This window comes from Diadema antillarum, unplaced genomic scaffold (assembly GCF_040938485.1).
Source record: "Diadema antillarum isolate AM-2024a unplaced genomic scaffold, OU_Dant_1.0 seq00000807_RagTag, whole genome shotgun sequence".
NCBI classification, from domain to species: domain Eukaryota; kingdom Metazoa; phylum Echinodermata; class Echinoidea; order Diadematoida; family Diadematidae; genus Diadema; species Diadema antillarum.
Window position 1 is genome coordinate 917142 of NW_027271688.1, and position 72089 is coordinate 989230.

General features: G+C 38.2%; 2 protein-coding genes across 2 annotated transcripts; one reads left to right on the forward strand and one right to left on the reverse strand.

Annotated features, from left to right (window-relative positions):
* Positions 1–3507: 3507 nt before the first annotated feature.
* LOC139739568 (sialidase-2-like) lies at positions 3508–40529 on the forward strand. The gene is made up of 10 exons (XM_071650170.1): positions 3508–3562; positions 11281–11953; positions 18096–18135; positions 29376–29546; positions 30453–30588; positions 31424–31517; positions 33087–33173; positions 34237–34379; positions 35971–36165; positions 36927–40529. Exons 2-10 carry the CDS (start codon positions 11719–11721, stop codon positions 37281–37283), a joined length of 1458 nt encoding a protein of 485 aa, XP_071506271.1. The 5' UTR covers positions 3508–3562; positions 11281–11718; the 3' UTR covers positions 37284–40529.
* Positions 40530–55017: 14488 nt separating this feature from the next.
* On the reverse strand, positions 55018–66790 carry LOC139739569 (serine-threonine kinase receptor-associated protein-like). The gene is made up of 8 exons (XM_071650171.1): positions 66712–66790; positions 64106–64252; positions 63080–63215; positions 62265–62346; positions 60531–60703; positions 58250–58387; positions 57222–57358; positions 55018–55242 (listed from the first exon to the last, which is right to left on the reverse strand). The coding sequence occupies exons 2-8, from the start codon at positions 64224–64226 to the stop codon at positions 55022–55024; spliced, it is 1008 nt and encodes a 335-aa protein (XP_071506272.1). The 5' UTR covers positions 64227–64252; positions 66712–66790; the 3' UTR covers positions 55018–55021.
* Between the last annotated feature and the right edge of the window lie 5299 nt (positions 66791–72089).

Here is a 72089-nt window from a genome sequence, read left to right on the forward strand (position 1 = left end):
AACCCTGGGGATCATCAAGTGTGTTGTCATCTCAAGTTTGGTAATGGCGTTATAGCTACACACCGACATTGACGTCCATGGATACACGTTGTCCGCGCTCATACCAAGTACATGTATAAGTGCATAACCTATCATGCTTATGAGTAGTCTAGTCATCCATGAAAAGTATATCGACACTCTTGACATGGGCACATACAATAGTAACTTATGTCTTGGGGTAAAATTGTATTTTTGAGATGTTGAGAAATTTACAATGGCATATTAATTATTCCTCCCGCAACGCTTCCCCGAGGCAAATCAATATTGGTTGTGTCAATATTGACATCATTAATAAACATTAATGTTGATAGTGATAGTGATGGTGACACAATATTGAAATTGTTTCATTATGAAGATCGATTTTAATTATCGTTTATTTCATTAGCTAAAGATTCGAATTGGATTCGTGAAGAATTTTTATAGCAGCATTACATGATTTGAGAACGTCTAAAATGTGATGTCTGTAATATACAAGTCTGTTTATGTGATCTAACCTACCTTATAGCCTATTCATCTATGGTATTATAGTAATAATAATGTTACAATATAGAGGAATGCATTAAATGCCAATTGCCTTCATGAGTTTAGTTCAAAATCCGAATTTTCGGGGACCTCCCCCTTCGTCAGGGATGAAAGTGCTTATGAATTTTCACAGCCATCCACAAAATCAAGGCAATCGGCATTCCTCTATTGTGACATTGTTATTACTTGTACTGCCAATTCACGGAGCAAATGCAATGTTTCTTATATAAGAAACTATATATGTATATAATCATATACCTATTATCTGTCCACGCAGACACACACACACACGCAGACACACACGCAGACACACACACACAGACACACACACACGCAGACACATACACACACACACACACACATGATACATTGTATATGCATATATATCATCCATATTTGGGCCTATATTCATATTCTAGTATTCGCATAAATTCATAACATTTATGCTCATTAAAAGAAGTTCAGTTTTTGCGCACCCAAGTTCATTGAATAGTATCACAACTGAAGTTATTATCATGATTACCTGTAAGCTCTCTGCCTATCGGTTATGAATGGTCTGTCAATGACACGCCCTCATCACCATTTGCAGTTGACTTATATGCCATTGCATTTTTCTTTTTAAGGAAAATGTGATCGTAGAAAATCCTCTCACGGCCAGAGACCTGTTGTTGTTAGTTAGTTTGTTTGTTTGTTTGTTTAATCGACGCATTTATGACTGTTTAATATTATGAGCAACATTAAAATGGCTTAAACAACCTCCCATTTTGTATGTGAGTCTTTGTATGACCCCCCCCCCCCAAAAAAAGTGACGAGTAAGTGAAGCATTATGACTGTCAAATGGAGAAGTATGAGAAAAAGAGGAGGAGGAAGAGGAATGAAGGAAAATAAAGGAAGAAGAAGAAAGAAGGAAGAAAGGAAACTACATATAGGAGGAAATGGAAGGAGAAAAAGAGGAAAGTGGGAAGAAATGGCGGTAGGCCTATATTGAGAATGAGAAGGTGAAGGAGGAATCCCGACATCTATTAATTTTGCACTGGCGGATCCAGGGGGGGTGCACCGGGCACGCTCCCCTCTTTTATTTTTGTTAAAACAACAGAAATAAAAAAAAATGGGGGAGGGGGCACGTGCGTCCCCCTTAAATTTGTAAAGGCGCCTTCTCTTTACGAAATTTTTGGATCCGCCCCTGTATTTGCATAAGAGACTGTTATACTTGAACTCCCTCTTCAGTTTGTGTAATCACTCCAACTGAATTCTTTTATGAACCACTCTGCCGTACAATCAACAGGTATTTACATATTTGTTTATTCCACAGAAGAGTGGAAAACATAAAAGATATCAGTTGGAGTGATTGCTACACAGATTGAAGAGGGAGACAACCGCTTCGTGCGCGATCGCAAATTTATGGAACGCCATACGTTACAAAAGTTAAAAAACACTTACTGCGTTTTATTGTTCGTCGATACAGTACTAGTAGTCTTTTTCTAATTATGTGTTATACCAACAGCTAAACTACTGATTTAGGGTTTTCACCTGGTACCAACAGCCCGAAATTACTGATCACAGATTTTCACTTAACACGAGCAGAGTTGAAACCTTTTTGTTTGTTTGTTTATTTGTTTGTTTGTTCTGCAGGCACAAACCCCTTGATTACTAGTTTTAATAACACTCGGCATAAGCAAAGAAAAAAACAAACAGTGATCAGTAGTTTCATCTCTGCATGTGTGCTAGCTTCTCTCGGAAAAACCAAAAACAACACACAGCTGTATTCCAGGTACACAAAATAATCATGTCTCGTCAAGATCCTTAGAAAAATGTAGCATTCAGTTTGAAGCGTAGGTGCTTTTTTGATACTGCAAAATATCTTGCATCTCCTTGATTGCCGTTTACTTTTGTCATTATCGAATCCCCAATACATTGTATTACAAATCATAATCAAACAGTCACTCAAGAAATTTATTGATCAGTTTTCTTTCTTTCTTTTTCTGCGTGTACCTGCTACTAATTTCTGCCTATCTCCCACTCTGGCCCCTTCCTTTTGTCAACATGGTAATACAAAAGTTTTGAATTCTATCGCTCTAGGTGAGTATTATATTTCGATGATGTCTCAGAAAAAAACAAACAAACTAGCAACAACTTTGGTTTGCATTATATTGTACATAAATTGAATGAATCACACAAGGTAAAAAGAAAAGCTTTCCTTGTAAGGTGTAATATGGATTCACAACTTACAAACGACCCATCCACACTTTTGGCTTTAAAAAAGAAAACAAGTTATGAATTTTTAATGTTTCAATGGTGCCATGCTGAATGAGAAGACTACATCATTTTGTGCGGTTACACATGGACAATGATATAAACTTTAAAGAAAATAGAGAGAATTCTACAAAATTTCGTGTTTTTTTTTAATGAGAAGTGCACATTTCCTCGACTTGTCACTGACATAATATATTAAGGATAATATTATTCCCCCTTCTTTTGAAAAGGGTATTAAGTCAGGTGCTCTTTCATTGTGCCAGAAAAGTGAAAATGATAATGTTGAATCCTCTTTATAATTTCTTTTGTCCCTTTGTGATGTCACAGGATGGAATCTTCTCATCCATCGGTGGCGGAAGTATAATAATAAAAAAAAAAAAACATTTAAACGATTTGTTCGATTTTTCTCGATTTCCGTTGAGGCATTCCACTATTCCCTCAATATTGAAAAATCCATACAGGCCTATAGGGCCTAATGTTTGGGTTTCATTGTCTCGATCCGTGGGTTTTCTGAATTTTGCGACATACAGCATTCCGTACATAAATGACAGACTCGATGACAAATAAGCGAATTTCAGTTTTTTTTATGTATCGCATACAGTATTGCATACATGATACATGCAGTGAAGTAATAGTGTGCAGAACGTACCGGTACTGTAGTGTGTATGTGCAATTAACTAGATTTACTGCAGGTGAGAATCTGCATGAATCCAATCGGGCTCGGCCAAGTTCCTGTAGAAGTCATTTTGTGAGTATGTCTACACAAGATTTTACGAACTGATGCCTTTCGATGAATGTTGAAGATGAATGGTGTGACTTCTTTTTTCTGTATTGGATTCCAAAATCAGGCAGCAAGATAGGAAGGAAAACCGTTCATGATCTGAACATTCATGTTAATATTTCATTTGGTCTTGTCGTTTTGTAAGTCCCATACATTCAATTTTGGGTAGTGTTTTGTACTTCTATTGTGTCGTCGCTACTAATCGTAGTCCTACTCGGATCTTTGTGCAAAGCAAAGCAAAGTGAACCGTGCGGGTGCGGGTGAAGTGCATAGACGTGAGATGCACGTCTACGTGTGTGATATTAGACAGTCTGACGGAAAAGCCCGACAGAAAATCCGTCTGTCCGGAAGAGTTTTTTGTCATCATTTTTTTTTTTTTTAAAACGACTCTCCTCCGTAGACATGGGGATTCCGTGAAGCCAGATGCAGTCAAGTCTGTACTCTGCGGAGCATATAAATCAGGGAGTTTTCGATTGGGTGAACGAGAAGGTTGTGACGCCGAGCGCAAGCATATGTCAAGGCGTCACGTCTGTACGTTGACCTGCTGCTGAAAAACATTTCGATTTCGGGCGTCACGTCTCGTGGCATGTGCAGGAGGCTAGCCTCGGGTGCATGTGCGGAATTTGTGACTTGTTTTTTTACTTGTAATATTTATTTTGTCTTTGACTAGATGCCGAATAAGTATCCTGGGATGAATTATGTGGATTTTAAAACATGATGCATGGTAAGATTACAAGGTAAAATGCACTGCATCAGGCCAAGCACCGAGATGTGATTGCGTACGGTACATGCAGTTGCAAATTGCAGAACAGTGAAAGCGGGCAAATAAAAAAGGCACCAGAGGCTGTAGTTTGTATGTCAGCCAAGCAAGCGCCGCTGCTCTGACATATCAAGATCATAAGCTTTCATGTAATTAAATTATTAATGTTCTCTCAAAAGAAATAGGAAAACAGGTGAACTGAGCATGGATTTCCTGAGAGTCATCATGCTCTTTCGCACAATTTCATCTATCGCGAGAGGAATATGGTGTCATAGATAAGGTGGCTTGAGCGCGGCGCGAGTGAATTGGGTGGACGGTGATAACCGGGGTGAACGCTTTCGAAAAATGGGTGATGAGCGGAGGGTCGACACGCATGCGCAGTGCGTAAAAAATATGTCATTGCACGGCGACAGCGGGCTCAATGTGCAAATCGAAAAGTGCCTATTATCCCCGACAGACCGATCTTTCACCTTCAATCAAGTGTGATATTAATGATATTATGATTTGAATGAATACTCTTGTTACTGTTAGCTGGCTGTAGACAGTCAGTCAACAGTGCAGTGTAGAGTACAATCCTGAGAACTGCATTTTAGTTTACTCTCTCAGGGAATAATTTTCCTGGTATCGCATCGCAATTTGCTATGCATTTTTACAACACTGCTACACAAACTAACTTTTGTGTAGCAGTTTTCTTCCATAGAAGTGTACAGGATAACATTTAAAATATTGTTCATCAGCTGAAATTGCTAATCAAATTTGAGTTGGAAAATTATTCCCTGCTCTCTGTTCGCGAGACAAAGCTAGTGCAGGGGTACCAAATCAAAATGCAAAAAAAAAAAAAAAAAAAAAAAATAAGTAGACTAAAGGGAAAGGGTCCCAGCCAGCAGCCTGACCAAGGAGTAGGACCTAAAAGATCTAGATCTAGATTTTCTAATGCCAAATTACTCAGTGACAGTGCTTACTCTGCTCTCCCTTCCTGTATAACTTGATAGACCTATTTCACATGTCTATAGAGCCGGGCCCATAGACCATTTAAATTCTAGATGTCATTGCATGCTCACGATGCATATTTTGGGGGCCCTTTATAGTAGTCAAAACCACCAAAAGGCTGAAGTTATCCAGGAATATGATTAGACCTATGCCCGAAAATGTATAGTTAAAGAGGAAATCCAGTCCAAAAATAAGTTAGTCTGATAAAAAAAAGTAAAATCTTATGAGTTCAATGGTATAATTTTGATCGAAATGAGATCATAAAATAAAGAAGTTATGAAATTTTGAAGTTTCGCTAATTTCTGGATATAAATATGCAAATGAGTGAGCTGACCATGTCATAGCCTCACAATTTTCATTGATTGTGTAAAAAAAATGACGAAAATTCAATGTTTCTGTCATTGAAGTCTGAAATATGATGTTACTCCTGGTTGAATAACTTCAGAATAGTGATCAGTTGGATATATCGGGATTTGAGCCTCAGGCATAATTGCGTTTTAATTAAAAAGGTAAGATTTCAGAATTTTATGTACAAACTATATGGCAAGTTCTGAGGGGATGACAGGCTCACTTTGCCATTTGCATATGATTCATATTGACCGTTCAAGAACTGTTTCCTCAAAAATTAGCGAAACTTCAAACTGTCATAACTTCCTTATTTTTCATTTGATTTCGATCAAAACTTTACCGTTAAACTCATAATATTTTACTCTTTCTTATCAGACTAACTTATATTTGGACTGGATTTCCCCTTTAGAAAACCTGCCTCAAGGTTGACCTGTGCCAAAATTTGCCTGTGCGCAAAAGTATGGGTCTTACATGTACAATTAATTTGGGATGGTGTTTATGGTCAAATTATGGGTGGCTTGCTTTATTCTACTTGCCCTATGTAGACATTTTACAATTTTGTTTAAATCCTTCTTTTATTTTTGAAAAATAAAGCATTTATTAGACCTCTCAATTTGCCCCAATTTTCCTCATTTACCGAGTGGAATGGTTTGGCATGCTTGACGCTGCTTCCATGTGTATGCAGTCGAGCGTGCGCACAGCTGCTCTGACCCGGCGTGCCAGTGAAACATTGCAGCCACAGACCGATGCTGTGGGGAAATTTGCCAAAATATCATCTGACAAGCTCTTGTTTGTGTGCAGAATTTGACTTGTGTGCCTGGCTGTGGTAGAGAATTGTTGGTTTAAACAGCTTGAAAAGAACTTCATAAAAAGAATTTCATAGAAATCAGATTTTAAAGACTGGTTTCTGCTGCCGACTGTTAGAAATTTGTACTCTCACAAAATGAACAGAAAAAAGGAGCATAAGTTGGCTCGGCAACGATGTCTACCAATAAAATTTTATAGTCTTTCTTTGCTTATGGAAACACTGCTAGCAATAGTAAATTCAAACTCATATTTTTGTTATGGAAAAATCCACTGTTAAGTGTTTAAGAATGGTGTGTCCTGATTACATTATGGAAACTAGAAATGTCGCTATGGCGACTGATGCCTCCGCCATCATGCATGATTCTCCCAATAGGCGTATAGTACAATGTCTTCACAATGTGTGATCCATGACATTTTCACATAATTGGCAAAATATTGAAATGACAGGTTTGTCAGAAATGTCTTGAACTGGGTTTGCCATAATTTTCTAAGAGTGCAGGTATACATATTTGGGGAATTTTGGGGAAGTTTATGCATCGAGTAATTTCAAAGGTATGAAGAAAGAGTGTGATAACGGTACAAAATATATATATATATATATTTTTGGAGGGGGGCATTGAAACCTGGCCTTTGACCCTTAACCTTTGACCTTTGACCTTCTGGCTGGAAATTTCCTGGTGAATCTCCATTGGGGCAATTCCGCAGTTAGGTGGACATGACATGGATAAAAGAAATGTGCCTCTTTATCTTACTCTTTAATTTAGGTATCAACTAATGCCATGGATGTTCACCAATCATTAAGGTCTTTCAAATTCAGTAGATTTTATTTTTCATATTTATTGATTTTGCGAGATCTAAAACCATCATTTAAAATGTACATGTGGGACTGGGGATGCTGAAATTCACTTAAATGCCAATTACAGTGGGTTGCTTTGAAATTTTTTCCTGAAATTTTTGCTAAAAGGTAAAAGATGAATATACTTAAATACTCCAGAAGTCATGTGACATTTTGTCAATTACAAAAGGGTGAAATGACCAGCGGAATTACTCCGGACAAATGTAACGTTACTAACCGTAACGTTACTAACCATGCATTTGGGGGTCTAGCTAATAAATTATCGGTCGAACTGCTAAAAATATTTGCGTGAACATTTGTCATGATGCAATAATTGAAATTAATGCAACACTTTGTTTGAAGTAACTTTAAATTTTGCACACTTTTTGTTACAAGACATTGATTTTTTTGTCATGTCCTTTTTTCGTAACATTACTAACCAGCCCTTTTAGTTGCCATAGCAATTCTAATATTTGTTGGATTGTACTCATTCTTTTCTATATCATAGACCTGGGAAGGATGAACATGTTTTACGATGATTTTGACTTGAAATGAATAAATGGTGATTTAGTAGTAAAAATAAATATCTAAATTTCTTTAAATGTAACGTTACTAACCGCGGAATTGCCCATTAGGTAATGCATGTACTAAGTTTTGAAACTAATAATGCAAGCATTGCATATACTAGTATATGAGGGAAATAGTAAAATTTTGAGGAGTTGACCTTCACCTTTGACCTCTATTGACCCATGACCCCTAAATTCCATAGAGAATCCCTGGTAGACAGTACTGTATGCGTACACTGTATGTACCAAGTTCCATGAAAATACATTGAACCATTTGCGAGAAAAGTGATATTGCGACATTTTCACCTAAACTTTGACCTTTTGACCTTTGACCTTATGACATGAAACTCTCTCTGGAGAATCTTTACGCAGTAGTACATGTCCACACCAAGTTTCAAGAAAATACCTTCAGGCATTGCATAGATATGGGGGAAATTGCAACATTTGTAGAATTTGACCTTGACCTTTTGACCTTTGACCTCTTGCCAATGTCACTAAAATCTACTCAACTAATTGTCCCATCATACAAGTGTACATCATCCTTGGACCAAGTTTGGTGAAAGCTGCTTCATCCAGTTTTGGGTTATCACGTAAACAGATAAATTTTAGGATTTGACCTTAATCTTTGACCTTTGACTTCTATCCGATTTCACTGAAAAACTAATCAAGTAATTGTCCTATCATACATCATCCTCCAACAAAGTTTGGTGAAATTTGCTCCATCCAGTCTTGAGTTATCGCGTAAACGGATACAATTTCATGATTTGACCTTGACCTTTGACCTTTAGCCGATTTCGCCCAAAATCTAATCAACTAATTGCCCCATCATACTTCATACTTGGACCAAGTTTGGTAAAATTCCAGTAAATATTACTCGAGTTATCGCGTAAACGAAAGCGGACGGACGTACGGACGGACGTACGTACGGACGGAGGGACAACCCGAAAACATAATGCCTCTGGCACCACTTTGTGGCGGAGGCATAAAAAGGATATCAATCCAGCCTTGTCAAAGCTCACTGTGTAATACAGAGCCAGATTTTGCACAAGCCATGTATGCAGTGTGTATGGACATGAGCACCAGATATCATAGTGCCTAAGTGGCTCCAGGCAAAGACTTTACCATGAAGACAAAGCGATGCCAATGTGTTGATAACAGCGCGCTATGCACAAATGCTGTGTTTGGCATGTAGTAGCAAAAGAGAAGTTGTACTTAATGTAACTTGGACAAGCATTCAAATTTAAAAAGATCTGAAAATCTTACTATTTAATGCAGAAATTACACTTTTTCTCCATACCTTGGAAATTACTCAATGCATAAACTTATTAAAGGGTCAAAAGTCAAGTAAAAATCTTCAAATCCCCAAATGCCTGCTCTGTTAGACATTATAGCCATTCATCCAATTAAATCTAGTTCAAGGCAAGTAAAAAATCAACACATTTGTAACAAACATGTCATTTTAATATTTTGCCAGTTATGTGAAACTGTCATCACACATTGTCAAGATGTTCTTTAGACCTATTGTGAGAACGATGTGTTATGGCGGAGACATACAGACTGTACCAGTTGCTGTATATCAACATTTCCAGTTCAGTTTGCTTTTCATTTTATCTGCACCCACTATGCTGTGCCGCTAAAATAACAACTCTTTTGCCTTTCCTGATGTCATCAATAGTACAATCATCTGAAATTATAAGCATCACAATACCTAATGTTAAGCACCTGACCTTGACTGAGCAACTCTCAATAGCATGACAGGTCCCGTAGAGCTAGAGTAATATAACATCTCTGAACGTTCCAATTATGTTGGTCGTTGCTATGGGGGAAACACCTCCAGGATTGAGAGTAGAACTATTTATATATGGCAAGAAAAGGTGTAAAATTCTATTGTATGAAACCTGTCTTGCTATTGTGAGGTAGTGCCCCTGGTTAATGCAAGGTACATACAATAAGGTATTGTTACACCTCTTTACTTTACTTTACTACATGTATCACTGGAAAAAAAAAGACAAGAAATTTTTTAAGGATTATAAGTGGATTCAGAAAAAATGAAAAATTATATTGTTAAAGATATTTGATGCACATTTCAATCAAACAACACTGAATTTGTGATGTAAAGACCTATTCATATCAGTATAAGTCATCATATCCACATGTCCTGAATTGGATGCCATGTGGCCTTTAAAGGACAAGTCCACTTTCATATACATAAGGATTGAGAGAATGCAGCAACATTAGTAGAACACATCAGTGAAAGTTTGAGGAAAACTGGACAATCTGTTCAAAAGTTACGAATATTTTAAGTATCTGTGCAGTCACTGCTGGAAGAGAAGACTACTACCGTGTATGATGTCACATGCGTACAACTATGTAAGGAAAATAAAAAGAGAATTTCACAAAACTTTACTTTTTGAATAAAGCGCACATTTCTTCGACTTGCTACTGACGTATGTTAAGGGTAATATTATTCCCCCTGCCTTCTGAAAGAGAGAAGTCGAGTGTTCTTTTGTTATGCGAGAAAAATGGAAATATGTTGAATTTTCTTTATTCTCTCTCTATATTGTTGTACTCATGTGACATCACAAGCTATAGTAGTCTTTTCATCCAGCCGTGACTGAGCAGAAACTTCAAAACTTCATAACTTTTTAACGGATTGTCCGATTTTGCTCAAAGTCTCACTGATGTGTTCTACTAATATTGCTGCATTCACTCAACCCATATGTCTATGAAGGTGAACTTGTCCTTTAATGATGGGTGGTCTTGAACGATGTACTTACTGCATCAGGAAGTCCAGTATGCATTTGCTGGTTATTTGAGTGCATAAGTAGCCTAATGTTACAATTTGTACTTAATGTAGTATTATGTTCTCTTGGTTAACGCTATCAATATCTCAGGCTGTGGGTCATTTTATTGGATTGCATTCAGACTGAACATAACTTAGTAAACATGACCCTTTCTATAAGTGAGAAACCATTTGCTTGTGAATAGCAAGTTTATATCAAAACAAGTTTCCTTTTTATTGTTTTTTTTTTATCTCCAAACATTTCCAATTGAAATTTGGGGAAATGCTGTACTGTCAAAATGTGGCTGTAGAATACCTGGTATTCTCCACAATTCTTTAATAACTCATTGTCTTTTCCTTATGTCCAGCTCTAGATACTTGTCAGTTTTAGCTTAGTAATCAGTCTAGCCATACAACGTCACTTAGTACATGTCACTGGTAGGAAGACAATTTAATTTGATCGCTCGATACATTTGGACATTTACGTTGTAATTAACGTTTTGTTTTCTGTGTAATCTGAGGTCGTTGTAGTTTTTCTTGTTTTTTGTGGTTGGCATTCTGATTTATGATATTTTTGTGTGCGTGTTACACCCACAGATTAATGGCAGTAATACCACAGTAGTAACTACTCATCATTGGTGTGCTCTCGCCATGTACAGCATTCCAACGTGATGTGCTGTGGAAATGAGTATTTACAGCTGTAGCAAGGGTTCCTGTATTGAACACCATAGCAGACTTTAAAGGCAGAAGTGCGCTTGACATCTTCATCCAGAAAGAAGCACACAAGTGTACTAGCAGTAGCATTAAGGTACCCCAGAACTGTTGGAGGTGAGGTACCACTATTCCCAGTATTTGCATGGAGAGGGACAGAGGCTAAAATGAGGACCAGGAAATTGGCCATTCGAGCCTCGTCCGAGACCACTGCATGCCTTGTTTGAATAGCAGTTGTTTGCAAAACCTCGCCCTGAAGTTTCGGGAGAGCCTTTCTCTGTGTTTGCCGGAGCTCCAGACAGTTCCCACACTCTTGGCGGTCACATGCGGTATCTGAGGGTGCTGCTTCGAAACATGATGATGGGCATACGGAAGGCGATCCTGCGGGATCTGCGAGCCTGCGTTGCCACCCAGCTCTTCGTGATCATCGCCGGCGTTCTCACCGTGGTGGTCGTCGTCCGCCAAATGCAGGGGCCCATGGACTTTGTGATCAAGGAGAATCTGGTTAGCCAGGACAACATGTTTGCCACGATGTCGCCACAAGAGACGAAGCCAGAAGGTCAGTGATGCCGCCATTTATCACTTGGTAGAAAGTTCAAGGAGAGTGAATGAATTCCAGATATGTGTGCGAATTGAGGGAATTCAGCAATGTTAGTAAAACACATTGATCAGTAAAGTTTTAGGAAATCGAACAATGCGTAATGAAGTTCGGAGTTTCACAAATTTTTTGCAGCTATGGCTAGATGAAAAGACTACAAGTATAACACTTTGTAACATCATGTATGGACAGCAATATTTATTTTAAAAATTCAAAACATTTTTACTTTTCTAGCATAATGAAGGAATACGTAACTTGCCTCTTTCAGAAAGCAGCCTGGAGAATATTACTACCATTTGAAATAATCTGTCAAGCAAAAAGAGGAAATGTGTACTTTCATAAAAATGAAAGTTTATTGAATTTTCTCCATAGTTTCTTTATCATTGTTGTACTTGTATACATGACATCACAAATTGTACCTGCCTTCTAGTTCAGCGATGGCTGCACTGAAACTTTAAAAATTCATATTAGTTTGCAACAGATTGTCTGATTTTGTCCTCTTTTGAGAAATACAGGTCAATAAAACAGTTCTTCTCTTTCATGGTTCCCAAGTTATCATTTTAGGTTTACATTGTACTTCTTGGGTCTCCTACAAAAATAATGCTGGTGCAATTTGAGACAGCATTTGTACCAATATTCCTCAGAAAAGAAAGAAAAGAAGTGAGCTGCACTGATAGGATAAAAGAGTTGAAAGCTCACACATTTTTTAAAGTCAGAATGAGGCATGTCACACCCATTCTTATGCAGTTTTCTATGTAGACTCCTCTGTTGACATTAGGCTGTCAACAGAGGAGATACAGGAAGGGAAAGAGTGCTGCTATTTCTCAGTGCTCTTTTGTTTGAATTCATATTCACTTTACAATATGTTTATGTGCGACATTTGACTTTTCTGATATCAAGTTCCATCTTCAAACTAAGTACAATGTATAACTGAATGGAATAAGGCACTAAAGAGGACAATGCTTTCAAGAAATAGACAATGTAAATTCTGATCTGTGAAAATCTGGTAATTGTAAAGATAATGCTTTCCTTTAGCCAGTTATAATTTCTTTTGCCATGGCTGTATGACTCTCACAAAGTATATCATATTTCATCTTTTATCTTATTTTCTTAATGATAATGCTAGTGATTTCAAGAAAAGGAATGTTTGCATTTTTGCCCTTTCAGCTGCATTTCAATTCTTTAATGTGTGGACTGTTGACATCACAGCAATAAACAGAAAAACAAACTTTTTATAATCAGGTCTTGAAGGATATTTACATCTAATCTCCAGTTGTCCCTGAAACATTGCGCATTACTCTCTACAGTTTTCTTTATGTAGACAGTTTTACATTTATAGGTCAGTTTAAAGCCAACTTGGCAAGAGCAGATGGTGTGTGGATTTTAGAGTCAACAGTATCTCACAGGTCTGTAAATATGCACAATATGATGCTGTAATGTGTGAGAATTAGTGCGCAATGTATGAAATCCACCCCTTGCCTTGCATAAAGGACATCTGTTTGTCTCGCACGGGTAAACAGCATGATTATGAATACACACTTTTGAGCAATCTCACTCAGACACATAGAATGTGATGTCTGCCATGAAGGGCGATTTTGTTTTCTGACCTTCCTTTTCACCCTTTCTCTCCAGGAAATATTTGTGGTCACACCATCTTCAATACATGGTGTACCTTTGCCATCCAAACCCTTATACAGCATGAGTGGCAGAATTTACACCAGGGTGTACTGTTTGACACAGACCAAGTGAAAAAGTTGCATTCACGGTCACACCAAGACAATATTTGGAGTTGATTATTACCATTATAGTACAATATCAGAAATGGACAGTTTTTCTGCATACATGTATTACATATTTTACATCAAGTTTGAAGAAATACTTTCTCAAAGTGGTATGTTGTAGAACAGTAGTACTTTGATAATGCCATTAAATTTCTACCAGAAAGATAAACAAATAAAATCATTGCACAATTCTTTGAACTTCTGCCATTATGAAAGAAAGAGAAAGAATGAAGACGGAATGAGAATCAATTTAACTATATAGTGGAATATCTTAATGCAGTCACAAAGGGGTGCAGGAATTATGGTGTCTTTGAACTTGTTGTCTGTTCTTGTGTGTTTTAAAGAGACATACACTGTAGCTTACATGTACATAGTGTACATGTATACATATGACCAGTCTGAATTACTGTATTTAGATTATCAATGTGTCATGAAATCACAAATAAAAGATAGGATCAAGATCAGATTTAACATTCCTCCAAAGCATGACTCTGACAAGAATGTGAATTGTATTTGATAGCAAATATCACAGTGATTTAAGCTGTGTAGATAGGCTTGAACTACGTAGATTTCTCGGGTAGGCGTGGTAAAGCTTTGACGTATGTAAAAGACAATCTCCATGAAAACCGTGTTCAAAACTTTGTCTTGAACAGTCAAGCTAACGGGTGCCTACATTTAAATATAACAAGTTATATTCCACATACTAAGAATCTTGCTTTAGGATTGGTCAAGAGCTGATCACGTGATTTAGCGTAGTTCTCCCCGTCACATCACCTGAGAAGAAATAGAAAAGTTCGTTACACTCTATGATGATAATCATTTTGTTTCGCTGATCTCTTAGTCCACACAGTCCTAATGCGTGATATAACTTACAGTTTTGAGTACGCGCGAAATGAAAGTGCGTTGCACTGTGGTCTATCATTTGACCTGGGTCAAGTCATGAAGTGATAGACCACAGTGCAACGCACTTTTATTTCTGTGCCCTGCATGGGGCGCGGAGCAAATTCATTGTTTTGTCATCTACACGCATACGCCTAAAGTAAACTACGTAACCTAAGCCCTGAGGATACCCAAGACAGCTAAAACAGTTTCAGATGTGGAATAAAATGGGATTATCTAGGACACTAGATGTGGAATATAAAGCAAATAATCAACTTTTAGTTTCAGGCAATGAGAAAAACTATCACTTCCTCTGCGATCTGAATGTGTACGCTATCTTTCCTCAGCTGCGCTTCGGAAAGATACATTGTAGCTACAATTGTACTTCCAGATCGCCTCGGAAGTGATAGTTTGTCCCATCACCTTCACCAACGTTGATTATTTGCTTACTATCACCATTCAACCAGCTTTGGCTTACAAGTTTAAAGATTAAGGTTAATTAAATTGAAATATTACCCTCAGCTCTATAAACCTAGAAAAAAATCAATAAACTTAAGCAAGTGGTACAGTGTTTTTTTGGTTGGTTTTCTTTTTGTATGCTGCTGCCCATTACAAATTCTGGCAAGTAACCTCAGAGTTAAAGCTGATTTGTAGCTCTCCATGTCTTTGCTGTCAGGAGTCAATTGTCAAGGTCAGAGGTTATGAAACGGTTCATGAAATACTAGGGAAAATACATGATCAGACATTTAAAGGGATGAGGAGTGTTAGAAATTTGCAGAGTGCCATCATATATATATATGAATTTTGATAAGCTAGAAAGATAGTTCATTTCAAAAGAAATTTATCTGATTAGATTACGATTAGATTAAAAAAACACAAGACAGAAATGAGTGATATCCCTACACTGTACCGGGTCTCTGTAGGTGAAATCAACAGTGAATTTATAACAGAGAAAGTTCAAATCTGACTGAGTGTAGATAAATTATAAGCTATATACTACTTACAGTATTTTCTAGTCACCCCAGCAATGCTAATAAATGGGTCCTGTTTGACTTTCATATGATATTGCATGCACATAATTCTGTGCTTGCATTGTACACAAGATCAGAAATATTAATTCCTTTCTCTGAAATTATTTTCTTATTCTGTATATTATACTTCAATGTGTACGATTTCATGCTTATTTCAAGTTGGCTTTGGAGTGAAATCACCAAACAGAATTTTCATCCTTATAATCAGACTTTAAACCAGCTGTAAAGTACTGTGGAGGGTGAGGGGAGGAGGTACATTGTACATGTACACTGTAATGCCAAAACAGGACAAAGTTTATATTCTACTAAATTTGTAGTGCATGTTTTGTGCACAAACCAATTGGAAGGTTGTGAGTTGGTGACATCATCACCTGAACTAATTTGCATATTTTTTTTTTCATGAACAACATCACCAGTTGGTGAAAAGGAAAACTAGCATTCTATAACTTTGATCTATGTCTGATTTTGATGAAATTCCTTTCGTTCTTTCTTTCTACTTATTCAAATCTGTTTATTCTGGTCAATGTATCTTGTATCAATGACCTAGAGTTGCACCTGAATGATTTGAGGGAAGTACATGTACTTTCCTTGGCTTGTCTTGAGGAGAGTCACAAAGAAAATATTGCTCTCTTAAAAGGAAACTGACTGATTTGACAAGTACTTCTCCTGTGTACTAGGTGTTACAAAAAACATTTCCCACTTTTGATCCTTAAAGGACAAGTTCACCTTCATAAACATAAGGATTGAGAGAATGCAACAATAATAGTAGAACACATCAGTGAAAGTTTGACGAAAATTGGACAATCGATGCAAAAGTTATGAATTTTTTAAATTTTTGTGTTGGAACCGCTGGATGAGGAGACTACTACAGCTTGTGAGTCATATGCGTACAACAGTATAAAGAAAATGTAAAAGAAAATTCAACATATTTTCACTTTTCTCGCATAATAAAGGAGCTCTTGACTTGCCTCTTTCTAAAGGCAGGGGGAATAATATTACCCATAACATTTGTCGGTAACGAGTCAGGGGAATGTGTATTTTTTTCAAAAGATGGAATTTTGTGAAATTCTCTTTATATTTTCCTTATATTGTTGTACGCATGTGACATCTAAGTTATTCATACACTGCAGTAGTCTTCTCATCCAGCGGTTACTGCACAAAAACTTCAAAAATTCATAACTTTTGAACGGATTGTCTGATTTTCCTCAAACTTTCACTGATGTGTTCTACTAATATTGCTACATTCTCTCAATCCTTATGTTTATGAAGGTGAACTTGTCCTTTAACCCGTTGAGGACGAGTCCAGAGTATACTCGGGCAGGTGTCTATGGGAAGTGCGTGTTGTAGCAAAATTAAACCATCCTCAACGGGTTGATAGTTCAAAAACTATCAGATAACACTGACATTGATATGAGCAATAACTGAATAGTGTACAATATTATTGGAGGTAATTTAAATATGAAAGCATAAATCAGTTTTATTAAATGCAAGATTGGTTTTTAAGTATTAGAGGGTTCAGATTTTGCTCTATTTTCAACCCCTCTGTACAAAATTTTAACTTTGCACATGGGTTAATTGGTGTGTAGGCCTCTATGAAGTGTGTCGTTAATACCCAGAAAATGGTCAGTGTTTTTATGCTTTATTATTCATTCACGAGGAATTCTACTGTCACAGCTAGTCTTATATTCATCCTGAAATGTAGTGTCTGCAAACACATGAAAACTTGTGCTTACTTTTTTCATGTGCATACATTTTTACATTTACCTTGAATTCAGACTAGCAGTGCCCAGGGCAATCCATCATGAATTATTCAAAGCATTCATGTGCCTTGGAGCAACTTCGACCCCGTTTACAGTGAGTGAAAAGGCCGGGCTCGGCGGTGGCCGAGCCCGGCCTTTTCTCACTGTGCCAAACTGGGCCAAATGCGGTACCAAATCATGACCGACACGCTCAAAATAATATACCTTTGTTTACAAGCAGAGCGCCACTATGACAAAATATTGAAAGGTTTGAATTAAAAGCCTGGGCCGAGCCCGGCACCGTAAACGGTGTCATCTGATACATTATAGTTTTCCAATTTATTAAGGATCAAAAGTGGGAAATGTTTTTCGTAAAAGCTAGTACAAAACATGATAGGAGAACTTTAAAAACAATACCATAGCCATAAACTACCAAAGGTGCAACCGAAATGTCCATGGAAGTCATACACTGTATGAAGCGACTCAAGATGTACTGACTTTTGTAATTTTTATTTTCTTTGAGTGCATCCCCATGTCTGATGCTTCTTCATTTTTACTCATCTGTTCCTCATCAATGTATAATTGTTTCTGTTTTTCAAGACTTTTCTCCACTTCCAAGCAATGAATCATGCTGTATCACTGTTTTGATGATTTCTTGTCTTTTAACTTGCAGTGGTCTTTAAGGCTGGAATGAAGCCATACAACTCTTCAAGGTAAGCAATCCTAGAGCTGATAAGAGCTGTAAGGCACAATAATGCACCCCTAATTCCTAATACAAGATGTACAAATTGTAAGTGTCGAAGACAAACAAACAAAGCTATGTGTCATGCATGCCTTTTAAACTTGTGCATGTAGCAAATGTGAAGACTCACTTGTGAATTCTGTGTCTTCTTTTCAATGGTGGAACAAGCAACAGAAAAATCTTGTCAGAATGTAAGAATGTATTCTCACATCCCATTAATAGTATTCTTGAGGATTTTATTAGGGTGTTTGCCAGCATTGCGAGTTGCAATAACTGTAGTTGCAGCTGTAGCAACTTGATGCAATGCTTAACACTGGCGCCGATCCGGTGGTCCAGACTGGTAAAAATCACTGTCGGGCCAGTAACTTTTCAGAAATTGCCAAATATACCGGTACTGGTCCGATATGACCAGTTAAAAAACAAACACACAAAACAAAACAAAACAAAACAAAACAAACATTATTTTGTTGGGACTAGTGAGAAAAAAAGAACAGGTCCAGTAAATTTTAGATTTGGATGAGTAAGATTTAGTAAAACTTGCTCTCGACTGGTCTGATAGGGACAAGTCAGACCAGTTCAAAAAACACAAAACAAAAACCAAGTGGGTTAGTGTGCAGCTAGCCCTGCTTAAATGGTAACATGCTCACAGCTGTAAGTGCTTTCAACCAAACCGTGGCTGTGGTTTACAGTCAGCTGTAAAAAAAAAGAAAAAAAAAAGAATTTTTTTTTAATATCGAAACACCTCTTACTCTGAGGGAACTTATGTTACACCACCCAATAGTTTGATGTACATAGTAAATGCCACAAGAACTTTACAGTCAGTATGCACTGAGTGAACATGATGTATTGATGATAAATTGTTTCCAGTTTCATTTCACATACAAGTACAAATACTCAGGCAGTCTGACATGGTGCTCAGGTCCAAACAGTTGTCAAATTACAATGTAAAGCCCCAGGCATTTGCTTTCATTGGTCAAACATGGCCGGTCTGCAATAGTGATTTGACTCATTGGTTCATTGTACTACGTAGATCAATTTATTCATCATACTGTTAGACCATTATTTGGGGTGAAACCGATTTTCAGAAAGAGTTCGCGGTAATTAGTTCATCCGACATCGTACAATAAAGTAATGTGAACCATGCTTCTGCTGCTGTTTTGAGAAATGCTGCCTATTAATCACAAAGCCGCTCAAAACGTCATGACTGTGCGCCTAACTATATTATAAAATGGAATTGCACTTCCAAAATATGTGTAGAGCACATCGAATCACCGTTGTCACTTTCAGTCTGTGTACGCTGAGTGCAAGACACTTTGTAATGGTTCATAGCAGCATGGGGATCAATTGTTCACCTTGCAAAAATGGAATATGGAATACAAATGAGCATTTGTTTGCATAGCCTCAATGTTTAGACATTCATGCTCCAAGCTCAATGAATGCTGGAGGCATCTAATGCGATTGTCCCTGAGTCTGTTTGTTTATTTTATTTATGTATTACTCCATCTCTCTGACAGTGAATCCATTGTGATAGCCCAAGATTCACAACTTTAGCTGTTTTGACCAGTCATTTTGAAACCTACTGCATAGCTCTATGCCTGTTTTTGTTTTGTTTTTGTTTTTGTTTTTGTCATAGCAAGCATATACTTTTTATCCTTTGAATATGATCAAAGGTGGATAAATCCTTTATAATATTAAGGTCCTTGCTGTATAAGCAGTGACCAAGGTGCCACAAAGAGCCTCAGTATTGTAAGATTGGTAATTGCTGAAGCTTTATGGCTCTTCACATACAATGTAGTCTTACACACATACAATAGACATTATTCTAGTTTGGAGTTATTGGAGAATACTGTTTTTCTGCTATCTATACTCGCAGGGTCCTTCAGAGTGTGACTTGAAGATCTCAGTTCCACGGTTTCTTACTGAGTGGGACTTGGAAGCTCTCAGTTTCACACTTTCTTACTGAGTGCATTTTTATCACCTATACTAATTGAAACAACAGATGAAACTAAACTTTCATTAGCAAAAACAAAAATGTGTAAGGCTCTCGAATGAAATCAAAGGACAAAAGAGGAATCAGTGAAATTTGACACATATTTTTGCAATACTGGAATATCTTGAGATTGAAAGACATATAGGAGGAATATCAGAAACATTTGCGTTTGAAGTCATTGCACCGTCTTCAAGTTAAGGCCAGCTCTCGTTTAGCTGCATTGCAGTGGTGAGTGGTGGGAGTGATGGTGAGTTTAGTTCAAGCAGCACTCGCAATGACTTGTGTACAACTTTTCATGGTAACCAGGACAACTTGCCACTGCTTGGCATGATGCGATGTATGCATAACTTTTCAGCACTAGTATTCCAGGGTGTAGTGGTCCCCAAATTTTTGAATGTGTTCGAAAAAATCTTGCCAATTCTGTGCACCCTTGTACCATACAACTCATAACAACTTGTAGTAAGCTTGTACAATTTGAATTAATGTTGTGAAGTACCAGTACGTTTTTTTTTTTCTAAAAACTTGCCCATATCTTATAAATACATCTCTGGAGTTAACTTGAGTACTGTGTGAATGTCATAGACTTGAGTGCAAGCATTGCTAGGCAAGGCGAGTCACCCAGAGTTTTCTACGAGGTTTGTGTGAGCTTTATACAATTACCTGTAGGTTTAGTATGACAAGTCAAAGAGAGTTTCACGTTAGCCTTTCCCCAAGAAAAAAAGAAGCATGGGACAAGATTTCTGCAGATTGTTCGAGGAGTGTAATCTTTAACTGGAGATCCAATAGTTTCATTGTGTTTGTGTTTGTGTTTTTTTTTTTTTTTTTTACAGGGAATATTCACAGCTGATTGAAATCATGCTCGTTTAAATACAACAGCTACCTATAAGTGGACTCAAAACAATTCAACCACTAGTATTGCATTTTCGGCCCCAAAACAAGAATCAAGGGTGCTGGCATTAAAAAAAAGGGGGGGGGGGGGAGAGGAGAATGTTCTGGAGAAAATCAGTGAAAATAACAAGGAGAAGCAAATTCTGAATTCTGACACAGAAGATCAGAAACAGATCATGAACCAGGAAAGACAGACACGGGTATTAAACATGATGGAAAAGAAGAACGATGACATGCTGATTATAGTGACAAATGGAATAGGAGGTCCACGTGGAAAACGTGGCACCCACCCCAACTTCCAACTTCATGATCAAGGGCAAAACGTGGCCAAGATCCTTCTTGGCGGAAGGAGAAACGTGTCAGCTTCATTCGATTGCAACATCACATGAGAAATGATAATGATTGTATGGAACTTGAACAAAACTTGAACCAAGCTCTAAATATTGGCAGTAAGATCATGACAACTTTAATAGAAAGGTCTGCTGCGTTGTGTGTAAGTTACTCTCGATCTAACCCTCATCAAACTTGTTGTACTGTAATAGACTACAACTGAGCTATTAAAGTAAGAACTAAGTTGTTGTTTTTTTAACATAGGAATGTTCAACATATAATTTTCAAATTCATTAGGTGAGTTAAAATAAGAAATGCATGGCTATACTTCAGAAAGATATCAATTTGACTATTTGTTTCATCAAAACTGATGTTCCCTCCAGGAATCATTGATTTCAGCTATTTATAGGTCCAGTTTACCTTTGGGAGCAGTGATTAAAATTTTTTTCAAGATATCACATTTGATGCATATGTGTAGGTCTGTTAATATATCACAAAACATCCTACCATATAAAATGTTTGCAATAAAGCCCCAAATATAAGGAGATATTTAATGTTTTTCTTAATAAACCATAACTGAAGACGGTTTGGTTTGGAATCATTTTTTTTTCAATTACCGGTATTCACATTTTGTGTATTTAACAATACTTAACATGGATAATATGGATTCAAATTTTTACAGTGGTTGTTTCTATCCCTAACTCACATTTTAGAACTATTTTGAAGCACTAATGCTGGGGTTTTGATTCATCTGCAAATGGTAAATTATGCCTTTAAAGCATGTAGGCCTAGTATGCTATTGTGTAATAGATTGGGCAAATACAAATATTTGACTTCTTTCATTTGTGTTAGCATCAAACTGTAATGTAAACGTGTGCCCCTTTGTGAGGAGGTACCTGATATGCCAAGATTCCGCACTAGTGCATGTTTGCCATATTAGTCCCACATACAGTCATTCATATATTGGTTTTCTGACACTGTCATCATTTGTCATAATTGGACTTCATGCGGAAGAAGCAATTTCCTATTAATTTGTCATGGCTGATTTGACACTTAGCTGCAATAATATCAGCCTACTGTACACATCAAACTGTAAATCCATTTATCAATGTAAAGGCCACCCTTTGTTTTTTTGACAGCCTTCATTATTTAAAAGCATAAAGACGACTGTCAAATTTATCATATAATTAGGGCCTACTGCTGAGTGTTTGTCATTCAATGAATTATTAATTTGTTGAGTGACTGGGGGGGGGGGGTTGATAGAGTGTTTCACAGAGATGCAAAAGCCTACTATGGTACAGCAAATTTTTAGACCTGGCAAACAGGAGCTTTGATCTTTGTTCTCATGCCTGCATTGCTGCATTTATTAGATTTTCTCCACATCATTGTCTGTGATTGGACAGTGTCAACATCTAGCATATTGGTTGTTTTCAGAGAGAACTCTGTTAACACAAACACACAATACTGTAGTTTTATTTGTATGTGTGCTCTTGTTTGAAAGTTTACATGTCGATGTAAATGAGGAAGATGGGTTTGCAGTATGTCAATAGTACAGCTCTACAATGGTTGATTCTAGACCCATCAGTTTGAAAGTGGAGCGTCAGTGTACATCTGTACTTACGCTGTAACAGTCATTTGAACTTTCTTCTTCATTCTGAAATTTATCTTTACAAAATTACAAGTATCATTCTGCCAATTTCTTGACTTTGTTCAGCCTAATTTGTTGTTAAAGAACAACTCCTTCACTAAACAAATTGTAATTTTCTCCGTCAGGTCAGAGGCCAGAACTGTAGTATGAGGTTTTGAGCATGATTCACCGGGGTTTTGTTTTATTATGCATGTATTCCATTGCCAGAGAAAAGCCAGGCAGAAACGATGAAGCCATATATGGGAATAGAGTATTTGTATGAATGGAGCTAACCCGTCAAAGGCACTGAACTCTATAGTGGAAGGGGCGCTGTGCACACTTAGGGCACATTACACACCAAAACGCCACTACGCTCGTGTTGCACTGTGGGTAAAAGCTTGAAGCCACTGGAAGTGCTAGCCGGTGGCGGCCATTTTGGGACTTTACTGTGGGGCACCAATAAGGTGCCAAGAATCACATGGCTATTTCGTTATGAAATTAGTAATTTTGTCCACAAAATTGCATTTTGAAATCAGTTGTTTCGTTGGAGAAATGTTCATTTTGTCGACTAAAGAGCCATTTCGTAATGAAATAGCCCATGCGATACTTGGCGCCCCATGATTTACACCAAAGTGACTTTCCACTGAGGAACGCGCGCTTCTTCTGTGTACCGTCTGCATAAGAATAGCGTATAGTAAAGTGGGCGGGGCCTAACGGTGGAGTCCTAAAATGGCAGCGCCAACTAAAGCACTTCCGGTGGCTTCGAGCACTGCGCGTAACGTCACTTCCAATATAGAGTTCAGTGGTCAAAGGGAGACGTGGGGATGAGTGGGCGTATGACACGACATTAGTTGTAAATGAGGTTGATGAATAACTGTGTGCTCCCTTCTCACTCATCCATGTGCACAATGTGACAAGATTCTGTGCAAGTGTGCACCGTGCTGCTGTTCCCAAAGCACATAGTTATGATGTACAAATGTCAGACCCGCATGTCAGCGATGTGGCGCATGTTTGTATTTCATACTGTTTACTGCTGAACATCTGCTAATGGTAATTAGGACACCTGATGCGAACGATCATTGTGCATTGATAAAGTTTGATTTATTGAATTTTTACCATACAATGTGGTCTTTTTGTCATGGATTAAAACCCATTAGTCTCTCAAATGCCCAGCACTGCCTTATTACTCCCTAAAATGACTGAAGCTGCCTTTCCTTGTTTTTTTATGGTTTCATTTTTACCATTTTTTAAATTTTTATATAGAGTGTATAGTTATGTAATTAGAAAGAGGTCAAAAGACAACAAAAGTACCAGGTATGTCAGAATTGCTTCTGTTGCACACCATTCTCTTCGCAGAGTCTTAATATGCTTTCAAATGAACTACTATATAACTTGTAATCGACAAAAATAAACATGCAATGAGCTGTTTTCCATCATTTAGCAAGTTGTCGAAATGAGAGCGATATTACTGTACCTTCCAGGAATTCATAGGCCATTTTATGTACAGAATCCTCAGGTGCTAAAGGTTTAATTCCAGCAACAGGACAGTTTGATAGCCTTGTCATGTTTGTTTGCATTTTAGATTTTTACTGGAAATATTGCTCTTATCTACTACTGCACAAAATAATTACCCTACGATCCAAGGCAACTTAAGGTATTATCTTCGGACCTTTAACTCAGTAGATATGTATTTTATATGAAATGACTTTGGAAAAATGAATTGCATTCTCGTTTATTGCATAAAAGTAAAAATGAAAACAGTAATATTTGTACAGGTGGTGTTTACATGGAAATTGTCCAGCAATCAGAACTCTGTACAAGTCAATCATGGGTATAATATTGCTCACAACTCACTCACACACACACACACACACACACACACACACTCAATGCTCCCAGCATTGCTCAAAGTCCACTGTTACGTCAATGTAGAGCTTGGTATTTAGAGTGAGGTCCATATGTCATTAAAACCTATGCTATCTTCTCTGTTTGCTTTTACTCTTACATGTATGTATTCAATAAATCAACTTGAAGTGGAAGTGGCATTGTATGATCTTCATCTACTGCTAGTAGCAATTTATGCCAGTTTGTGTTACCTGTGTGGGGAATAAAAGGGAACTCACTCAACATGCCCCTGGAGGACAATTTTTAATCTTTTTTCCCATCAATTTTGGTGTATTGATGCAAGCATTTCTGGTTGATCGAGGCATGCTACGTAGTTATGTAGTAGTGTTGATTTCTTCCAGGTCATTGATTCGAGAAACTTGCTGTTTATTTTGAAACTACAGAAAACTATTTATTTTGTCTGTAGGGCATGGCAAGATGAAAATAAAAGGCCATCCTTGAAACTGCAAGTGTGCTAATAATAAAAGATGCACAGGAGTACTGTATGCAGGCAGAGTTAGTTTCAGAGTTTGAGCAGAAAGTGGTAGAATAAGAAGACCAGGAAAGTATATAAAATGTGTTTTGGCAGTGGGAATGATTCTGACCAATGCAAGCCCTCGAACATAAAGCCTCTGCTCTGATATTTCAACATTAGATATTGTTATGAATATAGTTCAAGAAAGATGGTGTCAAGGGGAGCTATGCCTAGTAAGGGAGGGTGTCAGTGCTTTCATATCTGTGCCTTCTCTGTCTTTACTGTTTGTATATATATATATATATATATATATGAAATATATATATAATATAAATATGTGTATATATATATGAAGTACATATATATATCGCTGTGGTTGGTGACTGTGATTCGAAACTCAACAAGTGCATATCTTCAGCTGAGAACCAGAAGGGCGCTATTGCAATTCTAAGATTTAAGCATAAATCAAAAGGACACACTGAATTTTCATGAAATTAAAAGTGTATTCATTCGAAAGTGGGTACGGTAGATTAATGAGCATTTTTCCAAATATGGGGTAAAATGGTGCCCTTGTGGTTTTAATTTTCAAGATTTTACTGAAAAAGATAATAATTCAAAATTGACACCATAATGTAGAGGATATTGAGCTCTGTGACATGATGCCAATAACTCAGTAACCCCCAAAGTTGCAACAAAGCCTTTCTGGTTCTCAGGGGGAGGACATTTTACAAAATGTCAGATTTACATCAAACGCAGCACAAGGACTAGAGTGGGATGTTGCAATGTAGATTTTGTGCATTTATGAGCAAACAAATGTTGGAAATGAGAGGTGAAATTAAGAATTTTATTACTACTGACATCAATGGACATTTAATATTCATGAAAATTGAATACTGATGGTCATTTCATATTGCAACATCTCTTATTGGATGTCTACTTGTCAATATGTTTTCATGGTACAATGCAGGGATGATACTCGTACTGGTAATCTAAAAAATGCCTCCCTCTTGATATATATCCAGACGAGTTGAGTATTAATATGACAAAGAAATTAAAGGAGTCTAATGAGGTGGTGTATGCAACCCATTGACTGTGCAGCTTAGTGCGTTGTTATTTTGAAGATTGAAGTGCAATCATGAAGTCAGGTTAAGTACTATACTGGGAGTTGTGCTGTTGTTGTCACAAGACGTCATTGCTTGAGTGCCCAGGTACGTCATACAATCCAGTTTACAAGATGTTTACTTTTGCGATACTGAGTTCATTTTGAATGGAAAGATTAAGCGTCAAATTTGTCTTATCACGAGCATCATGATTCCTCTCGTTTGTTCATGGCATAATCATTTGATATTTTCGTACTTGGGTGAGCTTTGGATGTAGATGCCTGCTTTTCTGCTATTTAACCCTCACTCACCCCAGCATTTTCTTTGTTTTGTGTATAAATGTGTTGTTGTTGTTGTTTGTGTGCTTTTTGGGATAATCTATGGCTGAAATATATTTGGTTTATTTGGTTTTTTTTTAAGTAAACTGACATTCTGTTGTTTACACCCTTTCTTTATATAAATGAATTGTAACTAAAGTATTATTTCCTCCCTCTTGGGTTGGAGAGGCAGCATATGTGTTCCCTACTGTATATCTCTAGTGAAGGTGTACTTTTCTAGCAATGAAATCCAGCCTGAGAATTGTTGAAAAGAGGGGGTGTATTTGACTTTTGACCCAGAGGTTTCTTTGAAAAGGGGGATGTTTTGAGCTCACCTGAGCCAAAGGTTCAAGAGAGCTTTTGCGATCATTCATCGTCCAGGGTCCATAGTGCGTCACGCATAAACTTTTTACATTTTCATCTTCTTGAAAACATTGTGATGGATTTTCACCAGTTTTGGCAGGTACATGTAGCATTTCTAGGGGGATAGGGCCTCAATTTGTTCAAATGGGCACCACGCACCACGTCCCCCCAGCCCCCACTGATGCCCAAACTCCCCAAATTAAGGAATTAAGAAAAAAAAAAAAACCTTCTGTAGAATCAGAAGTGATTTAGCTAAATTAGTGCCATGAGTAAGTACCAGGGGTACATTGCTAAGGGGTCTTTATGTACATTTAAATACAAATCTTCTTCTCTAGAACCAGAAGTGATAAATTTTTCAAAGTGTGACTAACTTTTAACTGGTTTGTGCCCATACAGCCTTTACAGTTGCTGCCGTTTGCCACAGCAGTTGCGTGATCTATTCTTGCGCAGTATTAAAGTTCTGTGCACACATTTTCCAATTTTAAAATAGTAACAAATGTGTCTAATTTCATTCATGTACAATGGCAACATGCCAAACCAGTGACAAGATTACACACTGTGCGTGCCACTATGTAATAAATTGAGACATTGTATGTCATACACTGTGTCTCTGCAGGACTACATTTTCCCTCCAGTTTCTGATGTGACATGTGTCTACTGTTAAATTTTAAGCAGATATTCCATACAATACAGAGGATTTCATATAACCTTATGAACAAAAGTCTGTATCTATAATCCAAATGGGTTAAGATGAATGGTGTTCACAGGCATAGAAGCATTTCAGTCGTCAAGTGGGGTGGAAAAATTACCTAACAGCAGGTGCTTTGGGCTCTAGCTGTAAGAGACACTTTACAAGATGCATGGCATTGTCCATCATGTGTCTATTACTCGATCCTGTGATGTCAGTGGCTTTTTTTTTTTTGGAGAAATTTGTAATGCTAAAGCTATAAAGAATTAACATATTTGATTTGTGAATCAATGTGGTTCCCTTTTCAGTGTGGTTACTCCAAATTTGTAGCTTGTGTTAGACTACAATGTATGCCACAATTTTCAGTACAGGGGTACTGTATGTCACATCTGACACGACATTTCTCATTCTGAAGCACCACCAAACAATCTTGCTTTCAGAAGGAAATGGTTTTCAGTTGCAACATCGATTACGCTAAATTGGGCCATGTGCTGGTATCCATTGCACACGAAAGTGAATTGCATGTAGCTCATTCTGCATGCAACTCAATGCTTCTGCTTTGACACCATTGTAGCATTCTACACACCCACTACTGAATGGGGAGGGCACTTCCGGAATGAATGTTGGTATACCGACTTTCATTATTTCACATATTTGAACTCAAGATACTACTAAAAAAAAAAAAAAAAAATTCATCATTATTATCTCGGCGCATTGCATCAGCCAGACAAGTTTCTTGGTAGAGCTTTTCCAATATATGGCAAGCAAATTTGAAATGGTGAAAGATGAATTTTGAGCCCTTACGAGTGCTATGTTTTTAGCTTTAGCCTCTTGATTAATTGTTTTTCATCATTTCTTTACATTACTTTATTGTCTTTCTTTCATTTATTGATGCCTAGTATTCATGGTACTGCCAATGATTTTTGTTTTCTCCCACTGAGATATTTATTGTTCTACTCTATGTCACATACATAAGTCATCAAAACAATATCAAAATATTTCTTTTTGAACAAGAAAAAAAAGAGGCATTTCATATTATACAATGAACTCTTGTGTCACAGTCAATTTTTGCTAAGGAAATGATTCTAATATGCAGCCGTATTCTATTTTTTCATTATTTTAGTTTCCTTGCATTCCAATCAATCATCATTCGTTCTTTCATTCATTCATTCTTCATTCATTCTTCATTCATTCTTCATTCATTCATTCATTCATTCTTCATTCTTCATTCATTCTTCATCCATTCTTCATTCTTCATTCATTCTTCATTCATTCTTCATTCATTCTTCATTCACTCTTCATCCATTCTTCATTCATTCTTCATCCATTCTTCATTCATTCTTCATTCATTCTTCATTCATTCTTCATTCATTCTTCATTCATTCTTCATTCATTCTTCATTCATTCTTCATTCATTCATTCATTCATTCATTCATTCATTCATCCATCCATCCATCCATCCATCCATCCATCCATCCATCTGGAGATGTGGTCTCATATCAATTCATTTCTGGTTGTCTTTTTCACAAACGATGATCCTCCCCACTAGAATACCGGCTCTGGTCTACCACAAAGATACATTCTTAGCCTTCTGCGAGGCACGCAAAGACACACACCACGACATCGGCAATATCCACATCGTGCTCAGGAGAGGCAAACGGACGGACTGGAACGTGGAATGGGGTGACCTGCAAATTGTTGCATCCAAAACAGGATTTAGGTAGGTCAAGCTTAGGTTTTCAAGGCTTTTGTTTTTATTTCATGTTTTGTTTTGTTTCTTTGTTTTGTTTGTTTGTTTGTTTGTTTGTTTGTTTGTTTCTACTACATCAGTAGCCAGCCATGTGCTTGTCAGGTTGTCCATGTGGCTATCTATTTATATTCATTTTGACATCCAATCATGCTCTAGATCTCCTCCATACTTATTTCTTTAAGTCCCCCCCCCCCTCTTTTTGCCTCTGAATTTCCACCATAACTGCTTTGGGCGTACTGTAGTATGAAAGAATTACTTGTATGATATTTGCCTCTTTATAAAAAATTCAACTAACGATTCAATAATGCCTTTTCAGAAACTACTTTAAATTGGCTTGCATTTGGAATTAATTCTATTCCATTTGATTATAAAAGAATGTGTCAAATTTTTCATAGCTCATACTGCTTTTGCAAAAAGCCTTGGAAACTGTAAATGCTATTTGTTGTACGGGCAGACACACAATTTTTAGAATATAGGACTAGCAATTTTCTTGTGTGTGTGTGTGTGTGTGTGTGTGTGTGTGTGTGTGTGTGCCTGGCAAAACAGCTTTTTCTGATTCAGTTTTTGAAGGTGAGCTGGCTACAGATGAATTATGTTTGTTAACATGATAAAGTTTTAATAAATGCAAACAAAGGGAAACTGATGATAAATTTTTGTGTGAATTATATCTCATCAAATGATAGTATAGAACAAGTTCTTTTTAGAATGATGGAGAGTGAGCAAAATTATGGCAACACTTTTTATCCAAAGTGGGGACGATAAATAAATGAAATGAAGTGAAATGAAATAAAATTAATATTTTACTTCTTTTTTCTTTTCTTTTTTGGTCCCCTTGTTTGTCATGCGGTGTGGTCTTCTTTCAATGCATTCCATCAGGGCAATGAATCCAGTCCCTATAGTGGACAAGACGCTGGACGCCATCATACTGGTCTTTACACTCATTCCGGCCTGGGTCGGCCAGTGGAAGCTGGTACGGGAAGGCGTCTACAATCAGCAGCTCATGGTGACCAGAGTAAGTAGACTGATTGACTCGACTGTGTACTATAAACGTGACTTTGTGTGTCTAAAGTGGGTATCTCATTGTCAGGTGGCGACCTGCTGGCGACTGGAGTCTCGCTGGTCGCCGAGTTGTCATGGAGACATCTCTGTGATGTTTCTGTGATGTCTTCTGGAGACTAGCCTGGTCTTCGAACAGTCGCAAGAGAATACAAAATCTTCAGTATTTTGGGAGACTTTTTCCGGTCTGTAGCTGGTCTCAGAGATGTCTCCAATGTCTTTGTGATGTCTTTTGGAGCCTTGCCTGGTCTCCAGGGAGTCATGAGAGAATCAAACATGTTTGCTATTTTCTGAGAATTTTTCCAGTCGCCAGCTGGTCTCGGAGACATCTCCAAAAGTTGTGGTGACTAATTTTGTCTTACTGCTCTGAAATTTTGGGATGGATAACAGCATGGGTACAGCTCTTTCGTAGCGAGAGAGTCATAACACAAAGGTTAGAAATTGAGAATGAAAATAACAAAATGTTGGATTTTCTCAGACTTAATGAAGAGGGTGAACAGAAATTTCTAGAGCAGATCTTATTCATTTGTTTACCTCATTCCCTTATTTATCACACGTTTGGCTGGTATGCTCATAACAAGTACAGGTATATTATGAAATTGTCATTGCCTTGATTCATAGCCTTATTAAAGATCATCCCTCTTGTTATTTTATTACATACAAGATGTACATGTATCCTACAGCATGTATTGTATGTGATCTCACAAGTCTTGCCATGCCAGTGACATGGTTTGATTTTAAACTTCTTTTTCCCCTTTGCTCTCTTTTTCCAATGTTGTTGTATCATCTAGAGTTTTGATTGCGGGGAGACATGGACGATACCCACAGACATTACCAGCTCAACCCTGGGCCAGATGAGACCATCCCCAGCACTCTATGCTCCAGGTATTAAAGGGACTGCTTTGCTTTTGTATTCTTTTTTAACCCGTTGAGGATGAGTCCTGAGTATACTCGGGCAGGTGTCTGAATGGGAAATGCATGTTGTAGCAAAATTAGCCCCTCCTTAACAGGTTAATAAGTGTTGTATATTATAGTAAAAGGGAGAGAGATTTGCATTGATACATGTATATATTTTAGTGAATGAACAATATTTGTAGTTAATGTGATAGACTCTACTGTGTTTGTGATATAGTCATATCATCAGCTTATAGAACCAGAAGGGTGCTATAATTGCCTTCTAAGATTTGGGCATATACATGTATACAAATGAAGCAATTAATTTTTATTAAATAAAAAGTTGACTTAATCAAAAGCGGGTAGATTTGTATAAGCATTGTTCAAAATATCAGGTAAAATAGTTCCCTTGTTGTGGTTTTGATTTTTGATATTTTACTGAAAATGAAAACAAATCAAAATTGACACCATAATGTAGAGGAGATCAAGTTCTACAACATGATACCAATAATTCACTACCCCCCCCCCCCAAAAAAAAAAGAAAAATTGTGATAGCGCCCTCCTGGTTCTCAGCTGACTCTATATACGTAATATTATATATATTTACCTCCGCCAAGGGAGGAGGTTATGTTTTTGTTACCTCCGCCAAGGGAGGAGGTTATGTTTTTGTTACCGTTGGTTTGTTTGTTAGTTACCGGTAGTTAGTTCGTTCGTTTGTCCGTGTGCAAAATAACTTTAAAAATTGTGAACGAATTGTGATGAAACTTGCAAGAAAGGTTGAGAATGTCACAAGTAACAAATGATTAACTTTTGGTAGTGATCCGAAAATTTTTTGGGAATTTATGAAGGATTTTTGATATTTTGGCAGGTAGGGTCAATGAACTTGGGAGTTCAGGCTGCACATATTTGAAGTTTGCATGCGCGCACTAAAGTGCGTGCTCTAGTTTCTGCTACATGTAGGGCGAGGTGCGCCGTGCAGCTGAGGGTTTATGACGTAACAAAGGCTTCTATATGGGAAATCGGGCAACTTTCAGCACACAATGCTATATACGTACGTATGGGTGGAAATCACTGATATCTCTATAGAAGAACAAGATCAGTGGTGGAAATGAGCTGCATGCTTGGCGGAGGTCTGCGCTCTCAGAGTGCTTTTCTAGTTTTAGTATTTTTTGATGTTGAAAGGTTCAAATAAATGTTCACTGTTTCACATAAGTCAGTGCTACAATGAGAAAGAAATAATAATATTTCCATTTATGCATACAATACTAATGCAATATTTGAGGAGGATGTTATTTTCTCTTTCTACTCTCCCTCCCCACCATGAATGTCTCTAAGAGCAGTGAAAATTTGCCTATGTTTGTTTCCAACAAAATTAGATATGCTCAGCGGTTTAGGAGTGCTATCGTCGTACAATATCAGAATGGCTTCACTGTTCACGTCATATTCTTGATTGTTTATAATGCAGCATAAGATAGCCAAGTGTTGTATATCAGTGCTCTTCAACATAATTTCCTTTTTTTTCCCCCCTTCTTCTTCTTCTTTTGATTTGATTTCAACCAGGTCCTGGCCATGGTATTCAGATGGCATCAGGGAGATTAATTGTTCCTGGAAACTACTTTGTTAAGGATGAAATAGGTCCTTTATTACGTGAGTGCACAGTATAGAGGGTTTTACTTTTCTGGTGGTACATACAGTAAGACAGTGCTGTGAGTGAGATTATTGTCAGAGAATAATATACACACTGAATAATGATGATTGCATGGTTTTTGTCCAGGAAAAGTTTTGTATTGGATTTGGTGTTTAATCAGCTTATATTATACATCAGCAGTGTGCAGTGGTAACAGAGATAAACCTCCAGTATTTCCGAGGTAATTTTTTTTTTCAGAATTATTTCAATCTAATTCAAATAATCACACTTTATTTCCATCCACCAAAACATAATACATAACACAAGGTATACATAATGCAAAGTATACAACTAGATCCGGCTCTCCCTACAATTACTTCATCAAATATCAATAAGATATCCAATAAGCACCTCAGCTGAGGTGGTCAGAGAGCTATTGGGATGTAAAAAACATAATATGCAAGATATACCAGCATTTTTTCAATTTGTGTAATTGCTGCCTTCCCTTCTCCGCATCAAACAGCTACCGGTAATGGATATCATGCTATTACCAGTTACCATATATGAGTGGATCAATCTCTGTCTATCTCTCCTATCTCCCCCCCCCCCCCCCCCCCCCCCCTCCCCCCCGTTACACAACTGGAGAATGAAAGTAGCTCTCAGTGCATCACCAGTCAATCATACACTGTAGTACATTTGATCAACGACTGCATTGCAGGCAGTTTTCATTGCAAGTAGAGCTGATGTCCAAATGTACTATTAAACAAGTACAGTTATTCACATTGATGTTTTTGTACCATCAAAACCGATCATCCACCCAATGTTATCAAGAAGATATGCAATCAAAACAGTCAGTAATTTTGATGCATTACTCAAAAGTGGCAAGAATTGAGCCATTTTGTAATCAATAACTCTTTTTCATTTACAAACTGTACATGTACATGCCACGTTGTAGCTCCGTGCTTTTATGCACTACTCCCATGTGTTATTGATGTAAAGACGCCTTGTGGTTGGATGCACATAAAGCTGTATATAATATATTTTTTTCTTTTGGCGGACATATTTTCTGGCTTCCCCTTTCAGATTATTTGGATAACTTCCACAACACGACAAATTATGCCAATGTGATCTTCAGCGATGATAACGGGGACACCTGGTTCCCCGGCGGACGCATCCCGTTCGGAATGGACCCCTTTTGGCGGCCAATCCACGGAAATGAGGCGATGGTAGGTCCCCTCTTCTTTTTTCTCTTTTCTTCTTTTTTTTTAAGCAGCAAAAACTTGGTGTGAATGACCTGGCTTTACCCATAATGACAGTACAACTTTGCAATAAATGCTCCCATTAATATGTGTCATTAGAGAAATGGGCTGATGGAGAACTGATGATTAACTACCCCATTAACCCTATTCCCATTGGGTGTGTGTTTTTTTTCTATATTAGGGCTTTGGGAAAAACAAAAAGAGGTTTGATGAGTGGGGCAGTTGATGAGAGGCCTTTCACATCTTGTCTGTTCAGAGGCCCGATTACTGGTCGCATAAAATCCTCGTATGGACATTGTAACAGATGTAGGCAGTGTCTTATCATAATTTCTCTATTGTCCAGAAGGCCTGCTTTTACAATGTAGATGCTATTACATTGTAATTTAAAAAAACAAAAACAAAACAAAACTTTCACAATGATGTGAAAAATCCTGCACTGCAATTTCTTATAGAATACCATTTGTTAGTTTTTATTTAATCTTTCTATTTATGCCTAGATCATGTGCATATTCTGTGAATGCATTCACATATCCTACACACATGTTTTTGGCTAGTATATTCATTGTAGAAAAAAAGGTTTGATGAAGCTTACGAGAAGCTGTGTATTGACAAAAGTTATACAAGAATGCATCATATGTGGTTGATACAAGAAGCAGGTTTTATGCTTTTGTCTCCTTTTTTGTGGGGGGGGGGGAAGGAGTGAGATTTTTTGGCTTGAATTAACCCACTCCCCTAAATCTAGTTATTCAAAAAAAAAAGGGGGATTTAGGCTTCTGTTTCTTTTGATCCCCAGATGAGAGGTTCTTGCCATTGTCAGATACATTTTCAGTAGAGACTTTAAAGGTTCAAGATGACTGCATGCACACAAATATGCCCGATTAACTTAAGACCAGATAGGGACTTTGGCTATTTAATCTGTTGAGGATTGGCTGATTCAATCCCCAATAACTCTAGGCCCATTGGCATGGCCGCCAATAGTTGTGATTATTTGGGTCATGATTGGAACTGTGACTCATAAACCATTTTTTTTTTAAATGTGTGTGGACAAAATAATGGTGACTATTAGTGAGATACTAATTGTGTTCGGCCCACCACGAAAAGTGCAATGTTTCTTTATAAAAATCACACTTTTTCTGAATACAAAATTATAGTTGGTGTGAAAATTGTATGAATGCTGTGTGAAATTTTACCAGTTATTTATATCCCATAATGCAAGCTGTGCTGGACAGTCTGGTCAAGTCAGGTCATCAAGTCCTAGACTCATTAACGCGCAGGTTGGCAACACTCAAACTGGTGCAATTTAAGTTGTGATTTTCTTTGTGAGCCAGTGCAGTTTAGATCACATTTTTAAAAATCTTGCCTGTGTATGTGTGAACCAGAGTGCAAAGAAGGCGTGATTTGAATCGCAGTTTGACTTGCACTTTTCTAATATGTGTGACTATTAACCCATTGAGGACGGACTGATTTTGCTACAACACGCATTTCCCATAGACCCCTGCCCGAGAATACTCGGGACTCGTCCTCAATGGGTTAAAGCTTACTGTGGATCTTTTGACAGGCGGTGGAAGTGGACGGCGGGGAGCTGTGTCTCAACAGTCGGACGCTCCACGCCGACCTGACGCGAGTGATCTCCTTCAGCAAGAACGGCGGGGAGACCTTCGGGGTGGGGCGCCTGGCCCAGGAGCTGGTGGAACCCGGCTACAAGATCAACAACGAAAACTTTGTGGTGCCATCCAAGGCGGCAGGATGCCAGGTACTGTCACATACTGTATGTGCCATATAATAGCGAGTCTACATTTTTGCGAATTGGAACTTCCTAACGATTTGGCAAGTGGTCATATAAATTCACGATTGTGGAGTACTGCACTGAACGGAGAAATGTAGGCCTATACATGCATGTCATATTCATATTGTGATCAGAGTTGACATTTTCACATGTCTTTTAATTTGCGGATAGCGCCTGACTTGCAAAATTCCCGAAAATAAAAACCTCGCGAAATATTTGCCATATGCAGTACTCTGTGTGGATTTGTCCCCTGCATGCTCTTCTCTTCTCTTCTCTTTTTTGCTCATTTTTGTTTTTTGGACAATCCTCAAGATATCCCCTCAAAACTAAATTTCTCATTCACAGCAAAGGTGGAATAAGAAATAGCTTTTATAATATATACCATTTGTCTCAGCCCCATCAATAGTTAGTACAGTAGTTAGGTATTTTGACAACAGAAGTAGCTGATGTTCACAGAAGATCTCCATCGTCTCATGCCTCTGAAAAGAGAAGGGGTAAACTCTGACTGTTGCTTTCATTATCTTGCTCTCCTAGTGTATAGTCTGTATTAAATGAAATGTTATATTTTGTTAGTCTCATGCCCCTTCAACTACATACATGTATCTCTCTTTTTCCATGCTAGATCCATAGTTGTGAGCATGTGTGAATTTCATTTTCTGTCAGTGGTACTTGCAGAGCATTGTGTTATTGGTTCTTTTTTATCATTTAATGCCCACCACACCTCACAGGGGAGTATGATTGGATTTCCCGCTCCCCGCCAGCACATATCCAGCGCCTCGACGTGGGTGCTCTTCTCCAACCCCGCCTCGCCAAAATTCCGGGAGCACCTCTCCGTGCGGCTCAGCAAGGACGGCTGCCGGTCGTGGAGCGCCCCCTGGCAGGTATTCTCCAATTTCTCCGGCTACTCAGACCTCACCTACTTTGAGGTCAGGAACCCCGTCACGGGACTGAAGTCTCAGAACTTTGCAGTGCTATTCGAGGCTGGGAACCGATCTTCGCACGACACACTAGTATTTAAAATGTTCAACTTGGAAGCGTTACTCGAAGGACTAGACAAAGAACATTTACATTTCCCCCCTGCCTAGTGGAGTTAAGTGATTTCATTCAGGTTCTGTCGTCGGCTAAATCAGAATTCATAGCAATTGTAATAATAAGCTGCTGTGGAATTTGGTCACAGTTTTTCTTGGTATAACTTTAATACATTGATAGTGAATTGCACCAGTCCTTGCATGTCGTCAACTGTAATACTGCTGTGTATTCCCATGCTGATCGACTGGAGAACCAGTCGAGACTTTGCGCTTGGAATTGGTGTTGAGGTGACGACGAAAATCATGATGGACTCTGAGATCGACTGGAACGATTTTCATGTCATCTCTGCCTGGGCTTGTTGCATTGCCAACTGTGTGATGTGTGCCACTTTTATTTTGGACCGCCAAGCTTTGATATCTTGGAAAGTTTTGGGTTCAGACGCAATACCAACCAGCTAGTAAAGGTTGATTTTAAAGTAATGATGGACTGTATCCAAAACTGAGTAGATAAGTCTCCTGACATCCAATTCCATGTTTATTTCTACCACTGTGAATGGGTCTAGAAATCACAAATTCCAATTTTTTTTTTTTTTTGTAATCAAAATATATATCACAGATGTTTAATCATTTTTTTCCCTTCTTTTTTATGCACCTAATATTAAAGCTCCACCCCTAAAGAAACAACTTACTTGCCCCCTATGATGTCATCAACAGTGAAATCAGCTGAAATGGGCATTGCAGTACCATGTGTCAATCACCTTTTATACATTTTCCGATGCACAAACTCACAACGGCAAGAAGGTCTCATGTAGCAGCATCACGGAATATTTCAGTTACGATGCACACAGATCAATTACGAAATTGTCATTTGCCGTGCTGAATGTGCCCCAGGATTGAGTCTTTGGCTATGGGAGGTGTCAAATTGTATCATATGAGAGCCGATCATGCTGTTGTGAGCTGGTTCTTCTTCTTGTTGTAGCACAATGCATGCCATTAGGTATTGTTATACTTATTGTTTGTTTGTTTCTTTTTTTGGCTAACTTTAACTTTGGTGACATCACAAAAGGCAAGACAGTTTTTTGGTTTTTTTTTAAAACGGGTTGGAGCTTTAGTGGATGCAGCAAATAAAGAAAAACATGAAGAGTTAAATCATGAGAAATATGTGATACCTATTTTGATCAAACAGTTCCTGACTTTGTGATGTGCAAACCTATTCACATTGGCACAAGCATGCACAGAATGGGATTTCACTAGAATGGGATTGGATGTCGGGGGTCCTGTCCTATAAAGCTAGGTGCTGTATCACCCTTTCTCACGAGTGTTGAATGAAGCCACGCGTAGAGCTGCTCAAGTACTGTTCATACGATTCACGGAATCATCTGTGTGTGTGTGTGTACCGTATACGCCATATATTTTGCGAGTCTAAATTTTCGCGAATCGGGAATTCCCAACGATTTCGCGAGTGGTTGAATTTGCTATCGTGGAGTCCTGTACTGAACGGAGAAATGTACACGCGTACGTCACATCCACATCGGGATCAGAGTCAATATTTGCGCATGTCTTTAATTTCATGAATAGCACCTGACTTGTGAAATTCGCGAAAAATAAAAACCTCGCGAAATATTTGGCGTATACAGTAAATGGTCAGACTAGATAAAGACCTGATATAATACCAAAGAGGTACTGGATACCTCACCACCTTTCCCCCATTTGTTTACAATGTGAACAACTTCAGAAAGTATGTAGCATGCTATGAAATGGCATTTGTAGATGTGGTTACACTTTGTTCTCCCTTTCTCTTTTTTCTATCACAGTGCATCTGTAAATTTGATCCTGGAGAGAATGATGGCTCTTTCCACAGGACTTGATAAACAGAATTACGACTTCGTGAAGTAGTGTAGAGAGTATCGGCAGTCACAAATTAGCTGAAGATCACGTGAATTCCCAGTATTAATTTTTTGCAAGTAGGCTGTATTTTATAAGTATATGAAATTTGCTGTTCACATAGAATAATTAAAGGGAAATGTCATGTCAGTATTCTCACTGGAAGTCACCTCTGTGTTTTCTTGAAACCGAATTCTCCTCATTTCACATTCCTCAGTTTGAAGATTCAATACCAGAGTGACACCAATGGACACAATGATCACGATAAAGAAGTTACCTGTCGGTAAGACAAAATGATTGGGTGAACATACAGCAGAAGATAATGAATGTCAGCTGAGCATTTTCTTATCTGGTTTTATTACTCTACGGACTCTCAGTTAGTATTTGCCATTTGCATTTGCACACTAAAACACATCCCGGGAACTGTTATCTTTTGATTCATATGAAGGAATTGACTTATATTCTTTGTTTGGATGATGTGTGATACTATTGTCATGGAATTACAGAGAAAGCATGTCCTTTGAGGAAAAATGGCATAATGCTGTTTGCCTATGTGTACACCAAGCAAATGAGGAGTGTTTTTGTATGAAGAATTCTGAGTCATGTGATGGTCACATGATCATGACAGCTACTCAGAGGTACCCATAGAATATTGTACAAATGGCCTGAGAGGGTCTGGTTGAAACTATGTGCATATAAAGGTGACTTCAATAGTACTATTTTCTGAGGGGTGCATCCCCTCAGAAAATAGTACTATTGAAGTCATTGAAAGCACATAGTTTAAGCAGAACCTCAAACAATGGCCTGGTATATTTGTTTTATATCCCTTCCAATGAATTCTAAGAGCAGCAACAAAGTAGAGTAGGTGGTTGACCAATCTAAAGGTTTGTCCTTTTTTTCCACACGCAAAATTACACATAAAAGTGTATGTGTCGACTGTGCGATACGCTTTACTGTCTTCTCGCAAAGTGTAGATGCCGTGGGTTTGGGTGAAAACGGTACTGTGACATGATGTCTCATGCACTGAAATATGCACTCGTGACAAGAGAGGTGTGCGTATGTTAGGCAAATATTGCTTTGGCAGCGGGATATGATTTTTTTTTTGTAATGTTTTCCTTGGGAAATAGCTGGACTAGGATTTTCATGGTGGAAATATATTTTGTCACTTTTAATGCCCTCGACCAATCAGAGGACAAGAAATGGTTTGTGAGGGATATACCATCTTATAGGGAGTAGTTATATTCAGTGGTAGTAATTTTTATATCGTATGACAGATTATGCTCAATATCTAATTTACCCCATGCATTGCCTTCATTTAGAATATATCCCCCTCCCCTGTGGAACATACCCAGGCTTGTGAACAATATATGTTTAACGACATGGTAGGAAATATGGCATTGTTGATGAATGAAATGCTTCAAGGTAGTCTGGCTTCATAGTGTGGATTGATCCAACCTCTAATGTGCTCTGTTTTTATGCCACCGCCACAAAGTGTCGCCAGAGGCATTATTGAAATATGTTATGACTTTAATATATAATATCTCTCAGATGTGTTAGAATTATTGCTATTTGGTGTGTGGTATACAGATAGGAGAGAGCAAGGAAGAAAGAGAGAGAGAGAGTGAGAGTATACTATGTAAAAATACTAGGTAAAAATGCATTATATAGGATGATATTTGTGCACATTTCTTGACATGCTGAGATCTATCCTGCATTTTTTCAGGGGAGGTGGCCGAAGTCTTACTCTGCTTTGTGAATATTTTACTGTGCATGAAAAAAAAAAAAGGAGAAAGAAATGCAGGGAGAATGTCGTCCACTCAAGACACTTTTACCATCAATATCTAGCACATTTACGAGCACCACCAGTGACTACATGTACAGTAACTGTATGTAGCATTAGTTCCCGAGTAACGCATGCTGTATGATGTACAGTCAACCTTGTGTGAGCAAAATCTGTACTGGCAAAGAAAATATTTGGTATCATTCGACATCCTTCTTGTTAAAAAGAAATGAAAAATGATTTAGTCACAGGGTGTGTTTAGAGCTTGGACTTCATCTCAACTTTGATGTCCCAGTCAACTTGTACAGGGAGCTGAGTATCCTCTGTTAGCCCGTCAAGGACGGGCTGATTTTGCTACAACACGCATTTCCCATAGACACCTGCCCGAGTGTAAGCGGGACTCGTCTTCAACGGGTTAATCTACTGAAGAGCATTTCTAAAGGATTTTTGTGCACAATACCAGTGAGGAAGTTTTCTGCTGTGTTTGAACTCTTCATCTTTTGGGGCTTTTCATAAAGGAGTGGTCTATCATTGTGATACAATAGCTGCATATGTGTGCACTGAAGCAGGTTTAGGTATGGGGCAAACTAAATGTGGAAGTACAGTGTACTGTAAAACATTATATTTTCGCGGCATGAAATTTTCGGGAATTGGAGCCAACGACCTTTTTTTGTGGCATGAAATTTTCGCGAGTTGCCTCTAACATCAGTGCATATAGTATGAACAAGAACTTTCGTGTGCATTTTAATTTCGCGAATCTTGGCTCTCGCGGAATTCGCGAAATTTAAGTGCACGCGAACATTCCTCGTTTACAGTGTACCAGACACTCAGTCTCTCTTACATTGACTGTAGGTTTTTAAAAAAAATTGTCCTGGTTGATTATTCCAGAAGTTCGTAAGAATCCAATTGCTGATTTCGCGTGGATTGTAACTTATTCAGGGCTGACTGTATTGATGTTTGAGTTTGCAGGATGTTATGTGTAGTCTATTCGTATTTGGTGCTGTTGTACAGTAATTTCATCATTACAATCTGTTCGCATCTTCTTAGTTGATTTCAGCGCAGGGATCAATTCATAGCTGTCAAATAGTGTGTCGTAATATATCAGTGAAAAAAAAATTATTCCTTAACAGGTGTAACTCCTTGGTACTTTTATGGCAGCTTTTGCTTTGTATTTTTGTATTATTTATTTTCTTTTTTTTTTCTTGGTCATCTGGTGAACTCATTGTGATTGAGCATTGTGGTTGTAAATGTGAAATATTACGAGGCCGGTTAGACTTAATCAAAACTGTACATTCTTGAAAAACGTGCCATATTGCATTTCACTCTTAGACAGCTTGCCCGAACAGTGTGTGTGTGCCAAGTCTCTCCAGTGTTACTGTTGATATACTTGGTGCTCGTCTGTCACTTCCATTTTCAAACAGAAGCTTTGTTACGCGATAATTGCGCATGCTGTCAGCTTTTCCATTCTTTGGACATCTTACTGTACATCCATGCAAAAAAAAAAGAAAAAAAAAAGAAGAAAAATGGCATGAATGAGGACCACGCAGGACAGCCAAGTGACCGTCGTTGCAAAGTCCTTGCGAGTCGTGAAGTGCTTGTTGCCGTGCGTATAAGAAACCATGCGTCTCACAGAGTCAAATGCAATTTATGCAGATTATATTATTCAGTACTGAGATATTCTAACAATACACCGGAGGCAGATAAGCAACACAATCAGGCAGTATGCATCTACCAGAATTGTTTTCATCAAAAGTCTAATGAATGTTGTATCATTTCCCATAGCATGTACAATGTCCTACACTGTGCACAGCATAGACATCGCCAGCATGATATTCTGTGAATTGAGACATGCTGACACAAAATTTCACATGTGGTTAAATGGGCAGTTAAGAACAGCTGTTACAGAACAATAAATGAGTAATAAGGAAATAAGACATGGATCACTTTCCCTTTTTTGAGATGATATGCATTGCATTAGTCTATACAGCAAGGAATATTTTGGTGTGCCAAGACTATCAGGACTAGCACAAATTCAAATCACTGAGAAAAAAATTTACGCACACAGCATGCTCGTACTCATGATTTTAGTAAGGGTAGATGGGATTCATGCATGATATCCATCTCTATTAGGACATATCTACAAAACTCTGACATCTTTTCTCATTGACCAACATTTTCTAAAACTGACGAATTTGGTGAGGATGTGATGAGCTTATAGTTTGGTATTAAATTACACATGGTGGTTATTTGAGAAACCTCAATTCTCCCAATTTAAATCACTTCAGAATTAAAATCCATTTTCTTGTTCTGTGTTCTGATACGGGATAGGAAACACAAATGAAAGTCGCCAGAGATGTAATGTGTTGGTCATTGCAGATCACCAGGTATAGTTGCTAATCATCTGAAATTCTGCTATGAAGCTTTAATATGCATACCTGCAAAATCTATTTTCCTAATATGCGTCTGTGATGTTTGTGCTCCACTTGGATATATTAGACAAATTTGTGCCAAGATGCGATTTAATAACACAGAATATTTCATCGTATTAATTTGTGGGGGGTTTTCTTTTGTGATGGTCTCAGCAGATGTAACTAGTCTTAAGCTCTGGTGTAATTAAAAAGGTAGTACTCTCAGTTTGGTGGATGGAGGAGCAAAGTGTGTGAATTCTTTGTTTGCTGGCTTCTATCTCCTCAGTCTTGTGTCAAGGAGTTCATATATTTATATGAACATGCAGTGTGTACACAGTGTACAGGTTCTCCTCATAGCCTCTTGTCAAGGCTTTCGTAATATGTTGTAAGAGCAAACGGTGTGTACTCATCTGTGTTAGGGTACTGAGTTCATTTCCATGATTACGAGTGCTACCCTCCGGCTCTCTTCAATGTTGCTAGCAAACCATATATCTATTGTTGGTGTATAAAAACTCCACAAGTTTTAATTGCGGAGCTTAAAGTAAAGAGAGCTGAGGCCAGTTGAGTAGTGAAACTTACACTTCATTGTCAGACGAGTCACAGATGTACAATATTTGATGATTTTGTTTGACATCTTCCCACTGATGCATTCTCTATAAGATTTGTGTGACAACACATGTGATATGCTTTGAATATCCATCTTTCCTGGGAGCTGTGTGGTTCCCTTTGATAATCGTTTGTTTGTTTCAGGTTTTTCTTTTCCTTCTTTCCTGATCAAATTTTGAAGTGGGACGCCACAGTGAACACTGAAATATACTGCAACATCACCAACAATTGTGTGTCTCATAGTTTGGGGGCCTCATTGTCTCTGTCACTTTTTTCTTTCTTTCTTTTCAAATACTGCAAAAATGTGTAGTGTATTATTGCAGCTTGAAAACTTAGTTACACCATGTCAAGCTGACTTAACTCATAGATTTAAATCCAGCAGGATTATGTGCAATCTCTGATATTTTTTAAGGGATGGTACAGTTTTGGTTGAGATGGGGCTTTTGGTTTCCAATATTTTTTGATGATGATTTTTTTGAGATAATAAGAAACCTCTTATGAAATATGAAAGACCATATAATTCTAAGAGGAATTGACGTTTATTTGATGAAGATCGGTTTTGAAATGGCTGAAATATCCAAAACAAAGCAGTCCTAATAAAAGGTGGAACCCACCTTTTATTAGGATTGCTTTGTTTATACTTTGTTTTGGGATATCTCAGCCATTTCAAAACAGATTTGTGTCAAATAAATTTTGAATTCCTATTAGAATTGTATGCTCTTTAACATTTCATAAAGTGGTTTCTAGGTATCTTGCAAAAAGTTAAAAGCTGAATCCTCAACCAATACTATACCATTCCTTTAAGCTTGATTTAGAATTATTTGTCTTTTGTATGCCTGTAATTTTCGTTTTTGTCTATCATGCTACCACACTGTACATCTTTGTTCTTGTATGTATTAATTTCTGCTTGCTAGGTGTGTAGTTGCTGTCATATTTTGCCATTGATTAGAAGTGATATTTTGACCACACATACACACACACTCTCTCTCTCTCTCTCTCCTATCTGTGGTCCATTATGACTAAAGCTTTGGTCATTTATTTGTTCTTTTTAGAGCATAGCCTTATGAACGTTTTAAGTTTGGTCAGTGCACAAATGTGACAAAATCAATAACAGGAATACTGTGTGGAGTTCTGTGTAACAGATTTTGTTGATTTGATGTCATGCAAATGAAATTCAGCATGTTGTCGCTGTCGTGTCCCGATGAAATATAAAATTCAGACTCTAAACGTCACCTCTGGTTCCCCATTTCTTCATGAAAAGTCTGATTTTTCTGATATTAACAACTGACTTTTGTGCATCATACATTGCTGAGCAATAATATGGAGCATAGATTTACACAATCAAGCAGAAGCTGAAAATATCCCTCTGTAATCACCTTGTGTGTGCATGTGTGTTGTGTATAAATTTTATGTTGATTTATCCACATATTGACATTTAAACACATTGATAGTCAAGAAAAATGGTTAATACATTTTAGCCAAGAAGATATTCTTATTGCAATAAAAAGAGCTTGTTTGCTAAAATGCATTAACTGCTTTTCTCTTAGCTTTATATACATATATATATCGTCACTGGGGCGATAAAACCTCGTATCTACAAAATGTCAAATGTTCAGGAGAGCCAAAAAACATGGCGGCCAAAGCACTGTGGCGAATGGGATAGCCTTTCCTTTGACATGCCGTGGTGGCTTCATTTTTGGAGTAAGACAGTTGGGATTTGGACAGGACATCACTTAACCCATTATTTGACCATTAATCCAAAAAACTCATTTTCACCAAAATTGCAGATACAAGGTCTTATCACCCCAGCGACGATATATACTCATATACACGTATGTGTGTGTGTGTGTGTGCATGCATGTGTGTGACTGTCTGTTTTTCATGCTTCAACCAGATTTTACTACATTCACAAAGACATGCAGGCAGTCCCAGTTTAGATAACCTAACCATTAGCATGTAGGTTGTATGTATTATATCTGAAAATCAACTTTTGTCTGATTTTCTTTTTTTTTTCAGCGCTAATTACCTATTTTCATTTTATAACCCATTGAAGACAGGCCTGAGTATGCTCAGGCAGGCGTCTGTGGGAATAGCAATATCAGCTTATCGTCATATGAGTTAAAAGAAAAGAAAAAGGCAAACAAAAGTTGGCACCCGGGCCCCTGGGGGTTGCAAGGATAGTGAGTTATGCATTCGGCACTACATTCTAGATGGTGTTGTAATGTCGGTGCAGGGATTACGTGTCCAGGGCCGATTTGTCACCTCCCATGTCTGCGGGGGCGGATCCAAGAATTTCGTGAAGGGGAGGCGCTTTTGCAAAATTAAAGGGGGCGCTTTTGCAAAATTAAAGGGGGCGCACGCATCCCCCCCCCCATTTTTTTTCGTTTTATTTCTTTTGTTTTAACCAAAAATAAAGAGGGGGCGGGCGCCCGGTACGCCCCCCTCTGGATCCGCCACTGTGTCTGTGTGTGCCTTTAAAAAGGCATTCACATGCTTGTATATACCATGGATCTCTAGCATAACATTACGTGTACAGTATGTTTACAGCAATTTGTGACAATTCACCTAGCTGCATGGCACTAGTCTATGGCCCTTGCGGCTCAACTAGAGTGGCAAGTTGGTATATATGCACCTCTATATAAAAAGCAAGATCATGATAGTATTGTCTATGCTGGGCATTATACCTATGAAGCAGGGAGAATTTCTTGTTTTTTGTTTTAGAATTACACACCTGTCTGGTAAATGGCAATACCTCAGTTGTTAACTGGGAATAACAAAGGATAGTATACTAGCAGTAAAGTAGATATTGACTGGCTAAGTGAGAAGGGTAAATTTCGACATCACTCATACATTTGTATAATTCAAATCGTTTATGCTTTCACAACCATCACAAGTTAGATTAACAGAAGTTATGCTGGAAACCATTAATGTAAACCTTACATTTGCCTTCTTTGCTTTTAATTTTCTTGTTTTCATATATCTGCATGATTTGAAGGGATGATGGTACAGTTTCAGTTGAGATGGGGCTTCAGGTTTCCACCTTCTTTTGATGATGATTTTTTGAGACGATGAGAAACCTCGTATGAAATATGAAAGAGCACATAATTCCACGAGGAATTCAAAGTTTATTTGATTAAATTTGATTTTGAAATAGCTGAGATATCCAAAACAAAGCAATCCTATTAAAAGGTGGGTCCCACCTTTTATTAGGATCTCTTTGTTTTACTTTGTTTTTTGGATATCTCAGCCACTCCAAAACCGTTTTCATCAAATGAACTTTGAATTCCTTTTAGAATTGTATGCTCTTTAACATTTCACAATGTGGTGTCTATTCCGTGTCTTGCAAAAAGTTAGAGGCTGAATCCTCGCCTCAACCAATACAGTACCATCCCTTTAACTATCATGTGATTTGTATTAGAATTTACATCTGTGTCCTGGGGGTGTTTCTCAAATCATGCAGCTATCCCCTGAGATACATTGGATGGTAGGTGGTATACTGCTCCCAGTGACCCTGGGGTAAAAAAAAAAAAAACGGGTTCCACAGATCTTGGATTAGATCCCAGAAATATTCTTAGTTTTGGTGAATTTGTTAATTCTATGTTTTTGTTGCTTTTGCCCAAATGTAACTGTACTTTAGGACTCTCTTGCTAACAAGCAAAGTATGTTTATAATTGCCAGAAAGGTGGCACTAAGGTCCCCTCATCCCCCCCCCCCCCCCCCCCCCCCCATCCTGCCATTTCTGCTGCCTGTGCTGTAGGTTTTAGTGATTTGCATTCCAATCGTCAGAGCAGTGAGAACGTGTTTGGTGTTCTTTGATCATCACCGCTGCCATTTGATTTACAGCACTTTCATGGCACCATATTTATTTATCTGTTTAAAGAAAAAAATATATTCAAAGTGGCAGACTGCTCCAAGAGAGTTAGTTATTGAATGTCTGGTGAAAAAATGTGAGTCTTGAGTGAAGCTTCCAAATTGTCAACTTCACCAAGAAGTGGTGTATGAGGGAGTTCCATGGGCGAGGGGCAATAGAGGAAAATGCCCAGTCTCCATATCCCTCGCAATGTGTAATGGGCATCTGGAGAGTAAGGCCAGATGATCGAAGGCTAGGGCGAGGATGATGCCACTCAATTTGATAGGGAAGAAATATATCCTGGTAATGGTGAGAATATCTGAAAAATTACTCAAGTGTCCCTATTTGTTTTGTTTTTTTTTTTTCAGGGGGGGGGGGGGGCTAGGGGAGTTGAATGTTATGACTGTCGGATTAATGCATTTTTCTTGCTTCATGCACCATGATCTTATTTGCTTCATTGTTGTTGTTTTTTAGTAATGGGTGTCAGATGATGAAATTTCGTCACTTCAGTAAGGGAGATGGAAGACCGTCTCAGCATATGCACATACATGTATTTTGAAACAGTGACAAATGGATATGTGTTCTTTCTCTGATAGATAGTTTAGCCTATTTTATTTTTCTCTCCTGACTTATCCATCAAATGCAGATATGACTTTCCTTTTTTTTGGGGGGGGGGGTGGAAGGCTAGGGGAGTTGAATATTATGTCTGTCAGGATGTAGGAACTGCCATGATAACAATGCATTTTCCTCACTTCATATACCAGGATCTTATTTGCTTTGTTGTTGTCTTTTAGTAACAGGTATATGATGACATTTCTTCATTTCAGTAAGGAAGACAGAGGACTGTCTCAACATATGCACATCTTCGGCAACAATGACAAATGGATGTGTGTCATTTCTCTGATAGATAGTTTAGCCAACTTTATTTTTCTTTCCTGACCTATCCGACAACTGCTGATATAACTTTTTTTTTGGGGGGGGGGGGAGGGTAGGAGGCTAAGGGAGTTGAATATTATGTCTGTCAGGATGTAGGAACTGCCATGATATCAATGCATTTTCCTCACTTCATATACCAGGATCTTATTTGCTTTGTTGTTGTCTTTTAGTAACAGGTATATGATGACATTTCTTCATTTCAGTAAGGAAGAAGGATGACTGTCTCGGCATATGTAACAATGATAAATGGATGAGTGTCCTTTCTCTGATAGATAGTTTAGCCTATTTTATTTTTCTTTCCCGACCTATCCGACAACTAGCAGATACGACTGTACCATCTGGTGAGATGTTAGTGCGGTCTTGCAAATATACATTCCATATCTATAACAGCTGATCCTAACTCTGTTCGGTGAGAGTGATGGTACATTTTACGACGTCTGCATCGTTATGACATGTGCATAAACTTGTTTGTAGTCGTTTTGTGTTAATGTATCGTCTTTGTGATTGCATGACGCGAAGCATTTCGGATGGAGCAGAATACTTCATAGACACAGCTAGTGGTCAACAGAATACATGGAGTCATTTGGTCAGAGATGAGCTGGACAGTCTGTTTGATGCGCATCTGAAGGCAAGGGAGCGAAGGAATGGATTGCTCAGCCCTATAATGCCGAAAAAATTCAATACTAACGGTAGATCTCGGAGCTGCCAAGTCTACCTGATTCAGCAGGTGGTTTTCCTTGAAAACCAAAATTTCTCTTCAATGTCCTGGTGATAGATACGAAGACCTGCCCAATTTGGCTATTATTTTGGCCTAATTGAGCTGCATGGAACACACAAGTACAGGGAAAACTCATCACAATAGGCTGCTTGGGACAGCTGAAATTTCCTTGTTGTGTCCGGCACCTCGTTATATCGGGGATAAAATCAAAGAAATATAAAAGGAATGGAAATGGGACCTTCAAAATTTATCGTTATAGATATCAGATATCTTGCTACAGATCTCCACAACTACTGTACACTTTGGAATCTCTTTTTGACGTGCGATTGTCGGCAGCTCTGAGATCTGGATGTGTCATCTTGAAAGTGATTATTTATGATAGTCTGAACTCCTGTAAATCCACACCAAAGGTTGGTTGCCATTACCGTTGAGGTGCATGCTAGCAGGGGATGTCATGCCCGACAGCACTGATTTAGCCGTCCTTTACATCTGCATATTGTGGTTCATTTACTTATCAAATTACATGCGTGTCTGGCTCGACTTATCAGGTCCTTTTATTTATGTAATCTGCCAAGGTATAGAGGATTTTTTTTTTCTTGTTAATTACAATGATATATAAGTGTGTTTCATTGAATTTGAATATAAATACTGAAATATGGGACAGAAATAGATGCGTCATTGGTTGTATGTCATTTGTCCTATGTCAGATCCAAACACGTAGATGTTTGAAACATGTTGGGCAGATTGAGCGCAAATTCTTTATTTACTGTGATTTTAAGAATGAGTACAATTACCTTTGCAAGCCACGCCTGCACACTGCTTGGCACGATGCTGTACATAGACTTTCATTTAGATAAACACACAAAACACCATAATATAATTAACTTTACTTTGTATCTTTAATTGGGAAATCATCTTGACATTTTTCCTGGATAGTGGTGTTACACAAATGCCCCCACTTACACACATATACAGTATACACAGACAGACAGACAGACAGACACACACACACACACACACACACAGATAGACCTATACATGCACACACACTACCTCAGAGGAATAACATGAGTCTGGATACACAAATATGTGTCATTGTATTCACAACTTCAGTGTGCAGAGGTATATCTGTCATGAGTTATGGTAGATTTCTCTCAAAATTTTGTCCACAATTCTGTCATTTGTTAATATCCACCCTCTCAACTAGCATACCTACGAATCTACATTTACATCTTTTTTTTTTTAAAGCGAAAGGTGCTACCAATAACCATAGACTATATTCCATTTAAATGCAGCACACTGTTACCTTTGCTTTAGCAATCATTTCTCATAAATATTTCTGATTGAAAGTTCTCAATGCCACAAACGTATCATTACTCAAAGCATGAACGCATTCAGTGCTATATTTCTATTCCCACCAAGTGGCACAATTTGCAGTAAGTAACAATGAAAGGTAGTAAACTTTTGTCTGCAAAAATGTGTTTATGAAATTAATCTTGCAATACATTTTGAATAGTATAGTTACATTTGCTCAATTGCCTTTTAAATGGCCCATAACAAATCAGTCGCTACTGAATGGGTCAAATATGTTCACGATTAATTACAAAGGACAATGAAAACATATGCGAGACATAAAAATCAGAAACTCATTAGAGCATTGTTTTTAATTTGCCATTTCATTCAATTCTTTATCTTCACGAGGAATGAATGAACAAGAAATTGCAGTCTTGATGCGTGTACGACAAGAACAATGCTAAAATCCACAAGCATTACAAATTGCCCATACCACGCCATTTAATGCTTTAAATATTGTGGCAACAAACCACATCAGTTTAAACGAGCTTTAGCAACATACTGGACAATTTACCTAACAAAAATGGGTGAGCATGAACAGACTGAAAACCTGAGCTGAGACATCAGGAGATCACACGTTAATATAACAATTCAAAGAGAAAAAGCACAAAAGAAAACGGTCACTTTCACATCCATTTTGACTGACAAAGTTAACCTGTTGAGGATGGGTTGATTTTGCTACAACACGCATTTCCCTTAGACACTAGCCCGCTTAAACATTGCGCAGAAGAAAAAAAAAAAGGAATAATCTTTTTTTAAAAGAGAATGAAAGAAAACTCTCTCTTTCACATTCATTTTGACTGACAAAGTTAAACATTGCACAGAATTTAAAAAAAAAATGTCATAGCCATCAATTGTGCATAAACATCCTTTGCGGGTAGACAATAAAGAGAATGGAAAAGTGTTAGCACATTGATCACATTCAATTCCTCCCGCAAAAATTCAAGGAAGGAAGTTGTTGTAAATTCATCACGCAGTACACTGATGTTTTGTTGTTGTTGTTGTTGTTGGTGTTGTTCTTTGTTTTTATCCAGCGTCAGCAAAAATTTAATGAATACATATCATGCAGGCATACATGTCTTTGGTGTCTCTGTAGAATGTTATGTTGTGCAGGAGATACGACAGAGTCACTCTGCTCAATCTGTTCTGAAGCCACCAAAAATAAATAAAAAATAAACTAAGAAATAACGAAAAATGTGCGGTTGACCGCTGCAGGCCATTCTGTACGTGAAACTTACGAAAAAAAAATACAAGGTTTCATACAGTTACAACCTGCACAAACTTGTTTGTTTATTAGCAAGCTGATGTTCTTTGCAAGTTTGCGGCACTGTAGTGCGCCACTGTAACTAGAGCATCAATGTGGCATTACGAGTCGCATAGGCTTACCAATGAGCATCAATGCAGCGTTATGAGTCGTATAGGCTTACCACTAAACATCGTGGTGTCTATCGTGATTAAATCAATTGATGAGATTACACCAAACAAAACTAATAGTTACGTTCAGACAGGAGCCCTTAACCTCGAAGTTAGGAAACTTCGAGGTTAGAGCTTGTAGTTAGGGACCGTGAAGACGCACTTGTAGTTAGCAAACCTCGAGGTTTGCTCGATGTTTTGAGCCACGAGAAATCTGATGGTTAGCGCTCCAACCACGAGCCGCGGGGGTCCCCACTCGTAGTTAAGCACCGTGTGGACACAAAAAACAACGAACTCGAAGTTAAGAGTGACCTCGCCGTAAACCCCATCCCCCACAATTTCCCTCTGCTTCCGGGTCAACCTCCCAAACGTACACCACAAATACACTACACGTGAAAAACCTATGACGCACGACATAACAACATCATCTTTTCTTCCCATGCGCTTGATCTCTGAAACTGAACACGTCGAACTCGCTACTGTATTCTATATTCTTCTCCGACGCTAAAAAAATGTTTTCGACGAATATCTTCATAAAGGCATAAAGTCATCAGTGCAGTGCTATCTCTGCATACCATGACAGAGAAAAAGAGTACCTGTAAGCGAGTCCGACAGGGTTGGACTAAAGAATGAATAGACGTCTTGTTGGCAGTGTGGGCTGAAACTTCCGGTTCCGTGGTTTTAACATCGAGTGGGACCCACTCGTAGTTACGGGGGGCAGAAGCTTAACCTCGAGGTTTCGTAACCTCGAGGTTAAGATTCGTTGTGTGGACACACGTCGTAGTTAGGGGGCAAGAGCTAAACCTCGAGGTTTCCTAACCTCGAGGTTAGGGCCCGCCGTCTGAACGTAACTAATGACTGACTGCAAACGTCTTGCTTTTGGTTTGTTTGTTTTGCTTTATTTTGTTACCTCCGCCAAGGGAGGAGGTTATGTTTTCGTTACCGTTGGTTTGTTCGTTTGTTTGTTCGTTCGTTTGTTCGTTTGTCTGTGTGCAAAATAACTCAAAAAGTAGATAACGGATTGGGATGAAACTTGCAGGAAAGGTTGAGAATGACACAAGTAACAAACGATTAACTGATACGAGAATTTTTGGGCAATTTATGAAGGATTTTTGATATTTTGACAGGTAGGGTCAATGAACTTGGGAGTTCAGGCTGCGCGTATTTGAGGTTTGCATGCCTGCACTAAAGTGCGTGCTCTAGTTTCTGCTAGGCCGAGGCACGCTGTGCAGCTGAGGGTTTATGACGTCACAAAGGCTTCTAGTCCTATATTGGGAAATCGGGCAATTTTTCAGCATGTATAGACCTATGGGTGGAAATCACTAATCTCTATGGAAGAGCCCAAAGAGCTTTTCCCCATTGGTAGAGAAGAGAAAAAAATCTCTTTGGGAAGAGCAAGATCATCAGTGGAAAGTAACTGCTTGGCCGAGGTCTGTGCTCTCAGAGTGCTTGTCTAGTTTTTTTGTAATGATTTAACGGTCAGACTGGAGCATATCCCACCTACTTGTAATGGACATGTCCACAAATTTTTGAAATACATGTATCATCATTTCACAACTCACTATCTCTCATCTCTCTCTCGCTCTCTCCCTCTTATTCTGATATCATTTCAAATTACACATTTTACTTTTCTTTAAGTACTTGCATCAAATATATACAGTGGAAACTCAGTATAACAAGATCCTTGGGACCAATGAGACCAGAGAAATAAGTTTGTTATATCAGGTATTTTGTTACATCAGATCTCTTTATATTGAGTTTCCACTATGTTGTTTTTCAACAGTTTTCAATAACAACTTTGATGACAACTGGAAATCTTTGTGTTTTTGCAAAACTTGAGAATGTACGACCAATTTCATGACAAGAAAAAAAAAATGGATAAAATTGTACTGGATATTCATTCTCTCCTATATCTCCCTCTACCATGACACTTCAAAATTTTGAATCTCACTTCTGACTCAACCAGCCTCACTTCTGGGGAAAACAAAATAAAGCACTTCTTTGTCGGTAGATACATTTACTCATGTAATGTACCCACTTAGACGTTTGCTTTTTCAGTCCTGTTGGACCCAAGTCATATTCTCAGCCACTTGTTGCCTCGCACTGTGTTTATGTACTTATGGGCACATTTTTACGTGATACTATTGACTCAACTGAATCTTGGATCACCACAAGGTGAATGTGGATGACACAGCTGCCTGACTGAATCTTCTGCCGATGATGTAACCTGGAGGTTATCTATGTTAACGTTGGGCGGGCAACTTGCAGAATCTTCACTTGACACCGATGTCAACACTGCTATTCCTTTTTTTCCCCCTCTTTGGACCGAATTCACGAAGGTGGTACAGTTGAAACCATGGTTTAAACCATGGACAATTTGTACGAAGCGCCAAGTGTCGCATGGCCTCTTTAGTGATCATTTCGTTAACAAAATGAACATTTCATCAACGAAATGTTTCGCCGACGAAATGACTGATTTCGTAACAAAATAGGCCATGCGACACTTGGTGCTCCGTACAAATTGTCCATGGTTTAAACCATGGTTTCAATTGCACCACCGTCGTGAATTCGGGCCTTTGAGTTTGTGTGCGAGTGTGATCAGCAAACAGTTACGTGTAACTGAGCAGGATGACAAGATCGAGCAGCAAAGCGCATCTAGGACAATCCGATGCCAGCTGGGAGACAACACTGACCTAACTCTTTAGTCTTGTGGAGTCAAGGAATGTGGGCCAACACATGTCCTCTATGGCCAAATCCTCCCCAGCTGTCAAACAAACTGAAGAACGCAGGACATTAAAAAAGAAAAAAAAACAAACAAAAGGTGGTGCGACGATACCCTGTGATTCGTTAACTTTCCACCTTCACCACCTGGGGCGACGCCGCGTCTCGTTCGGCCGCGGGGACTGCGTCCGTTTCGCTGTCATCCACCCACTTCCAGAGGCCGTATGTCTTGCCAACGTTGGTCTGCCAGAGGCGTAGCGTTCCGTCCTCGGAGCCACTGGCGTAGAGCTCACCGTCAGGTGAGAAACGTACACAGTGAACGGGTCCAAAGTGGCCCTTGTAGGATACTGAAGGAGAGGTGGGTTCATAGGAAAAATGCGAATTGAAGAAATTAAGCTTACAGCAGAGTTTCTCTTTGTTCCACTACAAAATAGTTATTGGTAATAAAGTAGTCTCCACCTAATGTCAGAAGTCTTGCATACTCCAGTAGAGACATTCAACTTGCAACAGATTGCCTTGCATCAAAGTTCGATACTGTCCCATAGGATTTATCCGGAACAGCATTCTCATTTTGTTCCTTTTTTTCTCAATATAAACAACTGCAACAAAACTCATTGTCGGCCTAATGATGTCACATTACAACCTATGACAAATAATGCATAATTGGTAAATTTTTAGTATAGCTATGTCCAATAAACAAAACAAAATACAAAAATAAATTGTATTTCAAGAACGAAGAGGAGGGAAAAAACAAGGAAATTTAATGTAAATAAGACAGAATACTGGCGAACAAAATATCGTTTCCATCGTTCTAACTTTCATGATGATGACATTTGCATAGTTAAACCTAACTTTTAGCTAAACTGTTGCTTTGGTATTTTGCAATCTATTACCCATTTGGAGAAAGGGGAATTGACATATAACAGAACTAGAAATGTCGCTAAGGCGACTGCTATGCCTCCGCCATAATGCATGATTCTCCTAATACAGTTGTAGGTCTATAGTACATGTGGACAATGTATAGATACATTTTCACAATATTGGCAAAATATTGAAATTACATGTTTGTCACAAATGTGTTGAATGTTCACCTTCCTTTACAGAGGTTTAATTAGATGAATAGGAGAGCATGTATTTGGGGATTCAAGGACTTTAACTTGACTTTGACCCATTCATAAGTATATGAATACTGTAATTTTCAAGGTATGGAGAAAAAGTGTAATTTCTGTATTGAAAAGTACACTGTTACCATTTTCTTTTGGCCTTTGACCCTAAAATTCATAGGATAATCACTGTCAGGCAGAACATGCATAAATATGTAGTAAGTTTCAAGATAACTTGAGCCACTTCTGAGATATGGAGGAAAAAGTTAGTTCAGCACTTTCCCTTGATCTTTGACCTTTTGACCTTTGAGGCAATCCCCGCCCCCCCCCCCCCAAAAAAAAAAGAGAAAAAGAAAATTTCCAGATAATCTAGGTTATACATGCATACACCAAGTGCAAAAAAAAAAAAAAAATTGCTGGCATTACATAAATACATGTATGAGGGAAATAGTAAAAATTTGAAGTGTTGCACTTGACCTTTGACCCCTGACCTTTGACCCTATGAACCCTAGATTCTCTAGATAATAACTGCCAGTCAGTACATGTATATATACCATGTTCCATGAAGATACCATGAACAATTTCCAAGGTACGGAGAAAAAAGCGAAGTTTTAATATTTTAACTTGACCTTTTGACCTTTGACCTTTGACCTCATGACCCAAAACTTTCACCAGAGAATCTTAATTGGGTAATACATGTATACAGTAAGTTTCAAGAAAATATCTTCAGGCATTGCATAGATATGTAGGAAATAGTGAAATTTTACGTATTTGACCTTGACCTTTTGACCTTTGACCTTGACCATGTGCACCCAAAAGTTGATAGGCACAATTTCACCCCCTAATACACATACATGCCAAGTTTCATTAGGATACCTTAAAAGGTTTTGATAGTTACCCTGTCCACAAAATATATTACGGACGGACGGATGGACGGACAACCCGAAAACATAATGCCTCCAGCACCACTTTGTGGCAGAGGCATAAAAACATGGCAAAATATCAGAAAACAGTATTAAGCGAGAAAATGCATACATTAATTTTGTTTGTCATAATAAACATAACAAAAAAGGGCATTAATTACAAAATGTTTAAATGATGTCATCTGTATGTATGTTACCAACTCTTTCCTTGATTTACATGAGTTTTCTTTTGGAACAGTCGTGTTTTCTGATCATTTTCTTGTGATCATGAACCTAGAATTGATCAGGACGATTCTGTACCTTCCTCATTTCCATCTTCATAGGAGAATTTGTAGATCTTGAAATCCTCTCCCCCGGCGACGTATGTCTTCTTGTCTGGGCTGAGAGAGGCTGAGTTTAAGGTGGTCTCTGCTGCGAAGCTCTTGATTTCCTCAAAACTATTTTGACAGGGAAAAACGAATGGGAAGAAAACTATAAGTATCACATTAGGAAGAGCATGCTACCATGCGCAGAGCTACTCCCTACATTTGTCTTGGTCCATGCCCACACACTAATTCCTCACATTCACACGAAAGGGTGTGCGAGTAATGTCAAGCCATATTCAGATAAAATTGTCTCGAAATATGCACCAGCAATATGCTACTAAATAATTCATAGCAATATCTGTTTTTCAACTGATTTGCTCAATAAGCAAGATTTTGTGGTCATGGCGCACAAAAACACAAACCTAGATGTTTCACGGTCTGATGGCAAAGGTCAGAAATAAAGAAATTTTCATTGGCATAATCTCTGACTAGGTCTGGAATAGCTTGCCTGAGCACATCTGAACACCATTCTGGGCATTTATTGATACAATGCTGCTTACAATACACATCAACACACCAGAAAGAGATCTTTTTCCAGACATTTAATATGGTCCAGTGCTTCCACACAGATGCAATGATTATTCTTCAAAGAGCAATCTGGAACAAAGACTGACTCCTCATGATAACATTGCAGAAAATTTCATGAGCTCTTTCTTGGAGGGGCCATCAAAATACTTGAACTTTTCACCCAATAGTTGCTGCTGATTTCTTTACATAGCGCCTTTAAACCACAACCATTGCAGTGCTCAAAGTGATTTATATACCAATATACAAAGTGCACTGCTGTCAGTTCCACACAGCGAGTGCACTCATCCCACTCATTTGGATGCATTCCAGCTGAGCTGTCACTTTTCAGCCCTCGCCTGTTAGAGGCGACTACTGTAGTGTTGACCCGTCTATCTAACCTCCCCATCAATAGCTCTACTGTAGTTTTTGTCTTTGTTTGCTCTTCTTCTTCTTTACCTTGCTGTATCATAGAAGGAGACGATCTTGCCATGAGTGACCACCAAGGTTGAACCGTCCCACACTAGATCCATGCTAGCATTGCCGCAACTGAGCGGGATCTTCCTCACCTCCGAATTGGAGGCGATGTCCCAAATCCTGCGTTTATTCAAAGAGATGCAGGCACATCATCAAGAATGAATACATTTGCTCATCATTGAGAGAGAGTGAGAAGGATGTTCGTATCACAAAAATTATTTTTTTCGGTTCGTATTTCAGGATTTAGAAATGGGAGGAATCACACCAATGCTGGCATCTTTCCACCCTGGGCTTTTCATAGTTCTCTGAGAATGAGACAACTTTTCACTCTGTGCCCACTCTACATCACTTGGAACTTCCTGGGTAGAATCGGCTTGCATTGCCTCCTCAGGCTCAAAACTAAACTAGTCTAAACCCCATCTTCAAAGGGAACCTCCAGGCTAAGAAAGTCTTTTGCTTAACCCTAAAAGGGGCCGGGGGTAGGGCAGAATCCACGCCCCCCTTGATGTTTCACACAATAATTCTCAAATGCGAGAATGCCTTGTCATAAGGGTCCTTGACTGTTTTTTCTCATGCAACTTTTGAGACCAAATTTGCAATGTCTGTGCATACTGTTACGAAGCAACACCCAATTTGTAACTGCATTTCACCCAAAAAAGGCATAATTTTATGATTTTGTTTTGTGTACATTTCCTATGGAAAACAGTGCTCAGTCATGAAACCCAATAAAAAATTGACTATTTTTACTGTAAATCACTTTGATTGATTTAATGCTTATTATGGTAGAAAAGTGGTCAGTGACAATTTCCAATTAAAAAACAAAAGTTGAAAAAAACATAACAATCTCCCAATTACTAGACAGGCCTTGTATCTTTTAGACTATCGAACTTCAGCCTGACAGCAAATGCAGGTTCTTATCCATTATAGCAGCAGGTAATGCGTATTTATTCAAGGTTATGAATTCTTGCGTGAAGTTGCTCTAAAAGTAACTGATTGAACCCCTTCTCCCCTTAAAAAAACAAAAACAAAAAACAAAAACACCACACACTAAACACTAAAACACAGAATAACTGGTGCTTATTTATGTCGATGTAAGGCACTTTGTCAATCAGTTGCAATACATTCATAATGTCGAGTTTAGACTAATGAAGCAAACAGGCATTATAGTGGGGCAGATTTGTGAAAAAGATGCTCACTTCTGGCGGACAGTGTGAAATTTTGCATATAGGGTTATTTCGGGGCACTTATTTCTGAAATTGTCAGATCCAAGAGATCTTAAAAATCACTGGGTTGGCTGTCACCTTGAATTTCAATACGGCTGCCATGATGAAACATTAAAAGATCCCCATCTTGGGTTCTGAATGACACAGGCTATTGAAATTTGGTACATGAAGGAATGGTAACATGCTGACTTCAATAATGGGTTTATCTGAAGTGTCTGACAAGCTACATGGTAGCCACTTGGAAATTTCCTTTATCGTTGCCCTGTTAGAAAGTTAAAATGTCTATGTTGGGTTTGTGAATTTAGCTACCTGATTGAGCGCATGTTTGTAACTGGTTGAGTGCACAGCTGCTGTATGCACATTGTGACATCAGTGAAAGTGCATTATGCTTTGTTTTTTGCTGCATTTGTTTTGTACGTGCGTGGATGTTAGTTGTGATGTTTGTCTATAGCAATCATATTGGAATTCAAAATGACGGGCATACCATTTGCCAGACGCATCAGACTATTCCATTTTTTTTTTCTTTATCTCAGCATGTTGAAATACCTGTGTGCACCCAATTTCAGCATCATTCATCATTTAGAACTCAAGACAGGGATTTTCAACATTTTGTCTGGGCGGCCATATTGGAATTCAAAATGACGGCCATTCAATGTTTGTCAGACATTTCAAATCAATACATTGTTAAATCTAGCATGCAAAAATCCCTAGTGTACCAATATTAGTGCCACAGATAATTCAGAATCCAAATTAGGGATCTTTGAATGTTTTGGCAGCCATATTGGAATTCAAAATGGCGGTCGACCCAGTGATCAGATCTCTTGGATCTGGCAATTTTTGAAAACAGCGCCCCAAACAAATCACACACAAAATTTCATACTCTGCCAGATGTGAGCATCTCGACCTAATTTTGTTACATATCTGGCCCACTATTAAAGGCAGGACTAGAATTGCTCATACCTCATACTCATTTTTTTTTAATCATTCCTCCTACACAACATAAAAAGCACATTACAGCAGAGAAGGAAACCAGATCAAACCTTAGGGTCTTGTCGTCCCCACAGCTAGCACAGGTCTTGTCATCAGGAAGGAAGAGAACATTTCTGATGTTATCCTCATGGCCGCTGAACTGAATTGGGTCTTTCTCAGGACTATTCAGGTCGTATATCCGCAGCAGTTTCTCATTGCTTCCCGTTAGTAGCCTGGAGCTATCCTGTATAGACACAGTTAAAGGAGACCTAGACTTTTACATTTGAACACCTGTATAGATGGGTTATACTGGGTACAGAGTTTCAGAATTTATAGTGTTTGAGATGAGGAAAAAAGAATGTTTTCAAAATTCATAACAAATCAAAATGAACAAGGATGATGACACGGCAGCCTCACATAAGAATGCCTTTCGATCCTCAGCAATTGTCTTGTAAGATACTACGCACACATGTAGACACTCACCCAGTCGCACTCCCAGACACACATATCACAGGCAGCTCAAACCCACACAGTCATGCACACTTGACATGTGGTACAATAAAAAAAAAATAGAGAAGCACTCTGAGAGCGCAGACCTCCACCAAGCAGCTAATTTCCACCTATGATCTTCTTCTTCCATAGAGATCAGTGATTTCTACTCATCCAATGCATGCTGAAAATTGCCCAATATTCCCAATGTAGAAGCCTTTGTTATGTCATCAACCCTCAGCTGCGCGGCGCACCTTGCCCTAGCAGAAACTAGAGCATGCACGTTAGTGCGCGCATGAAAACCTCAAAAATGTGCTGCTTGAACTCCCAAGTTCATTGACCCTACCTGTCAAAATATAAAAAATTCATCATAAAATCCATAAAAATTCACAGATCACTACCAAAATTTAGTCATCTGTTCCTTGTGTCATTCTCAACCTTTCCTTTATATTTTATCCAAATCTGTTCACTATTTATGTTATTTTGCACACAGACAAACAAACCAACAAACTAATGCTGATGAAAACATAACCTCCTGCCTTGGCTGAGGTAATGAGGTGTTTACACTTTCCTCAGAAGATAAAAGCCTGTATCATGTTGAGCAGCTACAGTTGGAATATACAGACCTCTAGGATGTTAGAATTCTACCCATTATAATCAATATCATCAATCATCCTTGTCACTAATTAAATATCACTTCAACTGATCATTGTTACAGTAACAGTTTGACCTCTCCCAACCAGACATGTCGTAACCAGCGCTCATCCGGATAAGGAATTAGGCCAGACAAGGGAGACTCAATGTTTAATACATGCATGCCGTCTATCCAAAGGTAGATACTTTATGTTCACTGTACATGTAACCTATTGTAGGTAGCATACACTGAAACTCTTTCTTTCCTATCAGAACAAAATTTTTTTGGGCAGTGAATGTCTGAATGCATGTTATTTACATCAAAATTTGATGTGAATGTAAGTTAATTGTGTTGGGAATAATATACGTAGGTAATTCATATGAGTTTGTGTTGGAACTTTGTTTGAGTTTGAAATCCCCCTTCTCCCTGTAATCATCAGATTGAAGAAAAAAAAATCATGCCGAGATTGCATCCGGATAATAATAGAGAGATCCGGATAAAGGGAGGCTGGATTGCAGAGGTCAGACTGTATTATCATTGTCAGTGTATTATGATGGAGATGATAATGATTATCATTATCATCATCCTTATCATTATTATCATCATCAGCAACATCAGTACATGTATTGTCATTATCATTGGCATTATCCTTATCATTTGGGACTTCCCATTTTGAACCTACCTTTGAAAAGTCCACAGCCTTGACAATGTGCTTGTGAGCAAAGCTATGCAGGGCTTGTCCAGACACTGAATCCCAAACTTTTCTGTGAAGAAGTAGGATGATACAAGGACAAGAGCCATGAGAAATGGTATTTTTACACTCAAAATACCCAACAGGCTGGCTACATCCATTGTAGCAGATTATTTGCAAATCAATTTGGGAAAGATTGAAACTTAACTTAGGCAGGAGTTATTGCACTTTTATTAGCTGTGGTAGATTTAAAAAAAAAAAAGCTCCATCAGATGTTTTTCTTCCACTGGCACTGAAATAAGCATTTCAAAATAATACTTAAAGGTATTATTTACCTTTGTGAGCAGTTATTTAAAAAATGCTCGAGTTATCACATTTGATGCATAATTATGTGTAGGTCAGTTGTATCACAAAATACCCTATCACATAAAAAAAAAATTGCAATAAAGCCTAATTTATATACACTGTAAGGAGATATTGCCATTTTTCTGACTAAACCATAGCTGTAGACAGATTAGTCTAGAAACAATTTCATTGTAACTATTGTTCACATTTTGCGTATTTAACAATACTTAACATTGATTACAATGATTAAAATTTTCACATTGGTTGTTTCTATCCCTATCTCATATTTTAAAACTATTTTGAAGCACTACAGCTGGGTTTTTGTTTCATCTGCAAATGGTAAATAACGTCTTTAAAGTCTCAAAGTGGGTCTTATTTGAACAGGAGCACGCACGAACAATCTTAAATGTCTTTCAGTCTGCTGTAGGTGGATGAATGTCAGATCAAATTTTTCCACTTACGCTGTGAAGTCTGCTGCGGCAGTGGCTGCCCTGGTGGCCTCCTTGTTGAGTGCCGCACCCCACACTGCACCCTTGTGACCATCGAACGTTCCAATCCAGTCTCCCGTCTCACCCTGTCTCAACATGGGCTTGCCATCTAGGAGGGACAGATGATGTCAGACGTGTATCAACCCTTTATCAACCCTGGATGGTCACTCACCAGTGAGCGATGAGAATTGTGAAAAAACCTGACCCCATGATAGTGGAACATTTTGTTATGTTTGGCCAAGAGAAGCAAAGTTTCTAGACCCTGTCATGGGAGAATCTACTCATGTAAACAAAGACACATAGTACCACAAGATAAACCAGTGATAGTAAGGATTTTACATGCATAATCAGTAGATTCTTTTCACTTTAGAGAGCCGAAAGACAATTTCTACTTCAGGCTCAGCAGAGCTTTTGTGATAATTTGAAGGTTTGTATTTGCAATGCTATTTTGAGGGGCTGTTAGAAGTTCCATTTTAATAGCATGCATTCATTTATATTGCTGATAGTGGTTGCGCTGATCATGCATAAGGGTTGCGATGCCTGATCAGAAAATTAAAAGGCCCTGGATCAAACTGTGAAAAGCTAGGATGAGAGAAAAACAAAGTGGAACTAAGCTTTGGTATAGAGTATATCAAATTCATCAATCTCAACTTGCATATTGTATATGTGGTGACCTTTGTTCCCAATGTATCGCAGAAATTGTAATTTTGTGAATAAAGTCTCGATGGAAATTAAATAATAGAAGTTGACATTTCTGTCCACCTGCATTTTAATTATGCATCATACAATGTAGTTAGAATCAAACATTTCATTTACTTTTCTTTGTCTAATTTCATGTCTTGATTTGATACACATAGAGTTTAAACAAAAGCTAGAACAACTTCATTGCATTCAATTCTACTGCAAATGCTAACTTAAAAGAGATTTAATGAATTCCATAAAGTTCTTCCTGATTTCACTGAAAAAAACAAACAAACTTATATTATAATAATAACTTACCTTTGCAAGCACTGATCATAAAGTATCCATGATCTTGAATAACTTCACTGAATCCAAGGTGGACCACTGGACGAGTATGGCCAGGACAACTGATTGCTGACTGTCGGGACGTAAGGGACATGGTGACTGCTCTGTAAACAGAACAGACTGGAAACAAAAATAGAAATTAATGTAGATCTTCTGGTGCTAATGCCAGGGAGGTTTGTTGCTTGTGGCCAGGCCATATTAATTGGCTATGATTATTATCATTAAATAAATTAACTGTTAAAAAGAAAGGCAAATAAATTCATATCAGAACTCTACCTACAAAAAGCATCTTTCCATTAAAACATGAAGTGTACACAACCTCTCTAAATGACTTTAAATGTTTTATCACTTACAAACTATGCACATGTGCACATAGAAAAGAACATGATAGGAGAGTGGATCGTATCACCAGACGCTTTTTTTTTTGTGGCTCTGAATTCCGTACAGTACTCAGAGGATGAAATTTCTGCCGAAAATAGCACCAGTTATTCACAAAGTCCTAAAAATTACGAATTCAGCAAAATTATGAAAATTATTCACTTTGATTTTTGGAAAATAGACTTTAAGTATACCCCTTTAAAAAAAAGTTGTCTTTTAGCGCGGTGTAAAATTGCAGTATAATTCCGGACATGATTTTCATAATGGAACAATTATGTCTTTCACATCTTGTCCTTGCACCACAATCAAATTTCATACCTGGTACTCATGATTCACCGTACACATTCTTACTGAGCGGACGACAAAGAGAAAATCGGAAAAAAAGGCTCAAATTTCGTATTTTACGTTGAAAATTTGAACGATTCCCGCAATAAAAACTTGTGATGAATTGACATCTTCCTCTAAATCCGACATGAAATGTGAATTTGAATTGTGAATTTCTTAGCGTTTTTACATTTTTGTGTCACATTTTTTGCGATTTCGGCCCACACAATGCTCTGTGAGGCTATTCTACGAAGTCCCGCACATATGGAATGTCATTTATATGTACAAATTTGTGCATCCGGAATTACCATGCGGTCTGGTATTGTGGTAATACCATACCTGTCTAGAGTCTAGATCTTTTATAGTTTTATCTTGTAATTCTGGAGAGGTCTACATCAAGCACTACACAGTGGGGACACAGTACAATTCTAGGGTCTAGAAATAGAAAAGCAGGACTGCCAATACTGGAAACAGCTCCAACTTTCCAACAGCTCCCGCATTCAGCAAGTTGTTCAGCGCAGCTCACTGAACAACTTGCTGAATGCGGGAGCTGTTGGAAATTTCAAGCTTCATCGGCGAAACTTGCAAGTTTCAACTTAAAATTTTTGTTTAGGGACGACTTCAACTGGACAACCCTATGGGAACGTATCCTTTTGTATATATGCATACCAATTGCAAAGGTAGGTGGTTGACTATTTCGTTACTTTTGTTATTCTTCCTTCATTTAAAGCCACCTGAATGAACGAAAGTCTCCGTACTCAGTCGCCACGTCTGCACTCAAGCATTGCCACGCCGCCGCGCCTGGCGACACTCACGCCAGTAATCGCTCGCATTTCAGCATTCGCATGGGTCGTTTGACATCGCATTTAAATCCATGATTTTAGATATGATGCCTCGAACCGATTTTGCTCAAATTTCGTGAGTAACTAGGAAACTTGTGAAGCTTTATGGACATAATCAAGCGAATTGCCGCAGTCCTTTCATTTTCGCGTTGCGTTGCATTGCAAAAAAGCGTGGAGACTCCTTATAAGGGGGTTACTTATAAGGGGGACGGGGTTACTTGTTATAAGGGGGACGGGTTACTTATAAGGAGGGGCCCCCCTTGTGAGTGGGTTTCCCGAACTGATCTACATTCTACATTTCTAGCTAGCGTGCCTAATGTTTGATCAGAATGTAAATTTATTGCCCCCCCCCCCCCCCCCCCCCCGACACCGAACAGCTGAGTGGCCCTATAAGGTGACATAATGTTAGATTGGGTCTAGACCTAGACGTCTTTTCTATTCTAACAGTAACAATCATAACACATTAATTTACAGATTTTACAAATAAATCTACATGCCCGTGGCGGTGGATAACTGGAATCCCTGCCTGGATAAGATGGCGGAAATGGCCAACAAGATGCTTGATTTTGCCAAAGCGGCCTGCCAGGACCCAAAAAGTTCTAACCATTATAGATCTAGGCCGTAGGAATCTAGACACGTCGTTAGATTCACTCTTCTACAATCCTCAGCTCAGCGTAAGCTGGTATTAGTCTAGGCCTTTATGAAATAGTCTAGTCTACTCCAGACATTCATTGATAGCTCAAGGGGAGTTCATTACATGCAATGTAAATTTATGTGTTGTGTACGCACGTCTGATGTAGGTTCTATCATGCTATGTATTAAAATTGACGTGTCGTAACACTGTAATAGACCTTACGTGAACACGGTGAATGCTACGGAAGCTAACAACAATTGGTATGCGTGGGACTGACGTCGAATGAACATACGAAAACTTTAAATGTGAGTGCGACTCAAGTATTTGATGTAGAAAAAAATGATACAAGTTAGTAAAGAATGAGAACATTTAGGCTAAACATTTACTCTGTGCAAACTTACTTGAGTACTCTATTCTGAAGACTTTACAACACTGACAACCAAGACCAATTCCAGATCCAAGTAGCAGTCGGCGCACGCACGGCACACATACACACAGCACACATTTTAACAGCACATTCGATCACCTGCCAACTCAACCTGAGTCAACCACTCCTGGCCCACCAACAACCCGACCGCGACCTTCTACTAGTTGTTACAAAAAAAAATTGGATTTCCCACTTTTGATCCTTAATAGTTCAAAAACCATATATCAGATAGCGCTGGACATTGAAATGAGCAATAACAGAATAGTGTACAATTTCGTTGAGGGTTGTTTAGAAATGAAAGTATAAATCAGTTTCATTAAATTCAAGATTTATTTTTAAGTTATATAGGTTTCAGATTTTGCTCTATTTACAACACTCTGTACAAAATAACAAACAGACAATGGTCCTGAACAATGGCCAGAATTTTAATGCTCTATTACATTAATGAAAAATTCCACCATCACAGCTAGTCTCTATTCATCCTGAAATGTAGTGTAGGTATGCAAGCACAGGAAAACATGTGTTTTTTTTTTTCATGTGCATGCATTTTATACCTTTACTATGAATTCAGACTAGCAGTGCTCAGGGCAATCCATCATGAATTATTGATAAAGTATTCGATGTGCCTTGGAGCAAGAGTCCAGAAGCCTAGTCAGCAGAGCTCAGATTTGAGAAAAGGTGGTATTCGTGGTATTCATGTGTATTGTTCAGGGTCATTGTAAGCCATAAGAGTTGGATTATTAATACAGCTCTATGTTGTAAGCACACACTCTCATACACATCATTGGTTCTTGTGTAAAGTTCCATTTTGTACGGAGGGTTCAAAGTTGACCAAAATCTGGAAATTAACTTTAAAAATCAATCATGGGTTTAATGAAATTGATTCATATGTGTGTGTTTGTGTGTGTGTGTGTGTGTGTGTGGGGGGGGGGGGGGGGGGGGGGGGGCTCCAGCCCAACCCCAAACCATGCGGTTCCGCGGCCCAGATGATAATTCATCGCGTGGATGACTCCTGAGATTATCGAGCATTCTACCCCATTGGCTCGAATGTTCAGTCGTTTCAAAGGAAACGTTTCATTCCAGGTCATGCACTGTGTAGGCCCTATCAGATAGTTGCGCTGTTCTAGAAATGATGGCGAACATAGTCCACCATCTAGCACTCTATGCCTTCTGAAGTATGTGAACTTTGTGAAATTTCATGCACAACGAACAAAAGAAGCATCAGACCTACTGAGGATTACTATGCAAACGCTGTCATAAGAACGTGACCGCGACTGCTGATTTTATAATACAAAAGAAACTTCTTTCTCTGATTTTCTCTTTATTCCATTAGTCACTGATGATAACACAGGTCAATTGACAAATCGTTGACTGACCCAGGAGGAAACCTACTTGGTCTGACGAGCTCTCCGAAAATGTTCAATGAATTCACAGAGAGACACCGGCCAACAACTCAACTAACGCCCAACCTGGCCATCAACTTCTGATAGCTCGACACCGACATGATCAATTTTCTGTTGTTTTGAATACCCTTCATATAGTCATAATGAAACAGAATGGCAGCGGGCGGATACGTTCGTGTTCACATAATCTTATTGCAAAACATCATATCCCTTCACTACTGGAGTATCATAGAGCAGACCTGTCGTTAAGAATATCTTCTCAAGCGACATGATAGTGTCTTCTTGCTTTTCTCTGTAGTATAATTATTAAAGGGAAGGTACAGTATTGGTGGAGATGAGAATTGGGTTTTTAACTTTTTTCGAGATACCCAGAAAACACTTAGGAAATAGTACAGAGCATACCATTTTAAGAGGAATTCAAAGTTAATTTGATGAAAATCGGGTTTGGAATGACTGAAACATCCAAAAATAAAGTAAAACAAAGCGATCATAATAACGTGTGGGTCCCACACTTATTAGAATCGCTCTGTTTTGGATATCTCAGCCATTTCAAAACCAATTTTCATCAAATAAACGTTGAATTCCTCATGGAATTACATGCTCTTTAATATTTCATAAGAGGTTTCTCATTACCTCACCAAAAAATGTTAGAAACCTGAAATTAGGTCTCAACCAAAACTGTACGATCCCTTTAATGTACCGGGAAAAATAACAAAGAACGTCCCTACGGTGCATCCGACCTGATCGAAGTTCGTGTTAATGAAAGGCGTAGACGTTGTGATGAAAGGACAGCGTTCCCTTCTAAACGACAGAAAGGAAGTTACTAATTTGACTTTTAACAGCAACTCAATGTATTGTTCGCCTGAAAATTTTTTGATTGATTGCCAAATTATGAAACATTCAGAGCTCCAGAAGAAATAAAACAATATGACATATTGTTTATCGGCATGGTTCAAAGTCAAGGATGAAACCGTTGTGTAAGGTAGACACACTTGAGTGACCTTTTCGATACAGTTATTCAACGCAAATAACAGGGGACATTTTATTTTGCATAATGGTTTTGCGTGTCGTCTTATTCACCCCGGAAGGAAATAAGTGACCTTAGAGGAAGACTGGCGCCGTTACACAAATCGTTACAATTTCCACCAATGATGTGACGTATATCCAACTTTGATTTCGTAACAGAACATTTTTTTTTCTACATGTTATGGCAGACTCTCTGTCGACTTAAAAGTTCGAATAATGAAAGTGAGGATCGAACATAAGATGAGCGCTTTAGCGGATTTTTTTTTCTGCTTTCATGTTCAACTTTTGTTTACAAGTTTTGTTCGTGAAATCCATCACATAAGAACAAACGACCAGCAAAATTTGACTTGTTGTCAAAAGTGATAGCAGTTTGAGTGTTAGTCAGCTAACAAAGTTAGCCCTCCAAGGTCCTTTTCAAAAAATTCATGTTAATCGCGTGACTATGGCATGATGACATCATAAAAATGTAGCATTTTCCCGTTAGTGCGTGTTGTGCACAAGACCAGTGTTAGACACAAAACTACAGTTGTGCTTCAATTTTCATGCGAAAGAGGCATTTACTATTACGCAAACAATGTCGTAACGATGTGACCTCAGCTGCAGTTATTAGATACATTTTGTTGTGGATATTTCCTTCTTTTCTCATTCTTAATCCCCTGACGATATACCAAGAGTTAAAGGCTGCAGTTATTAGATACATTTTGTTGTGGATATTTCCTTCTTTTCTCATTCTTAATCCCCTGACGATATACCAAGAGTTAAAGGCTGCAGTTATTAGATACATTTTGTTGTGGATATTTCCTTCTTTTCTCATTCTTAATCCCCTGACGATATACCAAGAGTTAAAGGCTGCAGTTATTAGATACATTTTGTTGTGGATATTTCCTTCTTTTCTCATTCTTAATCCCCTGACGATATACCAAGAGTTAAAGGCTGCAGTTATTAGATACATTTTGTTGTGGATATTTCCTTCTTTTCTCATTCTTAACCCCCTGACGATAGGCCAAGAGTTAAAGGGGTCGTATAGTTTTGGTTGAGACCTAATTTCAGGTTTCTAACATTTGTTGATGAGATATTGAGAAACCTCTTATGAAATATGAAAAAGCATGTAATTTCAAGAGGGATTCAACATTTTATTTGATGAAAATTGGTTTTGAAATAACTGAGATATCCAAAACAGAGCAACCGTAACAAAAGGTGGGACCCACCTTTTATTAGGATCGCTTTGTATTACTTTGTGTTTGGATGTCTCAGCCATTCCAAAACCGATTTTTATCATATAAACTCTGAATTCCTTTTAGAATGGTATGCTCTGTGATATTTCACAAGTGGCGTCTTGGTATGTCACAGAAAGTTAAAGCTCAATCCTCGTCTTCAACAATACTAATACCGTCCCTTTAAATTACGTTGTCTGATCAACTTTGCGAAAAACTTTCACTGAATGGCTGCATTGCTACACTCTTCAAATTCGATCAATGCACATTCTGCCTTAAATGAATTCTCATTTTTAATCTTTCGATAATTGTTAAAGGTATACCATGTATAAACAGCAGTGGACTGCAAATGGGCACCTAATGCATGTCGGGGAATTCGAACAGTGTAACGGAATAGTGACAATTTAAAACGACAACTTATTCTTTGAATAGAATGATTAAATGGATTTTAGTCCATGCTTAAACAAAGTCATGAGACAATGAAATAATCACAGGCTCCTTCGTCAGGGTCCAAGAAACTTGCATCGATTTTTTTTTTTTATACCCAAGTCACAATCGAGTACTTAGTAAATGATCACTGCTACATATTAACGTGATATAAAAATTCCTCGAAATTTGGATAAGACAAAGGGAATATCAGGAACCGTCAAAAACAACAACACATATGAAATAAAGCTTTTATCCTGACTCAAGTTCCGTAGGTAATGGCAAATAAACTTTGACATATGCTCCTGTGATATTACTAGGCCATCTGCTGATGAAGTCGACGGAAATCCGGATAGCGTGCGAAGGGGTCTTCCCCTTCTCGTAGGACTACTAGTGATGAGTGGAGCAGGTGTCGTGTGATCGAAATGAGTGTAGAAAACACTTCCACACCCTTACCGAGGTGATTATCAATGGCAGAACACATTCAGGCCAAAAATAGCAATAAAGACAGGAAGAAAGCTGGTAGTTTCATCATCAAAATCGAAAAAAAAAGACAGTTACGAAACTTCATGGTTTTACTTGTTTGCTTTAACCAAACAAGATAGTAGCAATGATCTGCATTAATTTCTATTTTTGTTCCAGTAACAGAGCAGACACCATGTCCCTAACTTCTTTTGTTCTGCTATTAGAGTCCCAACTCATATGTAATCTTAAAGGGATCGTACAGTTTTGGTTGAGACTTAATTTCAGGTTTCTAACATTTTTTGGTGAGATAATGAGAAACCTCTTATGAAATATTAAAGAGCATGTAATTCCATGAGGAATTCAACGTTTATTTGATGAAAATTGGTTTTGAAATGGTTGAGATATCCAAAAAAGAGCAATTCTGATAAAGTGTGGGACCCACACTCATTACGATTGCTTTGTTTTACTTTGTTTTTGGATGTTTCAGTCATTCCAAACCCGATTTTCATCAAGTAAACTTTGAATTCCTCTTAAAATGGTATGCTCTGTACTATATAATAAGTGTTTTGTTAGTATCTCACAAAAAGTTAAAAGCCCAATTCTCATCTCCACCAATACTGTACCATCCCTTTAAGGAGAAGCTGAGCGCTATGTCATCATCGTTGTTGATTGTTATTTTTATATAAATTTGGAAAGCATTCTTATTCCCCAGCCTAACCACTACAAATTTTAAAACTCTGTACCCATGCAGTATAACCAATTTATTATTATTCATGTATATAATGTAAAAGTCTTGATATCATCCGGATGTCTCCTTT

What these genes read in the sequence shown, in the direction of transcription:
- LOC139739568 (XM_071650170.1), top strand. Translation starts at nt 11,719, where the DNA reads ATGCGGTATCTGAGGGTGCTGCTTCGAAACATGATGATGGGCATACGG. An exon ending in AAGCCATACAACTCTTCAAG is followed by an intron (nt 18,136 to 29,375) that starts GTAAGCAATCCT and finishes CCTCCCCACTAG; the next exon opens with AATACCGGCTCTGGTCTACC. An exon ending in CCCAGCACTCTATGCTCCAG is followed by an intron (nt 31,518 to 33,086) that starts GTATTAAAGGGA and finishes GATTTCAACCAG; the next exon opens with GTCCTGGCCATGGTATTCAG.
- LOC139739569 (XM_071650171.1), bottom strand. Translation starts at nt 64,226, where the DNA reads ATGTCCCTTACGTCCCGACAGTCAGCAATCAGTTGTCCTGGCCATACT. An exon ending in TATGATCAGTGCTTGCAAAG is followed by an intron (nt 63,216 to 64,105) that starts GTAAGTTATTAT and finishes TGTCCCTCCTAG; the next exon opens with ATGGCAAGCCCATGTTGAGA. An exon ending in GGGGACGACAAGACCCTAAG is followed by an intron (nt 58,388 to 60,530) that starts GTTTGATCTGGT and finishes GAATAAACGCAG; the next exon opens with GATTTGGGACATCGCCTCCA.